General features: G+C 38.3%; 2 protein-coding genes across 3 annotated transcripts; both read left to right on the forward strand.

Moving 5' to 3' along the window:
- Positions 1 to 9,693: 9,693 nt before the first annotated feature.
- On the forward strand, positions 9,694 to 15,217 carry C8H2orf66 (chromosome 8 C2orf66 homolog). Of its 2 annotated transcripts, none has more exons than XM_043910634.1 (4): positions 9,694 to 11,028; positions 11,188 to 11,319; positions 12,159 to 12,357; positions 14,059 to 15,217. In XM_043910634.1, the coding sequence occupies exons 2-3, from the start codon at positions 11,200 to 11,202 to the stop codon at positions 12,336 to 12,338; spliced, it is 300 nt and encodes a 99-aa protein (XP_043766569.1). In that variant the 5' UTR covers positions 9,694 to 11,028; positions 11,188 to 11,199; the 3' UTR covers positions 12,339 to 12,357; positions 14,059 to 15,217. The 2 variants fall into 2 exon arrangements, with proteins under 2 accessions (XP_043766569.1, XP_043766568.1); XM_043910633.1 differs by having other exon boundaries at positions 9,694 to 10,620; positions 11,139 to 11,319.
- A 3,772-nt stretch (positions 15,218 to 18,989) lies between these two features.
- On the forward strand, positions 18,990 to 47,567 carry GTF3C3 (general transcription factor IIIC subunit 3). The gene is made up of 18 exons (XM_043910507.1): positions 18,990 to 19,260; positions 20,221 to 20,332; positions 23,394 to 23,587; positions 24,101 to 24,224; positions 25,674 to 25,865; positions 26,378 to 26,543; positions 27,500 to 27,647; positions 28,192 to 28,264; positions 29,088 to 29,191; positions 30,141 to 30,312; positions 35,596 to 35,798; positions 36,133 to 36,234; positions 37,089 to 37,224; positions 39,428 to 39,665; positions 40,220 to 40,410; positions 42,686 to 42,810; positions 44,631 to 44,783; positions 46,159 to 47,567. Exons 1-18 carry the CDS (start codon positions 19,159 to 19,161, stop codon positions 46,279 to 46,281), a joined length of 2,658 nt encoding a protein of 885 aa, XP_043766442.1. The 5' UTR covers positions 18,990 to 19,158; the 3' UTR covers positions 46,282 to 47,567.
- The last annotated feature ends 15,670 nt before the right edge of the window (positions 47,568 to 63,237 follow it).

Here is a 63,237-nt window from a genome sequence, read left to right on the forward strand (position 1 = left end):
TGTAGTCCATGGCGTCCCAAAGAGTCAGACATAACTGAGTGACTAAGTACATGTTCTGTAGGAAACAGTCCAAGCTCCTTGACAGTTTGATCCATTGCCAGTCTTCTTTCCTGGTATTTACCAAAGACACCCATCTCCCCACACAGCCTGTTTCATTTAGGATTACTTTGCAAGAATTACAAATTAATTAGTTGTCCTGGGCTTCCCTGGTGACTCAGAGGTTAAAGAGTCTGCAATGTGGGAGACCTGGGTTCGATCCCTGGGTTGGGAAGATCCCCTGGAGAAGGAAATGGCAACCCACTTCAGTACTCTTGCCTGGAGAATCCCATGGATGGAGGAGCCTGGTGGGCTACAGTCCACAGGGTAGCAAAGAGTCGGACACGACTGAGCGACTTCATTTTCACTTTTACTTTGCAAGAAACGGAAAGCCTGAGAAATAGTTGCTTAAACAATCAAATTTTCAGGTTAGAAAGTCCAGGATAGGACTCCATTAAGTCATCAAGAACCAGAGTTCCCTCTATCTCATTTGTTGTCCATCCTTCATGTGTGGCTTTCATAACAAGACCATGGCTACATGATACTTCCATTCCAGGAAGAAGGAGGGGAAAGGAGCAAAAGGAATTCTACCTTTTATTTGGAAGGGTGCCTTCTTTCCTCTCCCTTTCCCACTCTGAGAGACTTCCATTTACAGTACGTAGGCCAGAATAATATCACATCTGCAAGGAAGATGGCAGAGCAAGATTTTAAGCTGGGTATGTGGGCTTCCCTGCTGGCTCAGATGGTAAAGAATCTTCCTGCAATGCCAGAGACCTGGGTTCAATTCCAGGGTCGAGAAGATCCTCTGGAGAAGGGAAAGGCAACCCTCTCTAGTATTCTTGCATGGAGACTTCCCTGTACACGGGAATTCCTGGCAGGCTACAGTCCCTGGGGTCACAAAGAGTCGGACACAACTGAAAGACTAACACTTTCACTTCATGTGCTACCCCAAACAGTGTCTAAGAAGAAGGGTGTATTTCTTGGGTTGCCGTAATAGAATTCCACAGACTCCATGGCTTAAACAACAGTTCTAGAGGCTTGGAAGTCCAAGATCAGTGTGCCTAATTGGAAGTTAGGACTTCAGCCTATGAAATGTGGGGGCAAGGGGAACACTGTCAGCCCAAACAAGAGGACATGTGGAAGCAGTGAGCCACAGAAGCAAGCCTGGCTGCTGCATCCCCTTTGACCTGTGTTCTCCCTTTTGCTCCTTCTCTGCCGTTGCTCAGAAACTTCTTTCTCCCACATCTTGGCTATCAGAATTTTCTCCATAAAATTCTACCGATTGCCAGTCAGGACTGATCTGCTTGTCCCTAATTCTAGCTCTTGAACTAAAACTATGAAACTGTGAAACTATGAAACTGTCATAGTTTCATGCCCTCTGGGAGCCATCATGTTAGGTTGCGTTATGTGCAGTTCTTAATAATAATATTTATTTAGCATCTACATGTTTGGGACCCTTTATGTGCATCATTTCTAAATCTCGCAACACTGAAAAGCAGGATTCCTTCACAGATGAGGAAGCTGAGGTGCAGAGAGATTAAACACTGTTTGCCCAGGAGAATGGCAGAGTCCAATGTTGAACGTCGTTAACTATAGTTCCGAAACCACCGCAGCACGCTGTTTCTCTAAAGAGAGCGTCTGCTCCAGCACCTCCATGCACCTCTTTGCAGTCTCAAACTTAGCGATGCATATTTTACACAATTGGAAATTTGGTTTCAAGATTTTGAATCATAACTATCATTTTGAATTCTTTTTCAGGTAGACTCCCTATCTCCTCCTTTTGTTTGGTTTGGAGGGTTTTTTATCATGTTCCTTCACCTGCTGGATATTTCTCTGCCTTTCGTTTTGTTTAGTTTGCAGTGTTTGGGGTCTCCTTTCTGCAGGCTGGAGGTCATAGTTCCTCTTAACTGTGGAGTCTGCTCCTGTGGGTGGGGTTGGACCAGCGGTTTGTGAAAGTTTCCTGGTTCGGGGAACTTGTGTCTGTGTCCTGGTGGATGGAGCTGGATCTCTTCTCTCTGGAGTGCAGTTCAGCGTCCAGTAGTGAGTTTTGGGGTGTCTGTCGGTTTGGCATGACTTTGGGCAGCCTGTCTGTTAATGTTCAGGGTTGTGTTCCTGTTTTGCTGGAGGATTAGCACAGGGTGACTTGCACTGGAGCTTGTTGGCTCTTGGATGGAGCTTGGTCTCCCGGTAGGTATGGAGACTTTTGGGTGGGCTCTCATCTATTAATGTTCCCTGGGGTCAGGAGTTCTGTGATGGTCCAAAGTTCTGAAGTTGAGCCTCCTGCCTCTGGATTTTGGTCCCCCTCTTACAGTAGCTTCAAGACTTCTCTGTCCACACAGCCCCGAAGACAAAAGCCCTCGGTTAACGGTGAAACAACCCTCCACAGTCAGGAACACCCAAAAAGTTTCACAGAGTTTTACAGAGAAGAGAAGAGAGAGGAGGGAGGGAGAAGTGACCAGGAGGAGAAAAGGGAGACTCAAAGGGGAAGAGAGCAATCAAGCCAGTAATCAAATCCTTACGAGAAAATGGATACTAAAAGTTAGACTCTTAAAGGTATAAAATTGATTACAAATATCAAAAAGCAAAAATTAAAAACCTGGAATAGAGATTAGACTCTCAAAAGTACAATATAAAAAAAATTGAACACACACACAAGATTTTTAATGTGGAATTTATTTTAAAAATGAGGTTTTCTTTTTAGAAAGGTAATAGTATGCTATAAAAAATAAAAGTTAAAGAGTAATAAAGAACCATATTAAGACAGTAGTATAAGGGAAAAAAGAAAAAGGATGGAGAAGAAAGGGAAAAAAAGAATAAAAATACAAAATTAAATTAAAAAATAATAAGCCCTAAGATAAAGACAGACATAATATTCATTAACTGGAAGTTTCACTGTTTTTAGGATGTCATTTTTCTCCAAAACAATATGTATATTAAATGCAATCTCAGTGAAAATTCCAGCAGTCTATTTTAACTCTACAAGCTGATTCTAAAATTATAGAAAAGCAAACAATTTCAAATAGTTTCCAAGAAATCTCAGTAGTAGAGATGATGTCATCTTAATTCTCCAACAGTAATGTGCTTCCAAGTGGCAGTGAGTATGTTTTAGATTTCTGCTAAAAATACTACCTCCTGAATTTTCTGTCTTTAAAACACCCACTTCTAAAAACTGGGTTATTTGTGTTGAGGTTTTATGAGCTGTGTAAGTATTTTATATATCCTGAAATCAAATCTTTTATCAGAAATATGTTTCTCTGTCAGTGGTTTGCCTGCATATTTTCTTAATGATGACTTTTGATGAGCAGAAGTCTTTTTAATAACGATGAACTATAATATCAATTTTTAAACTGTCGTTTTCTTTGTCTTAACTATGCATCTTTGCCTACCATCATATCTCAAAGCTTTCTCCTGTATTTTCTTCTAGAAGCTTTATAGTTGAGCTTTTACATTTAGATTTATGAGTCACCTCAAGTTAGTTTTGTATATAATCTGAGGAAGGGTTCCAAGCTTGTTTTTTCTCCCAGTATGAGTATCCAGATATTGACCTGGGTTCGATCCCTGGGTTGGGAAGATCCCCTGGAGAAAGAAATGGAACACTACTGAGATTTCTTGGAAACTTCCCCAGGGCTAGGCTCACAGAATGTATTCTTGAAGGGTAAAGGTATGTTATTCATTTTATTTTGTTTAAAATAATTGTATAATACTTTATGCACCTAAAGAACTAAAGAGCTCCCAGAATACTAAGAACTAACCATCAATTTGTGGGGGGAGAGTTGTAGGGAGAGGGGTTGTTGGTTTTTTTAAAATAACAACTCACTCTATTTCAGAACTCACAATTGATGAACAGCACTAAGAAAGGGAATCATTTGCCCATTATGCACAAAAATATTCAAAGAAATAGCCATCTGAATTACCCACAAATTTTCCCCTTATCTGAAACTACTCCCTTTATCTACAAAATATGTTCCTGGAAATTTAGGTAGTATTTTAATAATGGTGGTTTTTTCCACGTGTTTAAATAATTTTATCAATGGGTTAAAATATGAGGTCCATTACAAATTATATGACTCAGGGGTGAGGGTCTTATTTAATAGTCTAAGATGGAAACTTTCCTCATCCCTTTTGTATAAAAAGACATGTTATAGCACGGTTTCACTAATGTAGAACCTCAGGTTCATAATAGACATTTCAGCTCAAACCAAATCCATGTTGTATTATGAATTGGATAACAGTAGAAACTTTACTTTTTTCGAAAGAGAATAAAGAATTTATATCCAGTTTCTAGGGCTTTTGCTGGTGCAGTGTATTCAGCAGAGGCTAACACAGGTGTGAGTTATGGATCTTCTCTGTCAGTGGCGTGGCGTCTTGACATGCCTTGTACTAGGTTCCTATGGCTACTGTAACGAATTGACAAAAGGTGGGTGGTTTGAAACAACAAAAAGTTATCCTCTGACAGTGCTGGAGGCCAGAAGTCTAGATCAGTATCACTAAGCCAAAATCACGGTGTGGTCAGGACCACTTTCCCTCTGAAGACTCTAGGGAAGAATCTGTTTGTGACCTCAGCTCCAGAATGACTTAAATGGAAAAGTATGTGTGGTCACAAAAGTGCCACACTCCAATCTCCATTGGTTTGTGTGCAGTAACTAGACTGAATGTTAACTTACACTTTACTAGTCCCCTGAATAGTCAAGTCAAATAAAAAAAATATTTTTTGCCTACCTACACTTATATCTCCCCCCTTATTAAAAATTGGCATCATGTAAATCTTTAGATGAACATAACAAGATAGACATGTAACAAGGCTCAAATTTCAAAAGAAAATTATAAGAATCTAAACTCAAGTATTACCTAAACAATGATTAATTCTATAAGCATTTGTGATATGCTGGCCTATTCTATGCCAGGCATTAATGTAAGCTCTGAAGAATCAATGATAAAAAAGACATGATGCTGACTTTAAGGAGCTCACCTTGGAACAATGAGATGTGTGGAAGCGAATATCATTATCCAAATTCAAGGTAAAAGCTGTTGAAGTAATGAAGTTGTTCATTTTTCTCAGGAGACGTGATATCTGCAGTGAGCCTTGAAGGGCAGGGAGGAGTTCTGAGAACACGCAAGGGTTAGAGAAGGCATTCCAGGCAGAAGCAACAGTGTGTTCAAAGGCGCTGAGGTGGATGTGTGGGTGTTATTCATTAGACAGGTCAGATGGCTGGGCTGGTAGGACAGGGTCATATTGAGGGTCTTTACATCAGGGTTGAGAGCTTAGACTTTATCTTACGGGCATCCCGAAGCCACTATAGCTGGACATGATGCTAGTAAGCTTTTTCTGAGCCGTGTGACCTTGTTTTTCTGTTGTGTCTCCTTCAGGGTCAATTGCAAAGCCAAGTTTGTTACCAGCTACCTCAGGCTCTCTGCTGCAAAAGCAGACTGACTGCTGGAAAGCTTTTTGTAAAGTCGTAAGAAAGGATTTAGCCTTTATATTTTAAGAAAAATCCTTCACTCACTTGTTATGGCTTTGGAGGTACCAATGTGGCCTGAGGTGGCAGGGGTATAGAGACCTGCTTCTCCAACCCAGCTGAAAGAGCTTGATGTATATCCCAGTCACCTGGTGAATCTAGATGTCTATTTTATTGCTCCATGTCTCTGAGCTGGTTTCAGATCATGCAGGATTGTCATAATTTTTACCTTTTGTTGCCTCTACTCCTTAATCTTAGTTGCAGGAGAAATAGCTTGATCTTATGGCAGCATCAAAAGATATATGCTGGCTGTCCCTCTTTGCCCAGCCTGTGGGTTTTGTGTTTCAGGAAGGCTGGTGGCAGGGAGGAAGGCCGAGTGGGGAGGGACCTTGGGGGAAGGGGTTTACTGCTGAAGGCCCAGCAGATGATAACAGAGATCTGATTAAAGCAAAGGCTTGGAAGCAAATGCTCTCAGTCGGCCTTGGCTTCTGGGGTTTGCACACACCCTGGTCCTACACAGCTGTAACGTGGTTTTGGAGGAAGATCTCTTTTTCTCCTCAAAAAAAAAAAAAAAAAGCAATCAGCCATATCATGGAGGTGTTCAAGAATGTCACTGGTTTAATAAAACCAACTTTTCTGAGTCGAAGCCCCTTTATGACTGGAGTTGGGGAGTAGATATACAATTTCAGTGGTTTCTGGACCTTCCCTCACTTCCCCAGGGTCTCACAGGATCTGGAAACTTTATGTAGCCCCAGGATATGAGGGGTGAGCCTCTCCCATCCATCGAGGTCATGGTGGGTTCTCTTTTCTTCTGTTCTGTTCTTGACAAGAGGCTTATGCCTCTTCTCCCCTCTTCTCTTTAGTCTATTTTCAAACCGAAATCTGTTCACTACCACAAAAAGCGTTTACAATCGCTGTGAGCAGAAAGCTGCCTGGTGTACTTTTAGTCATGTGAGCAAGCTTTCCATTACCTCTGAAGTTCTCATCATCACTGAGGAAGCAGTCTATAAACAGTCATTTTTCCTTTCCCCTACTCAGACCAGGGGGAAGAAAAGATAAAATTCTTGTCCCTGTTCATGATACAGCTAAATAACTATACCAGCTCTGTTTTGTTTTGTTTTTTCCCTAATAAAGACAGTAAGGGTTTGAATAGGTGATATAGTACAGCAATACAATAGTTTTAAAATTTCTCCATGCCTCCCACAATATCCTCTTCATTCCTCTCTTCATTTTTGTTGTTGTTCAGTCTCTAAACCATGTCTGACTCTTTGCCACCCCATGGACTGCAGCACGCCAGGCTTCCCTGTCCATCACCAACTCCCAGTTTGCTCACACTCCTGTCCATTGAGTCAGTGATGCCATCCAACCATCTCATCCTCTGTCGGACCCTTCTCCTCCAGCCTTCAGTCTTTCCCAGCATCAGGATCTTTTCCAGTGAGTCGGCTCTTCATATCAGGTGGCCAAAATATTGGAGTTTCAACTTCAGCATCAGTCCTTTCAATGAATATTCAGGGTTGATTTCCTTTAGGATTGAATGGTTTGATCTCCTTGCTGTCCAAGGGACTCTCAAGACCTCATTTTACCATTATGTTTGAATTTCTAATCTAATTAAGTTTGTGATTCAGTCAACATTTATTAGATTTCTTTTATGCAGTAGCCCTATGTTGAGTACTCTGTTTTCCTCCTAATATCTGGTTGAGAAATGTCAGCAAAGACCTTCATTTAGATGGATCTAGGTATGGAAGGCTGAATATCCCAACCGCTACTTTTACAAATACTCTATTTAATGAAGAGGCAATTTAGATGAGAAATTAATGGTTTGGGAACCTGAACTATCTTGGGTTTTTTCTTTTCTCTCTCTTTTGATTGAATTTCTCAACTGAATAATTGAAAAACATCTACATAGTGCTGTGTTGATACACTGAAAAAAAATCATCAGCTTTATCAATGATACCTTCTGCTTTTCAAGGCAGAGACTTGAAATTAAGAAAATATATATATTTTTAAATATATAATTTCTTTTAACAATCAGGAAAACTCCAGTCTTAATGAATAGATGATAATATTTATATGTTATTTTTAGTCCATTGCTCTTTTGAGAAACTATATTTCTTAAATGCGGAGCTCTTAAAAGGGAGAACAAATGAGCTGTGTTTTGATATAAATGGAACTAAAATTAGAAATTATTCAGAGATAAATGGATTTGCAAATCTACTCTAATTTATTCACTCTTTCCCATTTCAAAAGTTCATTGTCTATGGATTGGGCTCAGTGCTGGTACTGGGAGAAAGTAAGGGTGAGCACTGTTTAAGGAGTTTGCAGTATTAATAATCTCATTAATATTCCAATTTTATTAGGCTCTTTAACTTTAAAGTCCTAGAGTTTTAAGAAGAGTTAGTGTACTAAAATTCCAGGGTGTTCATTTACTCACTTGACCACAGACACTTAAACAGACTGAAGTCTTACGATCAGGTCAGTGATAACAGCACCTCCTCTTGATTCTATTTGCTCTTGTAGCCACTGCCTCTCTCTTTCCGCTCTTTCTTCCCTTCCGTCCCCTCACCCCGACCCCCACTGCCACAGCACATACGGGTAAACTTCTCAAGACTTTGATTATTGATTTTATCTTTCCTTCCCTCTCCGTCCATCACTCACTTTTTTTTTTTGACTGCGCCATGCAGCATGTAGGATCTTAATTCCCTGAGCAGGGATCGAACCTGTGGCCCCTGCAGTGGAACCTCGGAGTTTTAACCCATGGACTGCCAGGGAAGTCCCCGCATCCGCCTGCTTCTAAGCTGACTTTCATCTCCATCTACCTAACCTCTCCAACACTCCATCTTCAGTCCTCACTTTACTCCACGTGTCACTTCTTGTAACATTTTATTCTCTTCCTCCATCCTCCCCTGGTTCCCCCGGTCTCCAGGGTCTCCTTTCTGTGTGTGTTTGTGCTTAGTCACTCAGTTGTGTCCAACTCTTTGCGACCCACCGGACTCCTTGGTATAGATTCCAACATAAGGCTCGTTCATGTTAAAATTTCTCAAAGCTCAAGTTGTAGGTCACCTTTTCTTCTCATTTTCTAATCTTCACTGAGGTAATCTCATCCTTTGTATACCAACAACTCTCATATTTGCATCTCCTTCCTAGATCTCTCCTCCGAACTTCAGACTTGTGTATCCAACTGTATACTCTCCATCCCCACTTGGAGATTTCCGAGGCTCTTTAAACTCAACATGTCCCACCTGGAACTTACGATCCTCATCTCTTTATGCTGGTGTTTGATATGTCAGCTAATGGCACTATAGTTCTCTCAGCTGCATTATCCTGAAGCCTAGGGATCGGTCTCGAAACTCTCTTCCCCTTAGCTCTGCCTTCCATAGTATCCAGTACATTACCAGTACCTTCTAATCATCTCTCAGATCCATCCATTATTCTGCATCTGTGCTACCTCCCTAATCCAAGCTTACATCTTCTCCTGCCTGGCTTATTGCAGTAGTCAGCAACTGGTCTCTCTCTTTTCTAGCTCAATCTGTCCTCCACACTGCAACCTGAATAGCCTCTTTAAGTTGCAAGTCTGATCAAGTCACTTGGATACTTAAAACTTTTCAATCACTTAGCACTGCTTGCAGCAGAAAGATTATGATCTGACCACTTCTACAGGCCCATCCTGCATCAGCTCCCCACATTGCTCCCTCTGCTCCTCAGATATTAACTTAATCTCAGTTGCTTGAATGCCATGTTTCTTCTGATCACAAGGGCCAGCAGAGTTGTTCACCTTCTGAACAACTCTTCTCTCTCTGTCCCCCCTAGGCTGCCTATGTAACTCCCACTCATCTACCAGATGTAAGGTCAGTTCTTCACAGAAACCTTACCTGATCCGACATACTGCATCAAATCCACCTGTTCTGCACTCACAGCACCACAATCTCAGTAGAAGTTGTCATCCTTGATATTTATACATTTTGTCGTATAAAGGTTTGATTAATGTCTGTCTTGCCCACTAATCTGTTAATTCACTGAGGGCAAGTGCCTTTATTGAATTAACAGATTAAATAAATAGATTTATAATTCTTATCATTTTATCCTCAAAAACCCTGTGCAGTCCCCGGCACATAGTATGCATTCAATATAAATTTGTTGAATAAATGAACAAAGGCGTGAATAAATGAAGGTCATAATGACCCTCCCAAGGTCAAGATGGCAAGACTAAGATTGTAGCCAGGTACTCTAAATTCCAGTACAGTTACTGTGAAAGTGGAAGTTTAGTCACTCAGTCGTGTCTGACTCTTTGCAACCCTATGGTGGGCAATCCTTAGCCCTCCAGGCTCCTCTGTCCATGGAATTCTCCAGGCAAGAATACTGGCGAGAGTTGCCATTCCCTTCTCCAGGGGATACAGATTACTAACCTTCTCAACAAAGAGCTTGTCCTGGATTGTTCTGAATTATCAGAACCAAAGCAACTTCAATTCATCAAGTCCGATTACTCAACCCTACACTTTTCTGCAGATGCCATTTATTTAGCAAGAGGATGCTGTAGATAAGGCAATATTTTTTTTTTCTACACAAAATGTATGTTATCTTTTTGCTCTATTTGAAGGGGTATTATGATAAACCATGCTACTATTTAAAACTTGTAAAGTTTCTTGAGATTCCCAGAAGAAATACAAGTTATGGGTTACAAAAGAGCAATTTATCTCTTGCAATAGAATTTTCTGTTTAATTTGAAAGGCTAATAACTTCAAAAGAACATTCTCTTAGGTGGGACAGTCATCATCATATTCCCAGCTGCTGTGTATATACCTTCTCTTAGAAGTGAAAAAGGAGAAAGCCATTCTGCTGTGTGGAAGTGCTTTGTGTATTTTATAACATCCAAATAAAATGCTCAGTGGTTGGAGGAGAATCTTCTGTATTTAGGACAAATAGGTTCTCTGTTAGCCCAGAAGAAGCCTGAAGATGTGATTTTCAAGGGTCTTTGTGCTGTGGAAGAAAATGGAATCATTATTTTTGAACTCTTCCTGCTCACGTCAGTGACTCCCACCTGCAACTGATCCACTGGTTATAAGTAGCCATGAATCGCCTTGCAGATTGCAGGCAGTGTAACCAACCAGGGCCAGGCAAAACCGAACTCCTGGTAAGCTTTATTAGCTCTTTCTGTTGAGTTTTGTTTCCATTTTACACCTTGGGGTGGGAGACAATCTCTACTAACACTGGTGTGGTGTGTCTTTCTCCGACCTGTGTGGAAGGTGTACATTTTTTTTTTTCTTCTCTTCGAGTCTGCTGTCTTAACACTTAAAGTAAATTAAGATGGGTTGTTGTTTGCTTTGGGTTCTGCTGTTGTTGTTATTAAGAAATACACTTTCTCTGGGACAAGGGCTTTTTTTCAGTTGAAAAGGCATACTCACTTTCTAGGCTGTATTCATAATTGCTTTGTTTGTCACTGGATAACCTCATTCTCATAGACTCCTTTAAGCTAATCAGCTGGCTCTGGGGGGACCTCATTAGCAAATGAAGAGGAAAAAAAGAAGACTGCAAAATTCAGGTGAATCGACATACTACTTCTTCTTCCTTCTTTCCCTCTAAAAATGTTTCCTCTTTCTCTTCTCTACTTCTGCCCTCCCTCCTCCTCCCTTCTCTTTTTCTTTTCTTCAGTCACTCCCTCTCTGGTCGTCGACATTCCTTGACCCTTCCTTTCACTCAGCTTCCCTCCACCATGCCCAAAGCATTCCTGCTGCTGGCTGGTGCCCTGGTGCTACCTGGGCTTGTGCAAGGAGCCATGCTGAGAAATGAGGAAAAATGGAAGCCCCTCAACATTCCTAGAAACCGAGATCTGGTAAGAATAGCCACCGGGACATTCCGGGCTGTGGGGTGAAATCAGCATCTCCCTGGAGTTATGCTCACTGCACTCTGCTAGACAACAGTGGAGACAGGCTGCCGAGGTTGAGAAGATGCCCCAGCAGGGCTAGAGGTGAATTTTGCTGGCCTATAGCCAGTGTTCTAGTGTTTCTCTAGCCGATTTACATTTGTTTCTGTGTGAAGAAACAAATTTATATTTAGAAATGATTTTATACACACATAGCACATTACATTTGTAAATGATCTTATACACATATTGACTTTATAGCCTTGATTTCTAATAAATATACAAAATTAAGAGCGTAACAGGGAATTGCATTTTGCACAGCTTAGGTTGAACTGATAATAAAACAGACTGTCATATAACCAATACTTGCAAAGCCCAGTTGCAAAATCTGAGGGTTAACCTGTATTCTTGTCAATTTGCTAGGTGTTATTTTCAGCATAAAGTTATCTTGGAAATAGAATTCAAAATATCAGTAAAAATTCTCATTTAAAAATATGCCAAATATAGCAAACATGCTGACTTTATGATTTCACAATACTATTTTTCTAAAGAAAATTATGTAAAATATAACAATATAGTATCAAAATAATCTAATAGCACTTGCATAGCTTCTGTGTATTTGCAGAACACACAGCTGAAAACCCCACATCCAAAACGACTGGCTCTGTTTCACCATCAGTCAGAGAGGAGGCATCTGAGCTCTGAGCACTGTGGGGTTCAAGGGGCAAAATGAGGGAAAAAATACTCACCTTTGAGTGCTTGGGGTATTTAAGTTATAAATGACATTGAACATTTCTTTCTCTCTTCAGTTTTTTAGGACTCTTCAGGCATATTTTAAAGGAAGAGGTCTTGATCTTGGGAGGTTTTCAGATACTTTCTCCGTGAATGAGAATCCCAGGCCTCTCTCCTTGCAGTCAGAACTTATTGCTTCTGCATTTGCAGATTATGAAGAACAGAAAAACTCCCTCTCCAATTACCTCAAAGGCTGACTGTTTCCTCTGAGTGCAGGTAAAATTTATCCCTTTATCCCTGCTGCTGCTGCTGCTAAGTCGCATCAATCGTGTCCGATTCTGTGCGACCCCATAGACAGCAGCCCACCAGGCTCCCCCGTCCCTGGGATTCTCCAGGCAAGAACACTGGAGTGGGTTGCTATTTCCTTTTCCAATGCAGGAAAGTGAAAAGTGAAAGTGAAGTCGCTCAGTCGTGTCTGACTTTTAGCAACCCCATGGACTGCAGCCTACCAGGCTCCTCCATCCATGTTATTTTCCAGGCAAGAGTACTGGAGTGGGGTGCCATTGCCTTCTCCCCCTTTATCCCTAGATCTCTCTAAACATATAAGTGAGTCATAAAGAGGTTTGGAAAATATTTATTTGAATAAATGATTTTATTTCCTTACATAAATAAGTGCTCAATTCTGATCATACTCGTCACTGTTAATACTCAGATTTGGTTCATATATTTTACAGTCTGGTTTTAAAAAGAAAGGACAGTTAGTAATTTTCAAAGCATAGCTTTCTGGGGAGAAGAGATATATTAAAATGGTAGAATTATCACTCAATAGAATTATGAAATACAATGAAAAATCACCTATTCTTATATCTTTTTTCAGACCAGGTCATATAGCTAAATTATGTGGAAAATCGTATGTAAAGAAATATATTGAATTGTCCAGTTGGATTAAATAGAAATTAAAAAGTTAAAAGAATGGTTTCTTTGGGAAGAAATTATTAAGCATATATTTGAGCTTGAACTTCCTCACCTAGTGGGGAGGAAAAGGTAGAATATTAGTAAAGATGGCACTTTATCATGGGGAAAAATTTAGAAATTTATGTCTAAGATTTAATTTTTTATTCATATTACTTTAGCATTCCTATCAAATAAATACCTACTATTTAAAAAGGAACACGTATGGTACAAAGAAAATACATTATGATTCTAGTCTATTAACTTTTTGTTTTTCTGAATAGTAAAGGGAGCCAAATCATAATTAAAATCTACTCCCATTCTTTCATGGGCATATGGATGGAATTATGAGGAAGCAAACCATTGTTGCACTTGATTATGATTGTGAAAGGATTTTGATGATTAGCTACTTTAAATGTGATAACTTAAAAAAAAATGATTGTTATTCTAACAAGAGGATGCAATTTACTGTGTGGCATATACACTTGAAAACTGTCCTATAATGAGAAAATAAGATACAAGAAAAACAAGTATATTAATGAAGGCTTCCCTTGACTACTTTTCACACTCAGCCCCAAGGGTAATAACATACACTAAAAAGAGAATAATTATTAATACCACATATCTGTTTCAGTATGGGACAGTATTGCATACAAGCTGTTTTTTAAGCCTTAGTTTATTCATCTATAAATTGCATATATGGATCTCTAACTCAAAGAAAGTTTTAGGGAAAACATCAAGTACATATACTCATGTAAGCACAAAACGAGATAATGTTTAAGGGCAGAAAAAAAAAGAGCACCATTAGTGGTACTGTAATATAATAAGAATTATTCAACTTTGTGAAAGAAGCAAAATTTCTGATTTGGAGAATATTTCATAATTACAAGCTTTCCAGTTCTAACAACTCTGATTAGGAAATGAAGACAAGAAGAGTTTTCACTGAAATATGTTGATCTTTGGGTCTTTGGGTTAATTGCATAATCTTCATTTCTATTTCACTATAATGTTTTCTTTTTCTTTCAGAAGTCTGGTGGTTTTAAAACTACAGATGAAGCTTCTCACTAGAAAAATTCAGTCTTGATCATAGCTAAGTTTTTGTGTGTGTTTTTCCCCCTCCACTTTTATCAGTCTGTAATCATTTTATTCTGTATTTCCAGATTTACATGTAAATAGTTTGAGCTTTGGGACATATGTGACTTATGTGCATGGTTTTTTTCCTACTCAATAATCATAGATATCAATATAGCACTGCATATATTTGCAAGGATTACAAAAACACCATAAAGTCAAAGGAAATTATGATCTTATAAATTAGTTTCATTTCAGCTGTGTTCTATGTTTCTTTTTTATCGTTGGTGTTTTTATTTGAAAGGGACATTGATCATTTTTACTTTAGTTCATTATCTGTAACAGGAATTTGGGTTTAAAATGTATCGTTTTCCTAAACAGAATATACATTCCCATTGTCAGCATATGCTATTAAAAGACCCCATAGTCTTAGTTTCATATCAAGAGAGAGTAAGTAATGAATATCCACAATTAAGTTGAAATGGAAGACAAAGAAACGTGGGATTTTAGGAGTTGCTTGGGCCTCCGGGAGATGTTCTCTGCCCTGATGTTCAGAGGTGGACATTGTGTTACAGCAGACATCTTGGTTTAGTCGCTAAGTCGTGTCCGACTTGCAACCCCATGGGCTGTAGCCTGCCAGGCTTCTTTGTCCATGTGATTCTCCAAGCAAGAATACTGGAGTGGGTTGCCATTTCTTTCTCCAGGGGATCTTCCTGACCCAGGAATTGAACCCAGATCTCCTGCATTGCAGGTAGATTCTTTATCAACTGAGCTACAAGGGAAACCCCACAGCAGATATCTTAGGAAACTACAGCCTCAGGAAGGGAGGGTAGAAACAGGCAGATTTCCCTTCTTTCATAACCAGTCCTCTTCCTCCACCCACCCCTCCCCAACTCAGGCTGAATTAGTCTGATTCTCATATTCTTATTTGTAACAACTACTTTTGTTTATGAAGAGCTGTATCATTTTTTCTGATTTCTGCAAAAATAAATAAATAAATAAAAACACGTTGTGCTGGAAGCACACACTGTAATCCTAATGACATTAGTCTGTACGTTCCAAAGTAGTTTTATGTGGCTTTTTTGGTGGATGATTGAATATGAATAATAAAATATGCAGGAACAGGTTATATGTCTGGTTCAGTATGTTCTATGTAAGTAGTCATATAAGTGTCTGTTTTCCCTGGAGAGTTGTGAGATATTTGTGAGCCAAGATCATATCTAAGCCATTTTTTATTTCTCCAGCACCTACTACAATGCCTTGCATATAGTAAGCACTCAAAAAATACTTGTTGAATTGAACTAAATGTGTGCTATTTTGCTATCAATAGCAAATGTAATGGAAGCTGCTTCTAGTTAATGCCAAGATTTTTTGTTTAACCATTTAAAGCATGTAACTAATTATTGATATTATTCCTCATAAAAATATAGCCTATGCAGACAAATGATAGAGTGGTGGGGATCCTTCACCACTGTCCAGTTCCACTCAAATACCTAAGGGACAGGCTTTCCCTTTTCCTTTCACCACTCCTGCTCTGGTTGTCAAGACCTCCAAAAAGGAATGCTTTAGCAGTTTCAAGGTCTTTGAAAATGAAGAGCATCCACAAGGGACTTTTAGCTGTGAGCTTGCAAAGTCTCAGAGGAGCATGCATCCTTTCTGCTGAAAAATTCCCCACAACTGGCAGGTAGCTGTCGATGGGAGGCCTACACTCCACTAGACTAGAGTTTCTCAATGGTGATGGGATTGTCAGTTGGGGAAGGACAAGTCTTCATAGTGACCATTTAGCACACCTGGTCCCCAGACAATATATAGTGGCATATTAGTGATCCCCCCCAATTATTTTGACAACCAAAACCTCCCTAGTAGTGTTTCTACAAGGTCACTGGGGAAGTGATTTTGTTCAGGCTAAGAACTGTCGTCAACGGAAGAGTAGTGTTTCCTGCAATGAAAATACTAAGTGTTCTGCAGGTGATCTAGACTCCCAAGGGGTCTGTGATCCTTCTTTCTTAGGTCCTTGACAGCCTCTCAACTGCCTCGGGTCCTCTTTGATGAGCATCCCATTCCCTGTCCCCAGGACATGGCCTGTTGGCCCCTATCCCAGGTCTAGTGTGGTCAAGAACTATTAAGGGTGCAAGATTTTGTCCAATTTGCAAGCTACACACTAGCTGCTACAATTTCACAAATCTTGGTGGACCCTGAGATCCCTGGGTCTGAGGCAACAGATTTTATTATTCATGGCTCAGGAGGCAGCTTGAGTTTTACATTCGCATTCGTTCTCCTTGTCCCCCAGGTATCACGGGGGCCATGTGGGGGTGGGTCCCGGTGTTTACTGGGCATGAGTTGATTTGTGCCACAGCCAAGGAACCCCAAACTTAGGAAATCCTCACTCATACAAGGGGGCTACATGCCCAAATATGCCCAACCTTTGTCCCAGAGGGAAACATCTTTATTATATTGGTCAGGAAACAAATCTGTCCTCTGCCCCAGAGGGAGACAGTATTTCTGTGTTTCAAGGCTGTTTGTTCTCCAGACATCCTTGAAAAGATAGCCCAGAGGGAAAGCAGTGACAAGCTTTTGCAGAGAAGACAACCATGGAAAAACTGCCTCCCCAAAAGCGTCATACCCCATCTTGACTCCTCCACTTGAGAAAGGGGAGTCGTGACCTCCCTGTGTACGCTTCATGCTCTGATCATCGTATAAATTCAGTGTTCTGCTTTCTGCTTTCCTCAGACATTTCATTTTGATTCTCAGAAATGAGTCGGAAAGCCTGAAAAGTTTTTTCTTGCTATTTTCATTACTGCTGTAACAATTCCACTTCATCTCAAGGTAATGTGGATGCCTCTGACTCACCAGTGGACACATTACTTACAAAGAAGTAGAGAAAGGAAAAGCAGAAAGATTACAATTTCAAGACATGTTGCTATAATATATTCTGACCTATAAAACAATGGTCATCGAGGTGTTCCATAGCAGAAAAACTGTCACCCCCTTGCTCCCTCTCCAGTTCTCCACAACGTGAATCTGTATCTTCACAATTGTTATTCCCATATTCCAGGCATCCAATAACAAAATAAAATTCCATGGACAGAGGAGCCTGGCAGGCTACAATCCATGGGGTCACAAAGCGTTGGACACAACTGAGTGACTGAGCACACAGGCCATCTGGGTCTCAGGAGAACATTCTCGTTACCAGATGGCTGCTCTTCTCCCTTTGATTTCCTTCTTTTCCCCTAGGAGACTTAGGACTAGAGACTCTTGATTTCCTCTCAAGTGCAGTTCCCTGGATGCCTGGAGAAACTCAGGGGGGAATTGACCCATTAGGAATTTCTGTGAGTTACCTTGCTAGCCTCCCATATTTTATACCCAGATAGGGCCCTGGGGATCCTTTATCATGAGAAAAGAATGACTTCTAGCTGTGGGATATTTTTCTCTCACCTGGGAGTTCCCCTCTTGCTGGTCCTGGTCCTCATTCTGCCATCAAACAGTGGCTTTTCTGCATCTGGATTGTCATAAAGAGGCACTAGTGGCCGAGTCAGGTGTTAGGCTCCCTGTAACTTGTCCTTGACCTCAGCTTCATATTGAGCTGCATTCCATACTTCTACTCCCTTGCCTATTCCAAAGGCACTTTCAGTTCCATCCAGTTGAATTCATCAATGTGGTTTAAGCACAGATTACTAGCCTAGAGAGGAGAGTGCAATAAGATGTATCAGGTAGTGCTGTTCTCAAGATGTTGACAGCAAATGTCTTTAGAATAGGACAATAGAGAAAGTTATAATGCAGTGTAAAATATAAAGCACAGGAGGGTGTAGGTTGACGTAGAGTTCCACTGAGGAGAGGCAGTTGTTGTTTAGTCCCTAAGTTGTGTCCGACTCTTTGTGACCCCATGGATTGCAGCGCAGCAGGATCCTCTGTCCATGGGCTTTCCCAGCCAAGAATACTGGAGTGGGCTGGCATTTCCTTCTCCAGCGGATCTTCCCTACCCAGGGCTTAAATTGGCAGGCATATTCTTTACCACTGAGCCACCAGGGAAGCCTCAAGGAGAGACAGTATTAATTCCAATTATGGGATTTCGAGTCAGATAGACCAGGCTTCGAATCCTGGCTCTACTACTAATTAAAGGACGCTTGCTTCTTGGTAGAAAAGCTATGACAAATCTAGACAGCATATTAAAAAGCAAAGACATCACTTTGCTGACAAAGGTCCATATAGTCAAAGCTATGGTTTTTCCAGCAGTCATGTATGGATGTGAGAGTTGGACTAAAAAGAAAGCTGAGCGCTGAAGAATTGATGCTTTTGGACTGTAGTGTTTGAGAAGACAATGAGAGTCTGTTGGACTGCGAGGAGATCAAACGAGTGAATCGTAAAGGAAATCAGTCCTGAGTATTCATTGGAAGGACTGATGCTGAAGCTGATACTGTGGCCACCTGATGCGAAAAGCCGACTCATTAAAAAAGACCCTGATGCTGGGAAAGATTGAGGGCAGGAGGGAAAGGGGGCGACAAAGGATGAGATGGTTGGATGGTATCAGCGACTCTATGGACATGAGTTTGAGCAAACTCAGGCGATAGTGAAGACAAATAATAGAGTGGGGAAGCTTGGCGTGCTGCAGTCCATGGGGTCACAAAGAGTTGGACACGACTGAGCGACTGAACAACCAAAGATCAAATTAAAGAACAAATATTTTTAAGGGAAATACTGTAGATGACGAAACACTTTCTTCAAGCACGTTCCCCAACTCCTTAACAAGCTTAAACCAGAGGCTTGAGCCTAGCTGCAAACTCCGAGTCCTGGAAGCTGGGAGGGTCCAGATCAGGTCCCGCCTACTCGCGCGCTCCTATTGACGCCTCCAGGAAGAAGCCTGGATTAGAGGCGCAGCAGCAGCAGCAGCAGCAGCGGAACGTGAACGCGGCGGCTGCGGCGCAGGCCGAGCCAGTTTCCCGGAAGGACTTCGGGTCCTTGCTTTTAGCGGCTCGGCGCGGGGTTAGCGTCTGGGAGCCTCTGCTGTTCCGTTTCTCTGTCCTGGTTCTTGGAACTGCGTAGCAGAACCCCGCAAGCATGTCGGGGTTCAGCCCGGAGCTCATCGACTATCTGGAAGGGAAGATTTCCTTTGAGGAGTTCGAAAGGAGAAGAGAAGAGAGAAAAACCCGCGAGAAGAAAGTGAGGAGATGATAGGCCTGGATGCTCTGTCTTGTCGCCCTAGCACACTTAAGAGATGTGAAGGACCCACTAACCCCATTCACCCTTATGGGACGGGCCGCGTACCTCTAGCGGTTTCTTTCCCCTTTTACCGAAACTCCGGTTCTCACATTATCCCTGTGCTAAACTCTTTAAAACATTTCACTCACCAGAAAGCTTTTGTCTTGGTGGTAACTACTTCTCTCTTTACTGTTGTTAAATAGTACATTTTTTTTTTTTTTTTTACTTGAGGGTAGCTTAACGCTGGTAGATTAAATGGGGTGGAGGTGGGGTGTGGGAAGTTGAGCTTGGAGTCAGTTTGTATCTGGTTCAAGTCCTAGCTTTGCCGCTGTATTTTTGTGACTTTGAACGCGCAACTCACCTCTCTTCTTTAGGCCTCAGTGTCCATTTCCGGACGGAGTGGTTGCAGCTCCCATTTTTGAGGAGTCTGCCAATGGTGTGATGTAATCCTCCACAGAAAGAGTGAATTTTTTTGTCTGATAACAAAAAATTCTCTGGTAAATGAGGAAATACATGACTTTTTCATTTCTCTTCACTTGAAGTCGGAGGGAAAATAAAAGTAATTGCACCTTTTGAGGTTAGCTGTTGGATTCTTTCCTAAATCATGCAACCAATAGTGCCCATCTCTTTTCATTTAAAAAGCAAGGCTGAAAAAAAGAAAAAAAGGCTGCAATGTTTAGATTAATGAAAGTATCAAGGTTTTTAAAAGTATTTTTTACAAATGACTGATTCAGACTGAAGAATGAGACCCAAGCACAATGACATGCTTTGACAATATTCAAATTTAGATTCCACATACTATGTATGTGTTCAGAGCTCAGGTTTTATAGAAATAGAAAATGAGACAGATGTTCTATTCTCAGCTGGAAAGAGCTAAATGTGCATTTGTTTTTGGAGTCATTAATTAATTTTTAATCCTAGAGTCTTCAGGAAAAAGGAAAGTCATCAGTTGAAGAAAATCCAAATGACTCTGAAGTTCCATCATCATCAGGAATAAACTCTACCAAATCTCAGGGCAAAGATGCCAATGAAGGTATGTTAAGATCACTGCCTGCATTAAATGTTAAGGGTATCTAATAATTTAGTGAAAGTGGTTTTTTTTTTTTTTTTAATTGCTGTGGTATTCTGTTGTTGATACCTGGCTTTTTAGGAACATAGTACATGGTATATAATAGGTGCTAAATATGTATTTGTTGAATTATTGATTATAGCGCTGCTTAGTGGGTTGTGTTTGTGGAGAAGGGTTTCAAATCTGCATCAATGTTTGGGAGCCTTTTGGGGTCATTGTTTTTTAAATTGACCCTCTCACGTGGTTGCTAATTATTCCAGGCTATACTCCCCTAAATTGTAATGAATTATAATTCTATACAAAGGGCTTCCAAATCACTTCTTTAATTATGAGAGGTAAGATAGAAATGTCAGAGTGGATGGCCAGTTGGCTGTCCACATGGGACCTTACACACAGCATAGATATCTTGGTGTGTTACCTCATTCCAGGGTCCAGTCCTCAGCTCCGCACGACCAGATACTAAATTTGGTTACTGCACCCAGACCAATTAAACTTATGAGAGCCTAAGTGATGAATTAATAGGCAAATTATTAATTTCTGGTGATTGATCAGAATACTAATGATTGTGGTATCCAGTCATTCATATCAAGTAATCTGGGATGCTGAACTATCAATTAGAATTTAACTTTGGGCATAGGGTCTAATTGAGAACTAAAACTTTCTTGCCTTACTGGGTAGAAATGGAGGCTGTGCAGGAGAGCTAGGTTCTATCCCTGGGTCGGGAAGATGCCTGGAGAAGGGAATAGCTACCCACTCCTGTATTCTTGCCTGGAGAATTCCATGGACAGAGGCGCCTGGGGGCCACAGTCCATGGAGTCACAAAGAGCTGGACATGCCTGAGCAACTAACATTTTCATGTTATAAGGTCTAATTGAGAACTAAGCTAAACTTTCTGGCCCTAGTGGGTAGAAATGGAGGCTGATTCTTTTCATTTTAAACAAATAAGACTTTACACAGAGAAAACACTAGTTGGGTGAACAGAAAATGAACAGGTTTTGTCTGCCTCCTTGGACCAAGTGGGAAAGAAAGGGCAAAGAGGAGAGAGAATTAGGATTATAGATTCTTTGCTAGGCAAGTGGAGTGAAAAAGCAGGCTGAAGTTGTTCTAAAATCTGTGAGTCCTTCTTTGTCTGCTCAGAGGAAGAGCTGCTCTTCCATCGTACTGTTGTCTTTGAGGTGCAAGTATAGTAGCAGGGGTGCTTGCCAGTTTTCCGCCAGTGAAAGTGAAAGAGTCAATCGCTAAGACATGTCTGACTCTTTGCGACCCCGGGGGCTGTAGCCCATCAGGCTCCTCTGTCCATGGGATTCTCCAGGCCAGAATAAGAGGTGGTCAAAAAAGGTGGTTACTTGAATCAGTGCTTTCTGCTTACCGTGAGCAGTCAGGCATACTAGCCTCAGTTCAAGCTCCCAGTTTCCTAGGAACGTATTTTGTATACTGACTTTGTATTCAGGAACCTTGCTAAATTCATAAATTCTGACAGTTTTGGCGCATAGATTCTTTTGGATATTCTATGTATCATCATGTAATCTGTGAATGACAGTTTTATTTCTTTGTTAATCTTTATGCTTTTATTTCTCTTCCCTTATTACATTGATTGGGATCTCCAGTAAAATCTTGAAAGGAATGGTGATAGTAGGCTTGTCTCATTCCCAGTATCTTTGGATAATTAGCCATTAACTGTGTTTGTGGAACCTTTTTTGTAGGTACTTTTTATCAAGTTAAAGGTATTCTCTTACATTTCTGTTGACTAAAAATTTTTATTAGGAATAGGTGTTGGGTTTTATCAAATGCTTCTCTGGGGGAATTTGCTGGCAGTTAAGTGGTTAGAATTCAGTGCTTTCACTGTCAAGGTCTGAGTTTCATCCCTGGTTGGGAAACTAAGATCCTGCAAGCCATGCAGCATGGCCAAAAAAGCTTCTCTGTATCAAGATGATTGTATGACCTTTCTCTTTTTTTCTGTTACTGTAATAAATTTTATTGATTTGTTTTACAACTTTCTCTTTATTTTGGGTGTTTAGAATTCTTGAAGATGATCACTATGATGTCATAGTAATTATTACTATAATATTTGTTCCTCAAAACATGTGGGTTTTTTTTCATTCTCTTCTTCCTTAAATATATTGACTGTCTTATTTGTCTAGCATCTTTGGGGTTTGAGGTTATTTTACATAAGTGAGTAAGCTTAGCATTTTTTAATAAATATATTTATGTACATTTATTTTAACTGTTTTGTTGTAGTTTTTCTAAAATATGCCACATCTCTGCTTTAACAACAAATTGGCTTCTAAACTTTTCTTTATTATTCAAGATAATCATTATAAACTTAGAGAAATCATTTTACTGTAGTGATCTCCGCAGATACAGAGGAAATATGTCATGTTATTTTGTTCCTGAAGTAATAATGCTGTTTTAATAATAGCATTTATTAAGCTCTTAGTGTATGCTGGGCATTTTTCTCAGTGTATATATTTGAAGACTCAGAGTAACCCTGTAAGGCAGACGTTATTGACCCCTTTTACAAATGAGCAAACTGAGGTACAGAGAGCTTTGGTAACTTGCCCAAGGTAAAAGCTGGCAGTAGATGGTGGTAAAGTTTGAAAGCAGACAGTTGGCTCTGGAGGCCTCACCTGAAACCCCTGGTCTGTATGCCCTGATCACGTCCCGCTAGACGTGTTCTTAGGTCTTAGGTTGGTTAGGTCTTAGGTCTGTGTCCTGAAATTCCTTATTTTTTTTTTTTTCCTTTCTGCTTCTTACTATTACTCTGTGTGTTTCTGATTTCCCACTTAATTTTGCCTGTGTGTCTGGATAGGGCCTAAAGGATGAGTCAGCAGTTCCTACAGAGTAAAATACATGGCCTTGTGACAGCTTTCTTTGGATTGTTTTTGGGAATGTTCATTTGTCTTTTCCTTTCAAGTTTGGTAATGCTAGGGTAGAAATTTATGTTCCAGAAAATACCGCTTGCTTTTCTTTCAAGTGCTGAGTATGCTGGAGCTTCTGCTTCCTACCTCAGTGTCCTCTTCTTTAGGCGAAACCTCAGATGGAGTCAGCAAGTCAGTTCATAAGGTCTTTGCTTCCATGCTTGGAGAGAATGAAGATGAGGAGGAGGAAGAGGAGGAAGAGGAGGAGGAGGAGGAGGAAGAAACACCTGAGCAGCCCACTGCTGGCGATGTGTTTGTACTGGAGATGGTTCTCAATCGTGAAACCAAGAAAATGATGAAAGTAAAGTGTTTTTTATTTTGGTATTTATAAACAGAATGTAAAAATGTGACTTAGAAAATTGAAAAAAAAAATCTTTATACATTTATGCTGAAAGAATTCAACTGTAAGAAAGGAAATACTATGAGATTGCTACTGTTGCTGATTTCTTATGTTTCATTTTTAGAGATTTTTAAATGTTAAACCTTAATTATTACAAATGTCAAAATTTACTATAATTTTGCTGTTAAAAGGTTTATATTGTATCTTGATTTTTTTTAAACCAAATTTATTCTGAGTAGATAAATTTGAAAGGAGAATCTTCAGTACATTGCATCATAAACCTTCTGGCATATAAATCCATTTTGCAGCATCCAATTCTGCATTTGGTCTAATTAGTAATTTAGTAATGCCTGACCAGTTTGATTTTTGCTTTGTTTAAATACTTTATTGTACTTTGAACTTGCTACTGTAGGAAAGTTTTTTTGGGTTGGGTTTGTTTTCTATTTGAGTCTAAATGTCATTTCTGTTTTATAGGAGAAAAGACCTCGGAGTAAGCTTCCCAGAGCTCTGAGAGGTCTCATGGGTGAAGCCAACATTCGCTTTGCTCGAGGAGAACGTGAAGAGGCGATACTGATGTGCATGGAAATCATAAGACAAGGTGTTTAATGTGGGGATTATTGACAACAGCATTTTATTTTATTTATTTTTTTTGCTTTTTCACAGCATTTTATTTATTTATTTATTTATTTTCATTTATTTTTATTAGTTGGAGGCTAATTACTTTACAGTATTGAAGTGGGTTTTGTCATACATTGACATGAATCAGCCATGGAGTTACATGTATTCCCCATCCCGATCCCCCCTCCCACCTCCCTCTCCACCCGATTCCTCTGGGTCTTCCCAGTGCACCAGGCCGGAGCACTTGTCTCATGCATCCCACCTGGGCTGGTGATCTGTTTCACTGACAACAGCATTTTAAAAGTCTGACTTTTAAAACAAAGGGAGGAGTACCTCACTGTGCTATTTGGAAAATATATTCAGGAGCTTGGAGGTGATTGTAATAGTGATATAACTACCCATTGAATAGGAATCATTGCCAAGAAAATGATAATCACAGAGTATGATTCAATGAAATATCATTAATATATATTTAACTCTTAACAGGGTTTTAAAAAAATTTGTTTTTGAACATTTCATTTTAGGAGTTTTATATGTTTATAATATGTCTTTTTAAAATATGTTATTTTAAAGCCACTTTTGAGGAGTATTCTTTTTCTACCATTTTCCAAATCAGACACTGTTAGATTATTTTAATCTACTTTTTGATAAAAGACAATATATGCTTGTCATCTTTCTGTTAAACTGCAAAGCCCAGGCATATTGAAAGATACCTTTAGAAATCACTTTTTGACTAATCACTTGCATTTATTATTTTGTTTTCCTGGTGTGTTGTCAAGTGATGGCCTGCATAGTGGCTTGCGCAGTTTACTACAGTAAACTTTCAATTTATCTTTTCCATATTTTGGCATTTCCTTTCATTTAGTCCAGGGTCCTTTTCAGTATTATCTGTTCTTTTATTAGTTTATAATTGTTTATTTTGACAGTTACCTTTGATTTTAATCCCTTGTGTTCTTAGAACCTTAATTCAGAAGCATTATTTCAGAAATGTGGATTAACCTTTCACTTTGATAATCTGGGTTTAGGTGCTAGTTAAAGATATCTTCTCTCCATTAATCCCACACTCCTCAGGGTGGAAGCTGGATCATGATGATGTAACCCCGCTGATGTGGCTGATGCTCATTGGGATGAACTTGCTGAATTAGGGAGCCATGTTTAGCCTTATCAAAGGGGACTTTTCATGAGGGGGACATGGTAGAGAGTAGGGTTTTTCATGAAATTACACTTTGCTTAGAGAAAAGAATAGTTTTTAAATCCTAAGAGTATATGAAAATACACTAAAGCAAATACACTGCATAATTCTGTTCAAGTTATTTAAAAAAGCATAAATATTAAAGAAAGGATCCATAGTTTGAAACATGAAATTGATATTAGCATAAGCGTCTTCCCTCAACCAATGGCATTTGTTTTTTTATTCTATTCATTATAGCTCCTTTGGCTTATGAGCCATTTTCTACTCTTGCTATGATATATGAGGACCAAGGTGACATGGAGAAATCATTGCAGTTTGAATTGATTGCTGCACATTTAAATCCCAGTGACACTGAAGAATGGGTTAGATTGGCAGAAATGTCCCTGGAACAAGACAATATTAAGCAGGCTATTTTTTGCTACACAAAAGGTAATAAAAATGTTTTTCTTGCTTTGTTTGATAAAATGTTGTATAATAGATTTTCTGATCAATGTACTTGCTATTCTGGGGTGCTCCTTAGTTGAAATATATTTATTCCTTGTATTCTGTTATACTAGAGGTAAGTATTTGGGCTCCCTGTATTTTCACATTTATCAGCAACTTTGTTTATATTTTGAGCTAATACAGTAAAACCATTGATTGAAGACCAGACCTTCATTTTCCCGCCAAGATCAGTGTTGGTTTCAAGCTGTTTCTTGAGAGTTAATATTAGACTTCAGTGACCAAATGAAGGTTAATAGGGAGATTTTAGGCTTCTATTTGGTCAAGCCTAGGCTAGCATTCCTGTGAAGGTAGATTTAGTCTGGAATAAACCACTTGGCTCCATTGGCAAATTAGCTTAGAGTGTTTAATAGATTTTCTGAAAAGATGGGTCATACCCAGGTACCATGAGCCCCCTTTTATAATAAATCTGTAATTTATATTCCTTATTTTCTTTTTAGCACTTAAATATGAACCTACTAACGTCCGTTACCTGTGGGAGCGATCAAGCCTTTATGAACAGATGGGAGATCACAAAATGGCAATGGATGGTTACAGGCGTATTTTAAACCTTTTGTCTCCATCTGATGGAGAACGATTTATGCAATTGACTAGAGATATGGCAAAGTAAGTTTCAAGTTGAAATATATATAAATGTTCTTATTAATCATCTTGTTTTAGAAATCAAAAGATATATTTGAAGTGAATATACTTTTTTATTGAGGTTCAGGAAAGTGTTTTGTTTCCTGTATTTTTATATTGTGCTTAAACATAGAGGTTTTTTCCCCCAGTACTTTTTTATTTCCAAGTCGACTGTGTGATTGTTTAGAAAAATTTGTATTATATACTTGATTATCTTAATGTGCCCAGAAGTTTAAAAATGGAACATGTTCTGAAGGATGACTAGATTCCCAGGTTTTCATAAATTATGTACGTATACAGTAATCCTAAGTTATTGCAAATGTGCTAGTGAAATATTTATGCTCTGAGATCTACAGTCATTTTATCCTGAGCCTGTACTAGAATGACTTTTTAAGATGAAGACTTTTCTTTCGGTTGGCACATGCTACCGACATAAGTCATTAATTTAGAGTTTAGTAGCATGGGCAGCTGGTGGGGAAGGCATGTTTGGCTTAATCAGAGTTGGAGTTTTATCAGATGATCTTGGTAAAGGGAGAGGAGTGCAGGAGAGTTGAGATGCGCAGGGGAGTAAGTGTGATATTGGATGACAGAGGAGGAGAAAAGTGAGGGCAGGAGTGGTGCAGCCGCAGTACAAAGTGGTAGGGTCAGTGCTCTGCAGATCCCACTGAGTAGAAAAGTTATTGGTATTGAGTCACAAAGGCAGTGAGCGAGAATGATATGAGGTAGCTTTGGGAAAGTGAGATGCTTGATGTTATGACATGGTTATACCGACAGTACATGTTTTTCTCTGGATCATCCCTGATCATGATTTTAAAAAAGAGTTTTCTCCTCCAAAATTTTAAGAAAATGGGATTCATAGTTAATAGAGGGCCTGTGTAGGAAAATGACTTTTATGATCTGAATTAATAAGCACTGATCAATTTTTGTCATTAATATTTTAGGAGTTACTATGAAGCCAATGATGTTACTTCAGCTATTAACATAATTGAAGAAGCTCTCTCAAAACACCAGGGCCTAGTCTCCATGGAAGATGTTAACATTGCAGCTGAACTATACATTTCTAATAAACAATATGACAGAGCTTTGGAGGTAGGAACTTTTATGTGTTTCTCTGTTAGGTTTTGAACATACACCTTTTTTTGTTTTAGAAATTCTTACAAATTGACAATTCCTCATTTAATTTGTATATATTATTTATTTTAAGCTATACATTTAAAATTTGTATGGACACACTTAAGTTCTGTAATAAACCTGTATGAAATACAAAATGTAGTTACCATATTGTAAAAGCTGTTGCTGTTATCACAGATGTTAGGTACGTCTGTACTTCAGCATAGCAGGACTCTGCAGCAGACTAATGGTTATGATTCGTTTCCTAATCTTTTGGGAAAATTAGATTGGTTTGATATAGAGAAATTATGTATTTTTAGTGAAGCATTAGTTAATATGATATAAAAATGTTAATGTATCACATTGGCTCCTTATTTTAAAGAGACATACTATTGCTTTTTATAGTTCATTATATCTTTTAAGGATTATTCGAATTAGCTGTACAAATCTTTGAATTGTGAAAAAGTTTTTCCTATATACCTATTGTATTATTTCCTGCTCCCCCCCTCCCCCATACTTTTAGGTAATTACAGATTTTTCTGGAATTGTGCTGGAAAAAAGAACTACAGAAGAAGGCACTTCGGAAGAGAATAAAGGTTGTAGTTTCCTCTGCATAGGAGAGAGTGCATAATCCTCTTGTTCATAACGTGGTATTTTGAAATTAGTAGTGTTTTCATAGCAAGTTTTCCCAAGAAGCGTTTTTTTCCTAACAAAGATTCCATATCTTTTTCTTGTGAGTATTCACTCACAGGTAATTTTTTTTGAACTTGGTTTTAGTCCTTTTTTTTCCCTCAGTACATCTGTTTGAACTTGGCATTTGTCATTGACACAGGGCCTTGATAGTGTTATGTGAAAAAGAATGAATTATGGAGCAGCCTATCAGAAACCTTTCAAACTAAAGCAATTTACTTTTTAAAAAGGACTTAAAATGCTCTCTACTAATTTATTTCAAACTTATTAAAGATTGAAAAAATTCTGTTTCAAACTTAAGCATTCACTTAAAGTTCTCCTTTAAACTTAAGCACAATATTACATCATCTCTTTCTCAGCCTCTTTTGTAGTGAAGACTAAAAAGGGGCTCTTGGATTCAAGAAGAAAAAGAGAAAGTTCACATATCCTTATTTGTCACTTTTGTTTTTTAGTTTTTTGTCATTTTGATAGAAGGTGTGGGGGTTCATGTAGATTTTTGGCAAGTGGATAAAGTATTAGGGAAAGAATAGGAAGGGTAATTGCTAATCAAAAGACAGACCAAAGGGAATTTAAGAGCCTAGAACCAGAGTTGGCCAAACTCAGAACTGACTGTAGAATCATTTCCTTTGAGTGAAGTAAATGAAGTCTTACGTAGAAGATACAGTTTGCTTCCTTTGCTCCACTTTCTAAGATTATTAGGAACTTTTTGTTTGTCTGTCTAATGCACAGCTGGTGACAACGTCATCTGTGCTATACCTGATGGTGTGCCAATAGATATCACAGTGAAGCTGATGGTCTGCCTTGTACATCTCAACATTCTTGAACCACTTAATGTAAGTAGCATTAAGATTTGCACTTGAGATACTTTAGATCAAATCTATAATGTTTTTCTTTAGATAGCAGGAAATTATAAGTTGACCCTAGATTTCACATTTTTTAATAACCAGGAAGTCACAGTAAGCATCATATTATTTTTGCGTGAATGTCTTTTAAAAGCTAAGTGTTTGGAACTGGGCTTATAATGATTTGTTTTTCTTGAGAATAATCTAGAGATCATAATGTGAGATTGGTCCTTTTAGACAGTTGGCAGTTTCTGACAGTTGTTCTCTTTTGCTGATTTCAGACTAAGTATTTTATTAAATAAAAAAATATTGGATATCTACTTTGTAGACCTTAGGATAAAGTGTTGAATAAAATACTGAAATCCCTGTCCTCATGGATCTTTTGATTTAATGGGATTAGATAATAAATATATAAAATATAGAATGCTAGTTGGTGATAAGTGCTCTGGAGAAAAACCAGAGAAGAATGGAAATACTGGGGATGGGAGGAGTTGCAGTTTTATTAAATTGGTGAAGAAAAGCCTCCCCTGAAAGTAACATTTGAATAATGATATGAAGGAAGTGAAGAAGTAAGCCAAGCAGGTAACAGAGGGAACGGCTTTCTGGGGAAACAGCAGACACAGAAGCCCTGAGACACGGGCTTGCTTGCCTTGCCTGAGGGAGGGCACAGCAGATCAGTGTCGTCTGAGCTCCTGCATGCCTGCCTTATAACACATCCTCAGAAGTGGTGTGCTGAATGAGTGAATGAAGGCAGTATGGATTCTTTGTAATAGAGACACAGGAATGATTTAAGAAATGATCATGTAAAGCTGTTTTTATTAAGCCTTGCTCCTTTTAGATTGACCTCAGATAACTGGTGTATATGTTAAAAAGAGAAATACAAGTAGACGTGTTTATTTGTAATGAATGCTTGACTTCAGACTGTTGCTTTCGGGTCTAGCCTCTGTTGACAACACTTGTGGAACAGAATCCTGAAGACATGGGAGACCTCTATCTTGATGTTGCTGAAGCGTTCCTGGATGTTGGTGAATATAATTCTGCACTTCCCCTCCTTAGTGCACTGGTCTGCTCTGAAAGATACAACCTCGCAGTGGTTTGGCTTCGGCATGCAGGTAATTCTTTTCTGTAGGAAGGGGAAGTTTTAATCACATAAGCAGGCAAGAACTTAACTTCCCCAAGATGGTGATAGTTATTATAAAATGTTAATGTCTTAGTGAAAATATTTCTGGTTTCAGGGCAATTTTTTGAAAGTCACTATTTTAAATTGTCTTGATTCACTACCTGATTTTCCCTCACAAATGCATTGGGGAATGATTCACTTAATGGAACCTGAGTGAAACAGAAGGACTAACAGGTACCGATTAAAAATACTGTAAATGCCTATCTTTTACCTGTTTTAACCTTAGGCTCTGGTTTTTAGTAATAGATTGTCAGACTTAGAGTGCAATCTAATTTTTGAAGAGCGTTTAAGGATTTATATTTAATGTTATTTTGAGGGAAAAGTTAATATATTTTCAGTGTTTTTTGAGCAAATCCAATCAAGATTGGATTTTATCTGTCAATTTATTTCGCTGCATCTAAATCCAGAGTAATCTGAAATAAATTGTTTAGAATGGGAAAAACAGCTTGAGAAAAACTACTAAATCTCTTCGAGAAATGTATGAAAGACAAAAATATTCTAATAGGATTTCCTATTGAATCAACATAAGAGATGCCTTGAAATTTGAATAGTCTCTGTTACAAATATTGTATAATGACAAAGTTTTAATATTTAAAATATTTTGAAGTACTATATAGTAGCAGAAAGTTCTCTAAATAGAGGAGCATTGATTGATATTTTGAGATATATCACAGATCAGTATCAGTTCAGTCGCTCAGTCGTGTCCAACTCTCTGCAACCCTATGAACTGCGGCACTCCATGTCTCCCTGTCCATCACCAACTCCCGGAGTTCACCCAAGCCCATGTCCATCGAGTCGGTGATGCCATCCAACCGTCTCATCCTCTCATCCCCTTCTCCTCCTGCTCCCAATCTTTCCCAGCATCAGGGTCTTTTCCAATGAGTCAGCTCTTCGCATCAGGTGGCCAAAGTATCAGAGTTTCAGCTTCAGCATCAGTCCTTCCAATGAACACCCAGGACTGATCTCCTTTAGGATGGACTGGTTGGATCTCCTTGCAGTCCAAGGGACTCTCAAGAGTCTTCTCTAACACCACAGTTGAAAACCATCAATTCTTCGGCGCTCAGCTTTCTTTATAGTCCAACTCTCACATCCATACATGACCACTGGAAAAACCATAGCCTTGACTAAACGGACCTTTGTTGACAAAGTAATGTGTCTGCTTTTTAATATACTGTCTAGGTTGGTCATAACTTTCCTTCCAAGGAGTAAGCGTCTTTTAATTTCATGGCTGCAGTCACCATCTGTAGTGATTTTGGAGCCCAAAATAAAATCAGCCACTGTTTCCCCATCTATTTGTCATAAAGTGATAGAACCAGTTGCTATGAGCTTGGCTTTCTGAATGTTGATCTTTCAGCCAACTTTTTCACTCTCCTCTTTCACTTTCATCAAGAGGCTCTTTAGTTCTTCTTCACTTTCTGCCATAAGGGTGGTGTCATCTGCATAGCTGAGGTTATTGATATTTCTCCTGGCAATCTTGATTCCAGCTTGTGCTTCTTGCAGGCCAGCATTTCTCATGATGTACTCTTCATATAAGTTAAATAAGCAGGGTGACAATATACAGCCTTGACGTACTCCTTTTCCTATTTGGTACCAGTCTGTTGTTCCATGTCCAGTTCTAACTGTTGCTTCCTGACCTGCATACAGGTTTCTCAAGAGGCAGGTCAGGCGGTCTGGTATTCCCATCTCTTGAAGAATTTTCCATAGTTTGTTGTGATCCACACAGTCAAAGGCTTTGGCGTAGTCAGTAAAGCAGAAGTAAATGTTTTTCTGGAACTCTCTTGCTTTTTCAGTGATCCAGCAGATGTTGGCAATTTGATCTCTGGTTCCTCTGCCTTTTCTAAATCCAGCTTGAACATCTGGAAGTTCACGGTTCACGTATTGCTGAAGCCTGGCTTGGAGAATTTTGAGCATTTCTTTACTAGCGTGTGAGATGAGTGTAATTGTGCTGTAGTTTGAGCATTCTTTGGCATTGCCTTTCTTTGGGATTGGAGTGAAAACTGACCTTATCCAGTCCTGTGGCCACTGCTGAGTTTTCCAAATTTACTGGCATATTGAGTGCAGCACTTTCACGGCATCATCTTTCAGGATTTGAAATAGCTCAACTGGAATTTCATCACCTCCACTAGCTTTGTTCTTAGTGATGCTTCCTAAGGCCCACTTGACTTCACATTCCTGGATGTCTGGCTCTAGGTGAGTGATCACACCATTATGATTATCTTTTTAGGTCGTGAAGATCTTTTTTGTATAGTTCTTCTGTGTATTTTTGCCACCTCTTCTTAATATCTTTTGCTTCTGTTAGTTTCATACCATTACTGTCCTTTTTTGAGCCCATCTTTGCATGAAATGTTCCCTTGGTGTCTCTAATTTTCTTGAAGAGATCTCTTAGTCTTTCCCATTCTATTGTTTCCCTCTATTTCTTTGCACTGATCACTGAGGAAGGCTTTCTTATCTCTCCTTGCTATTTGTTGGAACTCTGCATGCAGTTGGGTGTATCTTTCCTTTTCTCCTTTGCTTTTTGCTTCTCTTCTTTTCATAGCTATCTGTAAGGCCTCCTCAGACAGATATTTTGCTTTTTTGCATTTCTTTTTCTTGGGGATGGTCTTGATCAATGTCTCCTGTACAGTGTCACGAAGACTGTCTATCAGATCAAGTCCCTTAAATCTCTTTCTCACTTCAACTGTATAATCATAAGGGATTTGATTTAGGTCATACCTGAATGGTCTAGTCATTTTCCCTACTTTCTTCAGTTTAAGAAATTGAATTAAGAATTTGGCAATAAGGAGTTCATGATCTGAGCCATAGTCAGCTCCTGGTCTTGTTTTTGCTGACTATATAGAGATTCTCTATCTTTGGCTGCAAAGAATATAATCAATCTGATTTCAGTGTTGACCATCTGGTGATGTCCATGTGTAAAGTCTTCTCTTGTGTTGTTGGAAGAGGGTGTTTGCTATGACCAGTGCATTCTCTTGGCAAAACTCTATTAGCCTTTGCCCTGCTTCATTCCGTACTCCAAGGCCAAATTTGCCTGTTACTCCAGGTGTTTCTTGACTTCCTACTTTTGCATTCCAGTCCCCTATAATGAAAAGGACATCTTTTTTGGGTGTTAGTTCTAGAAGGTCTTGTAGATCTTCATAGAACCGTTCAACTTCACCTTCTTCAGCGTTACTGGTCGGGGCATCGACTTGGATTACTGTGATACTGAATGGTTTGCCTTGGAAACGAACAGAGATCATTCTGTTGTTTTTGGGATTGCATCCAAGTACTGCATTTCGGACTCTTGTTGACTATGATGGCTGCTCCATTTCTTCTAAGGGATTCTTGCCCACAGTAATAGATATGACGGTCATCTGAGTTAAATTCACCCATTCCAGTCCAGTTTAGTTCGCTGATCCTAAAATGTCAACGTTCACTCTTGCCATCTCCTGTTTGACCACTTCCAATTTGCCTTGATTCATGGACCTAACATTCCAGGTTCCTATGCAGTATTGCTCTTTACAGCATTGGACTTTACTTCCATCACCAATCATATCCACAACTGGGTGTTGTTTTTGCTTTGGCTCCGTCTCTTCATTCTTTCTAGAGTTATTTCTCCACTGATCTCCAGTAGCATATCGGGCACCTACTGACCTGGGGAGTTCCTCTTTCAGTGTCCTCTCTTTTTGCCTTTTCATACTGTTCATGGGGTTCTCAAGGCAAGAATACCGAAGTGGTTTGCCATTCCCTTCTCCAGTGGACCATATCACAGATATGAAATAACAGAGTACTTAATGGTTAAGATAACACTTTATTTGGATGACTGAATAGGAATACAGATGTATAAGTTTACATACATTAGTTTACATAAAAAGTTACATTATTTGTGAGTTTTGAATTTTAGAAGACATAAACAGGGAATTAAAATTTTTATTGCCTTCTGTATGGCTGTGGTTTTGAAACTGCTCTTGTTACTAGCAGTAGATGTTTTAAAGTCCTCTTTAATTATAATCATGATACTGATAAATGCTTTTTCTGTGTTGAACATATGTAGCTTTAGATGAATGGGAGGTAAAACCTCAGTATTGTCTAAAAATCATAAGGAAATTTGGAACAGTAGAAAAGAAACATCATTAGAGGAATTTAATGCTTATAGCATAATAATGAAGTATGTTTTAAAGTGACAAGTGAAAAATGATGAGAAATTCCATCCTGGTGATTCACCCATATTTAGTAGTCTTCCTTCCTTACCAGAGTTTAACCTGAAGATAGTGGTGAAGAGATATTTGAGAAATTTGAGATTTGAGAAAACACTAGGACGCAAAATACCTTCTTTAGGAGATCAGTGCAGTAAGAAGGAAAGAGGTGGAAGGGCCTGTGTTTTTAAGTGCTGTGACTGTTTGGGGGGGAAGAAGAAATGCCTACTGGGAATTCATCATCAAACTATAGGACTTCATGATTGATTGGCATGACGTATTGGGAATAGGGCCCAAGAACTTCACCTCTAAGGACTTACTCTGAGGAAGTAATTGAATGAGGTGAGGAGAGGTCTTTTATATTGGAGATCACAAAACTCAGGAGCCTGGCAAGTAACAGTGAGTGAAGTAGGTGAGTGAGAGGCCCAGGCAGGTTGGGAACTGGAGAGCCCCGTCTAAAGGGTGCCGCTGTTTCTCGGCATGGCTGATGAAGCATGTGGGAATGAAGGGACTCAGCTGTTGCCAAACCCAGATTTCCCGAAAGCATGCAGTGTCTTGGATTTCGTAAAAAATCCTAACTTTTAAAGATGTAGACAGTTTACTGTTTTTAACAGTACTGTGGCCCAACAAAGCATATCTGTGGGTTAAATTGGTCTCCCACTTTGTGAACTCCGGCTTATATACATGAAGATGTTTACTGTGGGGTTATTTATTAGAGTAAAATTTGAGGAATAACCTAAATGTCAAGCAGTATGGTTAAGTAAATAATAAATTTAATTGAATATTGTGACCAGTCAGAATGCCAGTGAAGGCATGGAGAAATGTTGAAAGCATAATATAAGTTAATAAAGCAGAACACCAAATTGTGTATTTATATATTGATCACATATTTATAGCATAGAGATTGGAAGGGATAGTTGTTTTAAAATACAGAAATATGCACTAATCTCTTTCTTGTTATAATTTTTATATTGCTGTAACATTTCTTTTAAAATGGAGAAATAATTTTGGCCCTCTTACATGTCTTTGTTTTAACATCGTTTTAGAATGCTTAAAGGCGTTAGGCTATATGGAGCGTGCTGCCGAAAGCTATAGCAAAGTGGTTGATCTGGCTCCCCTTCATTTGGATGCAAGAATTTCACTTTCCACCCTTCAGCAGCAGTTGGGTCGTCCCGAGAAAGCTCTGGAAGCCCTGGAACCAATGTATGATCCAGATACATTAGCACAAGATGCAAACGCAGCGCAGCAGGTAGGCCATGCAATGTGGAAGTTATTCTTGGTGGGCTATATTTTAGAACTTTTCTTATATTTTAGAGACTTTAAGGATGTTTCTCCAGCTTATATCCAAGTTTAAGTTTAGTGTATTACATTCAGTGTTTTTGAAAAATGATTTTGAATCTTAAGTTACAACATCGTAATTATTAATGTAATTTATAGTTATTAAAATGTTGGGTTTTAATTATTGTGGGAGATCACAAAGCAGATGTTCTTAAAGTTTAGTTTCTAAGAGATAGTTTTTCTATGCAAGCAAAACAACTTGAAACAAAGGAATCTCGTCACACTATCCTGTGCTATTTCCTTAGGAACTGAAGTTACTGCTTCAACGTTCTACTCTGTTGTTTTCACAAGGCAAAATGTATGGTTATGTGGATACCTTGCTTACCATGTTAGCCATGCTTTTAAAGGTAGGTAGTGATCGGTCTTTATATTAGCTCTGTTGCCTTTTTAAATGTTTAGAATTTTGTTTAAACATAGATCATAACTATTTTGTAACTCCCTTTTACTCTTAAACTTTTTAAAGTGAAAGTCAGATAAAAGGCAGACAACCTAGAGATTAATGTATGTAATTGAAAGTCTACATGAAAGCATAAACTTGACTACAGATTGTAAAATAAAATCTTTGCTGGTGCATATTTAGAAAAATGAGGACCATCATGGTGTCTGTTGTTGGCCCTGTGGACACCACTGTGTGCCAGTATTGTTTACTTTGCAGAGATGTTTTCTGGGTATGACATCCGTTCTGAGTCTGGCTTTTTACAGGGAGATAGTTAACTGTCTGTGTGTGTGTGAGATAAATATAATGTGAATGGCTTTCTTTTTCCTTACTAAGGTGGGTAGTGTGACTTGGACTCCTTTATTAAGGAGAAAATAAGTCTGTTCATTCTCTTTTAGGTGTTCATATACACGATAATCGGTGTTTTATTCCCCTTACTAAAGAAGCTTTCAGATACATCTGTGACACTTGTTTCCCATAGATTTTCTTTAAAAAAATTATGGACTAAAAAGGCTTCCCCAGTGGCTCAGCGGTAGAGAACCCACCTGCAGTGCAGGAACCACAGGAGACATGGGTTCAATCCCTGGATTGAAGATCCCCTGGAGGAGGGCATGGCAACCCACTCCAGTATTCTTGCCTGGAGAATCCCTATGGGCAGAGGAGCCTGGCGGGCTACAGTCCATTGGGTCGCAAAGAGTTGCACACAACTGAAGCAACTTACCATACAGGTGCATGACTGAAAATCTTCAATTATCTTTAATTCAGGTAGCAATGAATAGAGCACAAGTCTGCTTGATATCCAGTTCCAAATCTGGAGAGAGGCATCTCTACCTTATTAAAGTGTCAAGAGACAAAATATCAGACAACAATGACCAAGAGTCAGCAAATTGTGATGCAAAAGGTAATTACTTTCTTTTTTTTTTTTTTGGTAATTACTTTCATTTGCTTTATTGTGTAAAACTGGGCTGACTTGGGGGGAAAAAAAACTCATGAAGTAGCACGTGACAGTAATCTTATTGAAAATTATATTTTCTAGTCTAGATCCCTTAGGAAAAGTAAACTTATTTGGTGTTTTCAAAAAAGAAAGATTATATGTAAATACTTGAGTGTAAGAAAATTAAAAAGCAGGTGTCTACTTAGATCCTTCTGTGAAAAAGCTAAAACAATCTTTTGATTTTGACTTTTTAAGAATAAACCATACCCTATTTTAAGAATTTGTGATAATTAGATGATAATACAGATTGCTTTATTTGTCTGGTTACTTCAACTGCATATGTTAAGCTCTTCTTTGATAAGTGAATTTGACAAATGTAGCAACAGTCATAGAAATTCTGCAAATAAATTGCTTTGGCCCAATCTCAAATATGCGACTTTAAAACCATCTATTTTTAGCTGGAAAAGGATCAAAGATGTTGGGTGACATTATTACTCAAGAGAACTTTGGAAAAGACCTAGTCGATAAACTAGAGTTACCAGTCTGGGAGAAAGTTATTTCATTGTTAATCATGTCCACAGATATTAATTAAATCGTTGTTACTGACATGGCAGTGTGCAATGGACAAGGTTTTAGAATCCAGATGAGCTGAATCTGTTAAGAACAATATAAGGACATAAGCAAGATGTTGTGGGGGAAGAGAGTCAGAGGATAGGAATGTGGGCTCAGATGCTCATAATATAGCCTTAGAGCCTTGCCATCTCTTAAGTTCATTGATTCTGGGCTTAACCCAGTGGCTTCTGCCTCTGCCCACATTAGTTTGGACTATGTTCCCTCAAGTTATATTTTTCTCTATCTGATCCCGCCTGTTTCCTCTTTCACTGTTTCCTCATTTCAGGGTCATTGTTGGTTTTTCTTAAGCTCATAAGGTCTTTGTTTTGTTATTAATAGTTTCATCATGATGAGGATCACATTATACTAGTGCATCATGGTAGGATTATCTCGGGCACTTTATGTGACATGTATCTTTGTACTGGGGCTTCCAAGGTGGATCACTGGTAAAGAACCCGCCTGCCAGTGCAGGAGATGCAGGAGATGTGAGTTCGATCCCTGGGTCAGGAAGACCCCTTGGAGAAAGAAATGGCAACCCATTCCAGTATTCTTGTCTGGAAAATTTCATGAACAGGGAAGCCTAGTGGGCTACAGTCCATGGGGTTTGCACAAGAATCAGACATGACTGAGCACACACATACATCTCTGTACTAATTTTTCACTCAATATTTTCTCATGCTCTAGTCTCTTTGTAGCTGTTATATTTAAGGAATGTGTCATATTCCATTGGATAGTGGTTTTATAATTTATTTAGTCATTCCCTTCTTTTTAAAATTATTACATGGTTGCTCTTGATAACTTTCTTTTCTAAGTAATACCACTGTTGTTGTTCAGTCACTCAGTCGTGTCTGACTCTGCAGCCCCATAGCCTGCAGCACGTCAGGCCTCTCTGTCGTTCACTGTCTCCTGGAGTTTGCTCAAACTCTTGTCCGATGAGTCGACGATGCCATCCAACTAAGTAATACCATAGTAATCATCTTTATGCTTATAGATTTATCCGTATTTCTGAGTAGTTGTTTAGGATAGATTCTCAGAAAGAGAATTACTGAATTGAAGGTGGTAAAAAAAAAATTTATGGCATTTGGTATTTCTCATGGGATGTAAAAGGAAGACTTCTTATAGACAAATAAGGAAGAGAAGATTAAGTATGAATTTGAAATCCTTTTAGTAAACATTTGAATGCCTTGTATGTGCACACTCCCATATCTGACCTCAGTCATGGAAAGCACCCTTGCTCTGCCCTGAAGGTGCATATATCCAAGCTAGCACTGAAAAACACAAATGATGTAGCTGGACTTGACCAAGGATGAATCAGAAGAGGATTACCTTGGACTGCAGATTGTTTGTTAGGTAGAGCAGGGGGAGTCATGCTGAGGGAGTGAAAGGAAGCAGCTCCCTCCTCATCATTGTCAGAAGAATGCTGGCAAGAATTCGGTCCTATAGGGCCATGGTTATTCAACTTAGATTAACTTTAGATTAGATCATGTTAATTTTCTTTCTGATGCTGCTACTTCTGGAAATATAGTATCCTAACTGATCTTCATTGGTCTCATTTTAGCAATATTTGCTGTACTCACGAGTGTCTTGACAAAAGATGACTGGTGGAACCTCCTTTTGAAGGCCATATACTCCTTATGTGATCTATCCCGGTTCCAGGAGGCTGAGTTACTTGTAGATTCTTCATTGGAATACTGCTCATTTTATGAAGACAAGCCAAAACGCAAAGAGCTAGAATACTTTGGTCTCTCTGCTGCAATTCTGGACAAAAATTTCAGAAAGGCATACAACTATATCAGGTGATTTTCCAGTAACCTATTTTAATTAGATTCTTTGATGGAGCATATATATTTACTTTGACTTAATTTTACATGCCCAAGATTTAGTAAGCTGTTTAACTCTTGCTTACAGATTAATTTGGTTCATTGGTGGTTCTTGGAAGCAGTATAAAAGAGCATACACTCCCATAAGAGGTTTACTTAAACCTTTGTGCCTCAGTCTCCCCATTTTTTATGGTAAAACAGGCATCATCATATTACCACCTCATAGGTTATTGTGAGAGTTAAGTGAGTTGTCCAGTGTCTGATAATGCATTATTATTCAGTGTTCATTGTACTGCAGCTATGAGTGGGCTGGGAGAGAAAAGATAAAACTTAATCCTCTTGATTCTGTTTTTTTGGTTGAAAAGTTTGTTGAAAAGCAGAAACAAGATGAAGAAACACTACATACCCCTTATTGGGGGTGGTGAATTTCATTGTTGATGGGATAGCACTGAAGGGTTTCAGTCTTAAAAATCAAGAAGTTTTTTCTCTGTACGCTATTTTTTACCCTCATTCTCTTTTTGCAATTTTAGAATAATGGTAATGGAAAATGTGAATAAGCCCCAGCTCTGGAACATTTTCAATCAAGTTACCATGCATTCCCAGGAAGTACGACATCATCGCTTTTGTCTGCGTTTAATGCTGAAAAACCCAGATAATCATGCCCTGTGTGTCTTAAATGGACACAATGCCTTCGTGTCTGGTAGTTTTAAGCATGCACTTGGTGAGTGTCCTGGCGCATGGCTTTGTCTCTCTCTCTCTGCTTAGGTTTCTGTGTCTCTGAAATGGAGATAACCTTGTAGATTATTGTGAAAATTAAATGAGTTAATATAAAGTACTTAAAATAATGTCTAGTACATATAGTAAGTGGTTTTAAGTATTCACAGTAATTATAATAAATATTTATTTTTCTTGTGATGCTTTGGTTTCAAAAGGCTAAAGTAAGTCTTTAAAGTAGGTCTTTGAAGTAGGACTTTAAAGCGTGACTTAGGCTTGTTTGTTCTCAAAATAATTTTCATTAGTTATGGATGCTTTGCTAAATGATTTTAATTTGCTATAGTATAAAAAGAGACTTAAGATTTTTTGATAGTTTATTCCTTTAGGAGACAAGTCTTTTTTTTTTTTTTTGCCTTGATTTATTTTTTTACATATACATATATCTGTTCTTTTTCAAATTCTTTTCCCATTTAGGTTATTATAGAATACTGAGTAGATTTCCCTGTGCTATACAGTAGGTCCCTGTTGGTTATCTGTTTCAAGTAGAGTAGTGTGTATGCCAATCCCAAACTCAGGATTTATCCCCCACCACCACCACCTTTCTGCCTTGGTAACCATGTTTGCTTTTAGAGACTGAGAGTCTGTTTCGTAAATACGTTCATTTGTATCCATTTTTTTTTTTTGGGGGGGGGGGGAAGATTCTGCATGTAAGTGATATCATATGGCATTTGTCTTTGTCTGACTTACTTTGCTTAGTATGATAATCTCTAGGCCCACCCATGTTGCGGCAAATGGCATTATTTCACTCTTTTTAATGGCCGAGTAATCTTCCATTGTATATATGTACCAGATCTTTTTTATCCGTTCATCTGTCAGTGGACATTTAAGTTGCTACCATGTCTTGGCTATGTGAGTGTGTATGTACCTTTTCAAACCGTGTTTTTCTCTGGATATATGCCCAGGAGTGGGATTGCTGGATCATATGGTAGTTCTATTCTTAGTTTTTTTAAGGAAACTCCATACTGTTCTCCATAGTGGCTGAACAAATTTAATTCCTACCAACAGTGAAGGGGAGCTCCCTTTTTTCCACAGCATCTTCAGCATTTATTGTTTGTAGACTTTTTGATGATGGCCATTCTGACTAGTGTGAAACAAGTCTTTATAATTCTTATTAATAATTAAACAGAAGGAAAATTCATTAACCATTTATAGGAAATTTCTGTAATAAGGAACCAGGAGCAAGTAAGTAGAAAAATACTTAACCAGAAGTTTAAACTTAAAATGAGGCATGTATCTCCTGCTGCTGGCAATAAGATATATTGCCAGATTCACTCCTGAGTATACTGTGATTTTGGCTGTTTAATGCTTTAATGTTTCTTGTGTATGGTTGCTGTTTTTATAGTTGTTCAGCCAGTAATCTCAAACATCAGATGTTGAAGCTTTTTTTCACTGTGTATACTTTTTTGGAATTATTAGTTTAATATTAAGAAAACTATATATAAAAGAGATTAAAATAGAAAGTCTAAATGGCAGTCTACCATTTGTGCTGGTAAGGAGACTTTACAGTGCTGTTCCTTCTGGAATAGAAGTTTTCTTATCTATATAATAAATTATAGATCATTCCTTTACAAGAAAAATTTGCTAAAATTCCTCTATCTCATATAGTTAGACTTTTGACATGAGATAATTGTTTATATAGACTACATGGAATTCATAAAACCCTGAATTTTTATCTTGTTATTAGATACATTTAGCTCTTCTCAGGAAAAACAATTGCTACGTTTGAGACAATAATACTCATAAACCTAAAAAACAAAACTATTTTTCTTTTTCTCACCTCCATGATCCATCATATTAGCATCTATAAGACAGGTCTCAGTTAATTTTATGAAAGAATTCACCAACAGACACATTCCCCCATTAGTTTTTTAAAAGATTTGAGGTTGTAAAATAGATTTATGATCAGTTATTCAATTGTTTGTTTTCGAAGTACTACTCTACTTGGAAATGTCTAACTGTACCTTTAAAAAAGCTACTTTTATACTCAGTTTTAATCATCATGGTCAAAGTATGTTGATGGGTAAATCCTTTTCTTTTTGTTATATGTTATATATTTTAAAATTCCTATTAATATGCATCTGGTTGATATTTTGGAATATAACCTTTGTATCTGTTAAAGTGATAGCAATATTTATTTACCTTACACTATATTTGAGTAAGTGTTGAAGAAATAAGGAATTGTGTTTTTGTCCTGTCATCTAACATCACTGCTCATTTTTCAGGACAGTATGTGCAGGCCTTTCGCACCCATCCCCAGGAGCCACTCTATAACCTCTGTATAGGCCTAACCTTTATTCACATGGCATCCCAGAAGTATGTATTAAAGAGACATGCTCTTATTGTGCAGGTAATTCATTTGGATTTCTCATTACTTGATTTTATGTTCTTTAAAGATGAATATACTTAATGCTTTTATTACCCTGCTTCAAAAGTAGTACCTGCTTAGTGCACCTGTTGGGAGTATCCATTCCGGTGTTCAGCACTCATGGATCAACATATAGGAGTACTCCCGGCCAGAACTACACAGCTGTGTGGAAAGGGTGTGCAGCCAGGTCAGAAGAGAAGGCTCAGGCAGAATCTTAGGGAATCCTGTGCAGGCTTTCTGGTATCCTGGAACCTCAGAGGCTGCCAGTCTTCCAGGTCCTAAAGAATTTTTAAATTAGTTTTTAAAAATAATATAGACATACGATAATGTATAAATACGTGCCTGTGTGACTGTCTCCTTACGTCATCACCACAAATTGCTCTTTTAAAGTCTTAGTTTGTAAAGCAGTTTGCATTACCTTTTTGTTTTCTTGTTTACCTTCTTAACATAGCTCATCTCCTCTAGTGAAAATATAAACTCCAAGAGATCGGAGATCTGGTCTATCTCGTTCACCCCTGTATCCTCAACACTTCTGTTTTTATGTTTGATGCATGTATATACCTGTAATTAGGGAAAGAAAGTAAACAATCTTTCTTAGATTTTTGTCTTTGAATTTCTCATTTTTAAACACATAGATTTGATTCTTCTGAGATTAGTAGCTTGTCTGCTATTACTTAAGAGAACCACGTTTTTCAGTAGAAGTCATATTCATGTACTCAAATAGATTCATTTATCATGCAGAAAATATGACTTGTTAATTGAGCATACTTTTTATTCCTAGAATGCATTAATTCTAACAAATTCCTTAATTTTTATTATTTATTAGTTTATGAAGAAAAATTTGTGACCATTTATTACATACCAGATCACTCAGGAAATAATTGCATTTTATTTTTTATACATACAAATTTGTTGATTTAATTCTCAGGTAATATATTTGCTTAATTGCTTACATCAGTTACTTGCATCTTGCAGCTTGTAGCTTTCTGTGCATGGTAGAAGCTGAAGTTGTGTTGAAGGGGAAAGTGAATGCAGGAAGAAGTGAAGAGGCAGGTTGCTTTTCTGGGTGCAGTGACACCCAGGGAGCCTGCTTCATTATAGCTGTGCTCTGAGATATTCAGTTTCTCCATAGAGCTGCTGAGTCAGAAGCTTTCAGAGGGGAAAAAAGAAAATCAAGTTTTTTAACGTTAAGAAGTTATTAAGGTTCTGAGAGGTATATAAAAGGTACCATTTAACCAGCAAGGTCAGATATACTCAAGTGAGTTTGTTCCTGAGGATGCACGTTTCTAAATTATCATAAGAGCTTGGAGTTTATATTTTGGTCAAGCTTTTAGACATGTATCTCAAACCTAAAATTTTACTAGCCTCTAATGCCACAAAAACCAACTTGAAACCATAAAAATATATATTCTCTGTTTTAGATTATGAGTCTTTGATAGCTAGTTGTAACATTTGGCTTTGCTTTCTGTGAATTTTTTGTCTTTAGTTAAAAAAAATATATCTCCTTTACACCTTCAGAAGAAATCTGAACTATATTATGATATGACACTGTACCACAGACATATATCCTTTTAGGGTGAGACTGTCTTTAAAAAAAAAATTGGGGGACTTCCCTGGTGGTCCATTGATTAAGGCTCCACACTTCTAATGTAGTGGGTGTAGATTCAGTCCCTGATTGGGGAACTAAGATCCCACATGCTGCACAGGGTAGCCAAAAACAGAAGATTGTATTCCTGCCCCTGCACATGTTTGTCAGATGCCTGAACTACTGAATTATTATTATTATCTTTTCTCTTTGGTAGGGCTTTTCCTTTCTTAATCGATACCTCAGTTTACGTGGGCCTTGCCAGGAGACATTCTACAACTTGGGCCGTGCCCTTCACCAACTGGGGCTGCATCATCTTGCAATCCACTATTATCAGAAGGCCCTGGAGCTCCCTCCGCTTGTGGTAGAGGTACTGTATGATTTACTTTAAGAAACTGAGGAGACACTTCATCTGTCGATAAGTTCAGTTAGCTAAGTATTGTGGTCCAGACAGTGAAATTAATTAGCTTATATATTAAAATGTATTCTCCCCTTACTGAATGCACTTATTTAGTTATGTTCAGCAACAAGTAATTGTTTGACATCCTGGCCTACTGACCTAATCAGCCACCGTGTAGACACATATGACTCGAGGTTATGACCATTTTGGTTATCCTAAGATAGCCCTGTGGTTTACAGGTGTGAGCTGGTAGACAGGAATCCTGAGTATTGAGTTCTGTAGCCGTTATTCATTTTCAAGTTCAAAAGTGTAGCTAACACACTTCTTTATAGAGATTAAAGATCAGTATAAATGAAGTTTTGTTTAAGTTAATGTAATATAGGGTGAGTGTTGCCAATACTATGATAATCTGTGTTTAAAGCCTAATTTCTGAAGGAAAGTATGTTATCGTTGTTCAGTTTTAAAAGTTGCACTCATAGTCCCCCATTCCCTCACAACTCTTTTCTGTTACCCTTGTTCAACTTTAGTCATTAAGCAAATGAATACCTACTCTTATAGTTATGCTGATGGAATACATATACTTTTGTGTTCTTAACTTCATAAATAATTTATGTATTGCTCCTTAAGCTTTATAGGGCAACATTTTTCATTGATGCAGATGTTCTTAGTTGACTCCAAATTTTTGTTTGGGGAAGAATAGGAACATAGATCTAATCTACTCCATTGAGGTCATTGCTTGGGTTATTTAAGTAGAAAAAAAAAGTAATAACATCCATAAGGTATTCATTATAATAAATTTGGTGTATGCCCTCCTAGACCTGTGTTTTATATGCCTTTCTGTTATATAGTATAGATATTTTTTTTCTCATCTGTTCATTTGTGTTATGATTTTTTTCCTACATGCAGAAGTTTTATATTTTTTATGAAGTCATGTCAGTCTTTCTCTAGTTCTTACTTCTGCTATTTATTATACTTAAAAGGGCTTTTCCTACCAAGGTTATATTATTATTCAACTGTATTTTTTCTTTTATGGTTTCATTTTTTTTACTCTTAAATCCTCATTCATCTGGTGTTTATTCTGCTCTGTCTTGTGGATGAAACTTTTTTCCTTTAACTTATTGGTTAGACATTTTAAAATATTTGATGAAACAGTTACTATAACAATTAACTGAAATCAGCATTACCTGATAAAAATGTATATTCAAGGTATATGCCTAGTTTTATAATTTTTTTTAGCAATATGAATTTTAATAGTTTTTTGAACACTTATAAAAGCTCTTTATTTGCCATAAAATTGTCCTGGTTGTCAGTTTGAAATATACTCATTTTTGTATTTTCCCCCCAGGGTATAGAAATTGACCAGATAGACTTACGAAGAGATATTGCCTACAACTTGTCTCTCATATATCAGAACAGCGGGAATACGGGAATGGCTCAGAAACTTTTATTTACTTACTGTTCTATATAATGCCCCGCCGCTGGGAAGGAGCTTGGGCAGCAGCTGTGCACGGACCAGCATTTTCTGTCTCAGGGCTTATTATTAACCCCAAGATGGACATAACTTCACAATATCTGTGTTTCATTTTTAATATGTGATAATTATCTTTTGATAGATTTGCAAAATTATCACTCCTGCAAGAATTTTATACTGTTCTGTCATTTTCCTTTACCAGCTTTTGGTAAGTTGTCCCCCAAACTGAAGTGGACATTGTTAGCCATTGAACCAGCATGGAGTTGAATACACTACTGTTTTTCCACACAGTTTATTCATTTGTGTACGTAATACTACATATTAAACACCTGCCGTATACCAGGCACTGTAATAGGTGTGTCTGGAATACAGTAGTAAGAGAGATGTTACCTCTCAATACAGTTCTTTAAATACAGACCTTGAGCACATGTTTATTTGAAAGAAATATTTGCTACGTACGTATTTCTACATACATCATTGTTGTCAGTCATCCATTTCTTAGTGCCCTGTTCTTATCACCAATAGTCTTTGAGATATACAGAAAAGGAGGTTGCTTAGTAAAGTAAAGACAAATTGGGACTCTGATGTCAGCACAATTATGTAATTCACTTTGCTCCTTGGAAAATTATTTTAAATGGTTATGTGGTGGGAAGACAAGTAACTGAGCTAATCTTTTATTTTTCACCTGCATGTATCTTAGCTATAAAGACAGGCCTGGGAGGCTGGGCTTAATTCATAGAAACCTGTTGTGATGCAAATTAATTTAAAAAATGCATTTTCAGTGTTGGGCTTTCTGGCCAAAAGAAAAAAAGAGAACTAGATTCAGTAACGTGACCTGGTTTCCATTTTAAGATCACTAGGAATGTAGGAAGATTAGGGAATTTTATGTATGAAATAAAGTATTGCTGATGAAGTAGAAGGAGATTAAAAGCCTTTTACTTATCTCAGATATTGTGTATTATTGGATCTAAGATAATAGTATTTGTTAGACATACTGTTGGTTTAATAATAGCTTTTTAGAGTTTCTTTTGAGGGAGAAACAAATGCTATAGTAAATGTTCATGTGGATTTTTAAGTCCCAGTCCAATTGTGAGTGGAAAACAAGTATGAGACTTAGGGTAAAAGAAGTACAGGAGGCTTTAAGAATTCTTAACACTATTTACACTGTATACATAGTTTTGTAGTTGAGAAGCAGAATTTGTATGTAATAAGTAAATGTATGGGTACTTTCTGTGTGTATGTGTATATATAGAATTTAAATAAACTTTATTTTTGTAATTAAAGTTGTTTCATATGTTTATATATATTTGTTTTATTTCATGCCATTTGCAGGTAATGATAAAGCTGACTGTGATAGAGTGCTCAGATAGATTTGTGACTTGGAATCCTTGTGGAGTTGAGTACTCTGTGTTCAGAGTTTCTCTCTTGAATTAAACTCACTGTGCTGTAACTCCAGTATCTGCTAAATAGCCTTGGAAGACACAGTAAATCTCTCTAGTAGTCATATAAGGGGAAAAAAAGCTGATAATTGCATGAGTTTGTTTATCATTTAAGACCGTAACTACCATTTGCTGAGTGTTTTCACTCTGCTTCTGTGTTCTGAGTATGGTGCGGGATGTTTAGATACCTTAACTCTGATTCTCCCAGAGAGTCACCTGTAAGGTAGATGTTATTGTTGTAGTTATTATCATCCCAGCTTTATTTATGAGAGATTAAAGAGCATGCTGAAGATCACTAGCAAGCTACTTCTTGCTCAGAGATGTTCCTTTAGAGGAACGCATTTCCTGCAGTTTTGAGTAACAACTTAAAAAATGAGCATGTTTACTTTAGAAAGAAAAAGTAGACAGGCAGTTAATTTTTCTATCCTTCAGGCCTTCTATTTTTTTAATTAAAAAAAGTTTTTGTTTTCTTTTTTTAATTTAATATTAATTTATTTATAATGTGTTTGTGTCAGGTGTATAGAAAAGTGATTCAGTTATACATATATTCATTCTTCTGCAAATTCTTTTCCCAATAGGTTATTACAGAATATGTAGTAGTTTCCTGTATCATACAGTAGGTCCTTGTTGACTATCTGTCTTATATATTGTTCAGTTGCCAAGTGTGTCCAACTCTTTTTAGCCCCGTGATTGCAGCATGCCAGGCCGCACCGTTCCTCCCGGAGTGTGCCTGAGTTTGTGTCCATTGAGTCGGTGATGCTATCCTACCTCTCATCCTCTGCTGCCCTTTCTACTCCTTTTGCCTTCAGTCTTTCCCAGCATCAAGGTCTTTGCCAATGAGTAGGCTTTTTGCATCAGATGGCATCAGATGGCCAGAGTATTGGACCTTCAACTTGGGCATTAGTCCTTCCAGTGAGTATTCAGGATTGATTTCCTTTTAGGATTGACTGGTTGGATCTCCTTGCAGTCCAAGGGACTCTCGAGTATTCTCCCGCACCATTATTCAAAGCATCAACTCCGACGCTCAGCCTTCTTTATGGTTCAGCTCTCATATCCATACATGACTATTGGAAAAACCATCGCTTTGACTAGATGGACCTTTGTCAGCATACTGATGTCTTTGCTTTTTAATATGCTGGCTAGGTTTGTTATAGCTTTCCTTCCAAAAAGCAAGTGTCTTCTAATTTCATGACTGCAGTCACCATCTACAATGATTTTGGAGCCCAAGAAGAGAAAATCTGTCACTGCTTCCACTTTTTCCCCTTCTAATTGCCATAAAATGATGGGACCAGATGCTGTGATCTTAGTGTTTTAATATTGAGTTTCAAACCAGCTTTTGCACTCTTCTCTTTCACCCTCATCACGAAGCTCTTTAATTCCTCTTCACTTTGCCATTAGAGTGTTACCATCTGCATATCTGAGGTTGCTGATCTTTCTCCTGGCAATCTTGATTCCAGCTTATAATTCATCCAGCCTGGCATTTCACATGATGTACTCTGGATATAAATTAAATAAACGGGTGACAATATATAGCCTTGTACTCCTTTCCCAGTTTTGAACCAGTCAGTTGTTCCATGTCTGGTACTAACTTGTTTCTTGACCCACATAAAGGTTTCTCAGGAGACAGGTAAGATGGTCTTGGGTTCCCATCTCTCTAAGAATTTTCCACAGTTTGTTGTGATCCACACAGTCAAAGGCTTTTACATAGTCAATGAAGCAGAAGCAGATGTTTTTCTGGAATTCCCTTACTTTCTCTGTGATCCAGCCAATTTTGCCAATTTGATCTCTGGTTCCTCTGCCTTTTCTAAACCCAGCTTGTACATCTGGAAGTTCTCGATTCAAATATTGCTGAAGTCTAGCTTGAAGGATTTTGAACATAACCTTTCTAGCATGGGAATTGAGCGCAATTGTCCGGTAGTTTGAACGTCCTTTGGCATAGCCCGTCTTTGGGATTGGAATGAAAACTGTCCTTTTCCAGTCCTGTGGCCACTGCTGAGTTTTCCAAATTTGCTGGCATATTGAGTGCAGCACTTTCATAGCATCATCTTTTAAGATTTGAAATAGCTCAATTGGAATTCCATCACCTCCACTAGCTTTGTTTGTAGTGATGCCTCCTAAGGCCCACTTGACTTCACATTCCAGGATATCTGGCTTTAGATGAGTGATCACACCATCATGGTTATCTGGGTCATGAAGATCTTTCTTGTATAGTTCTGTGTATTTTTGCCATCTCTTCTTAATAGCTCCTGCTTCTGTTAGGTACATACTGATTCTGTCTTTTATTGTGCCCATCTTTGCATGAACTATTCCCTTGGTATCTCTAATTTTCTTGAAGAGATCTCTAGTCTTTCCCATTTTGTTGTTTTCCCCTATTTCTTTGCACTGATCACTGAGGAAGGCTTTCTTACCTCTCTTTGCTAGTCTTTGGAACTGCATTCAGATGCTTATATCTTTCTTTTCTCCTTTGCCTTTTGTATTTGTAAGGTCTCAGACAACCATTTGCCTTTTTTGCATTTCTTTTTCTTGGGATAGTTTTGATCACCCTCTCCTGTACAATTTTACGAACCTCTGTCCATAATTCTTCAGGCATAAGAATTAACAGGTGAGGTGGGGCTAAAAACTGGTGAAGCAGTTGTAAATCTGTTAAGAAGCTGTTAGATTTTCCTAGTTGCCATGTTCACCTAGAGTAGGTTCCACTTCACCCGTGCCCTGCAGAACACCAGTGGTTTATTTTCTGGAGCTGTTGAATGAGGATCACGGATTCGGGATTCCCAGGCATAGCCAAAGGCAGAATGTTACGCTGAAAACAGGGGATTAAATGAAAGTCTACACACCTAACAGTGAACTCTCCTCCTGTTAAACTCCCTGAAAACTGGCAACAAAGTTAACATCCTCCAAGCAGGGGATTAGAGAAAATCCTCTCAAAAATCCTAGAAAAAAAAGCCTGTATATTTTCTCAGCTGCGGCCTCCAGGAGTGGACACACCCCTCCCACTTTCACTCAGTCATCTTGGAGGTACCTTGCTATTCATCTGAACAGGCAGCTAATGATCATTAGACATTTAAGGAAAGCCTCTGAAATGAGAGGCATTCATATAAACAAATGGGTGGGGGACTGAGGGAACTCAGGGAATGGAACCAGTGCAGGAAGTAGAGAGAAACAGACAATGTAATAGTCACAGATGAAAGAATATTGTATATGTGAAGAGAAAATACTGTAAAAAGCAGTATTCACATAATAAAATATTTATCAAATTAAAAATGTAACCTCCAGAATTAGTGCCATGAAAGGGTTGGGGAAAAATAGAATTTTTAAAAGATAAAAGGGAAAATTGAAGAGAGAATTTCTGATGAGAAAATTAAAAGCTATAGAATAGTCTAAATTACAATTTCTTTGTGGCAGTTACCAGATCTTACAAATTCATTTATATTTCAAAGTGTATGAATGGTTGATTTATAATAATTTCAGTAGGAGGAACAATGGTTTTTTATATGCAGTAGATGGCAGTACATTCTATAAGTTCGGAATTGTATTTCATCTTTTCATTGTCTTAATACAAGTATGCCAGCTTTTAACATTTTTCCTCCAAAATAAGCTTAACGATTTTTATTAGAGGAGAAAAAATGTCAATACCCCTCTCCACATTTGGGCTCTCATATCGCAGAAGCTTTGTCAGAGGACAGCTGGGGCCCTGTGTTTCTTGCTGCCCTGAGCAAGAGAATGTCTAGGAACTGTCAAGGGTACACGCATCATACAGGATATATTATTTTCTGTTTTTTGGATTCAAGCAAACTAGGATCAGAGTGAGAATTAGCAACACCACGTGGCATTTTAGTAAAGACTCTCAAATGTGCTTCCATTTAGAAAATGGCCTTCAAGCAAGCGAAGAAAGAGAAAGCTGATTAAAGGTACCTCCACTCAGGGGCCCACAGCTTTGCCCAGTCAGTCCTGGAATAGCCAGTTCTAAGGATGTGAGTTGTTTCCTCTTTCTAGAGCTATGTAGTGGTGTAGATTAATTTCAGTTTCTAGTTTCAGAGGAGTTTGAATGCAGCCAAACAAGTGTTTCTTATTTAGGCCCACCTGCATACCTATAGGCAGTTGAAAGAGGTATTTTCCTAACAAACGCTTTGCATAATTAGTTCTGCCTTGTTTGGACAGAGATGCTTTGATAAGTTTGTGTGTGGTTGAGGCGCTCCCCCCATTTCAGGTGTTCCTCTTCAGTGATTAAAGGAAGAGAAAAGTAGTGATTCTGACCCCTAGAGGGAGCACGGTATTCACAGACCTTCCCAAAATCTGGAGCACTCTCTGGGCTGGAACCTGGTGAATGAGGGGGGCGGGCTTTGGGTAGGCCAGAGAATCCAGAGCCGCGGTGCGCCCCACAAACAGTGCCATTGATAGTTGCCGTGACGTGGAAAAGGTGTGAAGACACTGCTTTCGTGTCATTCTCAAGGCGCAGATTAAAACCAGCTTTGGGTAAGTGAAGAGTGGTTCACACTGACTCTTCATTGCCGGGAGATTATCAAAATGTAAAAACATCATGATAATTTCAGCAGTGTTAAATGACAGGACACAGCAAACTGTAGAAAATTTTTAAAGCGATGGGAATACCAGAGCACCTGACCTGCCTCCTGAGGATTCTGTATGCAGGTCAGGAAGCAACAGTCAGAACTGGACATGGAACAACAGACTGGTTCCAAATAGGAAAAGGAGCACCTCAAGGCTGTATATTGTCACCCTGCTTATTTAACTTATATGCAGCGTACATCATGAGAAACGCAGGGCTGGACGAAGGACAAGCTGGAATCAAGATTGCTGCAAGAAATATCAATAACCTCAGATATGCAGATGACACCACCCTTATGGCAGAAAGAAGAAGAACTAAAGAGCCTCTTGATGAAAGTGAAACAGGAGAGTGAAAAAGTTGGCTGAAAGATCAACATTCAGAAAGCTAAGCTCATAGCATCTGGTCCCATCCCTTTATGGCAAATAGATGAGGGAAACAATGGAAACAGTGACAGACTTTATTTTCTTGGACTCCAAAATCACTGCAGATGGTGATTGCAGCCATGAAATTCAAGATGCTTGCTCCTTGGAAGAAAAGCTATGACCAAGCTAGACAGCATATTAAAAAGCAGAGACATTACTTTGTCAACAAAGGTCCATCTAGTCAAAGCTATGGTTTTTCCAGTAGTCCTGTATGAATGTGAGAGTTGGACTATAAAGAAAGCTGGGCACCAAAGAACAAATGCTTTTGAACTGTGGTGTTGGAGAATACTCTCAAGAGTCCCTTGGACTGCAAGAAGATCCAACCAGTCCATCCTAAAGGAAATCAGTCCTAAATATTCATTGGAAGGATTGATGCTGAAGCTGAAACTCCAATACTTTGGCCACCTGATGCAAAGAACTGACTCATTTGAAAAGACCCTGATGCTTGGAAAGATTGAAGACAGAAGGAGAAGGGGACGACAGAGGATGAGATGGTTGGATGGCGTCACCGACTTGATGGACATGAGTTTGAGTAAGCTCCAGGAGTAGGTGATGGACAGGGAAGCCTGGCATGCTGCAGTCCATGGGGTCACAAAGAGTCGGACATGACTGAGTGACTGAACTGAACTGAATTCTAACCAGTGTAAGGTGATACCTCATTGTAATTTTGATTTGCATTCCCTAATAATTAGTGATGTTGAGCAGTTTTTCATGTCCTTTATGGCCATCTGTATGTCTTATATTTTGCTCCATTGAACTGTTTGTCTATTTCTGAACCTGTACCAAATTATTTTAATGTTTATAACTTTACAACACTTGTTTTCCTTCTTAAAAATGGCTATTTATTGGAAGTATATTTAGGGAAAAGGGCTCAGATCATCAGTGTAGGGACCAGTGAATTCTTTCAAAGTGAATACAACCATGAAATCACCACCCAAATCAAGAAACAGAACATGACCAGCTCCACTGTGGGCCACCCATACTCATTGCTGGTCCGAATGTCTGTGTGGTTTGAACTGTCAGTTTGATTAAGCTGGAGCTACATTTTCCAGAATCTCTTTCTTTGAGTGGTTCAATGTTAGAGGTGGCCTGGGGAGTTTGCTTGAGATTTGGAAGGTAAAAGCGAAGCAGCAGTCATTGCTCTGATGATCACTGTGGTTAGATGTGGTGGCAAACACAAAGGAGTTGGTGGATTCCATTTTATCCTTGCTCTTTTCTGCTCTGCATCCAGCTCCTCTTCCTAATTGCCAGCTCTGTCCAAAAGTAGAGCAAACCTCCAGCACACACCACAGGTTTCAGCAGATTTCATCAGCTTCCCTCCTGTGTTTTCACCCCGGCCGCTAAAAAGCACAACTTTTGAGGTTCCCATGCAGACCACCTCAGGGCTTCAGGAAGGCTGGGGAATGACGCTCTGCCTCCAGCTCCTTCTGGACCGTCACTTCCCTCCGTCCCCCTGCACTGTCTGAGGTCTTACTCCTTATTTAATACAACTCAGTGACTCTGACTTTCTTAACTAAACCTGTAATGAAGGACATTGATTTTTGTAGGTTTCTTTTATATCCTGCTAATTTATTAATCCTTTCACTGTTTGAGTTAGCATTATCATTTATTCCCTGGAGTTTTCCAGGTGTGCTGTCATATCATCTGCAAGAAGAGATAACTTTACTTTTTCTATACCCATTCTTACAGCTCTGATTTTTCTGATTCCACTGTTTAATACTTCTGTTAGAAGAGTGTTGAGTAGTAATGGAGATAGTGCACATCCCTGCCTTGGCTCCGTGAATAAGATTATGTGTGTATATAATTTATGTGTGCAGCTGACTGTTCCTCCAACTCTCATCCCACTGCATTAGAAAATCCATGTGTTTGATGTGTGGCAGAAACCAACAAATATTGTAAAGCAATTATGCTTCAATTTAAAATAATTTTAAAAAATAAATACAAAAAAGAAAATCTATGTGTTGCCATCTCTGCCTCAAAAACAAAGGACTTGATAGATGACAGGAAGGTAAAACCATTTGGATAGAATCAGGACTCAAATCCTAGATTTTTAAATTTCATTTACTGCAGTCTCTAATTGAACATAACTTTCCCCACATTTAAAGATTTATAAAATGAAAATACAGGTGCTTTATTAAAAAAAATTGCATATATATGGACCTGTACAGTTCAAACTTATGTTGTTCTAGGATCAACATATATATAATTTTATATTATACATTTTATAATATATATATTTTATGAATACATAGTGAAATGAAATCTATATTTTTATATATATTTGTTCTTGTTAAAAACTCTCAATTCCTATTTTCTTGAGTATTTTTATCTTCAGTGGATGTTGATTTTTATCATAGACTTTTTCAGCATCTATGGAAATCTTTATGACTTTTTCCATAGATTTTTTAGTATTTTTTCCCCTTAGGTTTTTAATGTTATATAATACAAACAGACATCCTAATATTGAACGTTACTTGCATTCCTGGAATACATCCCACTTGGTGGTGGTGGTGGTAATTGTTCAGTCGCTCAGTCATGTCTGACTCTTTGCGACCCCACGCCAGGCTCCCCTGTCCTTCACCATCTCCCAGAGCTTGCTCAAACTCATGTCCATTGAGTCAGTGATGCCATGCAATCATCTCATCCTCTGTCGTCCCCTTCTCCTTCTGCCTTCAGTCTTTCCCAGCATCAAGGTAGGTGTCTGTTTGCTGATATTTTAGTGTCTTGCCTGACTATTCATGAGTAATATTGTCCTGTAGGGTTTTTTTTAGGGGGGGTACCATCTTTATCGGGTCTAGATATCAGTGTTATACTTGCCTTAAAAAAGAAAGTACTTTCCCTTCCTTTTAATGCCCTGGAATAATGATGAAGCATTTGGGTACCAGTCTTTGAAGGTTTGGTAGAATTCTGTGTTCATGTTAGACAGTTTCTTCATAGCGTTCTCTATTTCTTCTACAGAAATTAGTCTGTTTAAGCTTTCTATAACTAGGCGGATCAGCTTTGGTCATCTATATTTCCTTGGAAAACTACCCCTTTTATCTAAGTTTTCACATTTGCAGAAATATGTGCCAAGTAGTCTCTTATGACTTTTGTTTCAGGGGCTTCACTGAAGAAACAGGAGCTTTCCTCTGTCTCAGTGGTTGTTTCCACCTTGTCATTTTTTGCCATTTACGCCTCCTCCCTTTTTAATGATTAAATTAACTAGTGGCTTGTCTATTTTGTTATTTTTTTCTTAATTTATTTTAATTAAAGACTGATTACAATATTGCATTGGTTTCTGCCACACATCAGCATGGATCAGCCATAGGTATAGTTAAGTCACCTCACTGCCCCCTCCCACCCCATCCCACCCTCCAGGTTGTCACGGAGCCCTGATTTGAGGTCCTTGAGCCATAGCAAATTCCCACTGGCTATCTGTTGTACATATGTTAGCGTGCATATTTCTATACTGCTCTCTCCATTCATCCTATCCTCTTCTTACTGCCCCACCTACTAACCTCCACATCCATAAGTCTGTTTATCTGCATCTCCATCGCTGCTCTACAAATAGGTTCATCGGTACCATCCTTCTAGATTCCATAAATGCGTGTTAATATGTGATATTTGTGTTCCTTTTTATGGCTAATATTCCACTGTATGTGTATCACACTTCTTTATCCATTCATCTGTTGATGGACATCTAGGTTGCTTCCTTGTCTTAGCGATTGTAAATAGTGCTATAATGAACATTGGTGTCATGTGTCTTTTCAAATTATGATTTTTCTCAGGGTACATGTCCAGTAGTGGGATTGTTGGGTCAGATGGTGGGTTTTTTTTTTTTTTTTTCAGATGGTGGTTTTATTCCTAGTTTTTTAAGTAACCTCTATACTGTTCTTCATAGTGGTTATACTGATTTACATTCCCACCAACAGTGCAAGAGGGTTCCCATTTCGCCACACCCTCTCCAGCATTCTTTGTAGACTTTTTGATGTTGGCCGTTCTGACTGGTATGAGGTGATATCTCATTGTAGTTTTGATTTGCATTTCTCTAATAATGAACGATGTTGAGCATCTTTTCATGTGTTCATTGGCCATCTGTCTGTCTGCTTTGGAGACATGTCCGTTTAGGTCTTTTTCCCACTTTTCCCCCTGTTTGTTTTTCTGGTATTGAGTTGTATGAGCTGCTTGTATATCTTGGAAATTAATCCTTTTCCAGTTGTTTCATTTGCTATTATTTTCTCCTATTTTGAGGGTTGTCTTTTCACCTTGCTTAGTGTCCTTGGCTGTGCAAAAGCTTTTAAGTTTAATCAGGTCCCACTTGTTTACTTTTGTTTTTATTTCCATTACTCTGGGAGGTGGGTCATAGAGGATCTTGCTTTGATTTATGTCATTGAGTGTTCTGCCTATATTTTCCTCTGAGAGTTTTATAGTTTCTGGTCTTACATTTAGGTTTTAATCCATTTTGAGTTTATCTTTGTGCATGGTGTTAGGAAGTGTTTTAATTTCATTTTTTCACACATCACTGTCCAGTTTTCCCGGTACTCTTATTGAAGAGGCTGTCTTTGCCCCATTGTATATTTCTTGCCTCATTTATCAAAGATAAGGTGCCCATAAGTACCTGGATTTATCTCTGGGTTTTCTATCTTGTTGCATTGATCTATATTTCTGTTTTTGTGCCAGTACCATACTGTCTTGATGACTGTAACTTTATAATCTGAAGTCGGGAAGGTTGATTCCTCCAGCGCCATTCTTCCTGTTAATTTTTTTAAACAATATTTTAATTTATTTAACTCTGTTTTTAAATTTTTCTGTCACATTTTCTGCTTTTATCTTTATTATTCCCTTTGTATTTCCTTTTGATTTACTTTACTCTTTTAGTAGTTATTTTTGGGAACATGATTCATTGGTTTTCAGATTTTCATTTTTATTGGTAAAAATGTTTAGTACTATGAATTTTCTTCTGATCACTGCTTTGTTACTATTTTGTAAAGAATTTTCACATCTCTATTCATCAGAGATTTTGACTTGTAGTTTTCTTGTGGAATCCTTGTTTTGTTATCAGGGTAATGCTGCCCTCATAAAATGAGTTTTGGAAGTGTGCCTTCCTCTTTTATTTTTTGGGAGAGTTGACAAGGATTAGTATTAATTCTTTTATTTATTTTTGGCTGTGCTGGGTCTTTGCTGCTGTGGAACTTTTCCCCGGGTGTGGCGCGCGGGGTTACTTCCCAGCGGTGGTGCGCGAGCTCCTCGTTGCAGCGTCTTCTCCTGTTGCAGAGCAAGGGCCCTGGAACGTTCAGCAGTTGCAGTTCCCAGGCTCTCAGAGCACAGGCCCAATAGTTGTGGAGCATGGGTGTAGTTGCTCCGAGGCATGTGGGGTCTTCCCGGATCAAGGATCGAACCTGTGTCTCCTGCATTGGTGGGTGCATTCTTTACCACTGAGCTACCAGGGAAGCTCAGTTCTTCTTTAATGTGTGATAGAATTCACCAGTGAAGCCATCTGGTCCTGGACTTTATTTTGTTGGGAGGTCTTCAATTACTGATTCAATCAGTAATTCAATCAATCCCCTCATTACTATTTAGTATATTCAGATTTTCTATTTTTTCATAATTCAGTCTCAAAGACTGTATATTTCTAGGAATTTGTGAATTTCTTATAAGCTGTCAAATTTGTTGGTGTATAATTCTTCATAGTAGTCTCTTGCGATCTTTTGTATTTCTGTGGTATCAGTAGTAACATTTCTTCTGTCATTTCTGATTTTACTGGGTTGGCCAAAAAGTTTGTTTCAGCTTTTCAAAAGCTGGCATGAGCTTTTTGGCCAACTCAATATTCATCTGCATCCTTCTTTTTTCTTGGTGGGTCTAACTTAAGTTTTGTCAGTTTATTTTTTCGAGAACAACCTCTTAGTTTCATTAATCTTTCATATTGTCTTTTTAGTCTATTTAATTCATTTCTGTTCTGTTCTTTATTTCTTTACTTCTACTAACTTATTTCTTTTCCTAATTCCTCGAGGTATAGTTTTAGGTTGTTTGTGATTTTTCTCATGTCTTGAGGTAGGCATTTATTGCTAAAAATTCCTTCTTAAAACCACTATTGCTATATTCCATAGATTTTGGTGGGCTTCCCCAGTGGCTCTGACGTTAAAAAATCTGACTGCATTGCAGGAGTTCCAGGTTTGATTCCTGGGTTGGGAAGATGCCCTGGAGAAGGGAATGGCTACCCACTCCAGTTTTCTTGCCTGGAGAATTCCATGGACAGAGGAGCCTGGTTGGTTACAGTCCATGGGGTTGCAAAGAATCAGACACGACTGAGCAACTAATACTTTCACTTTTTCATAGATTTTGGTATGTTTTATTTCCATTTTCACTTGTCTCAGGTATTATTTCTCTTATGACTTCTTTGACCCATTGGTTGTTCAGTGGTGTGTTGTTATCGCCACACATATGTGAGTTTTCCAGTTTTCTTCTCATAATTAATTTCCAGTTTTATACCACTGTTGGGAAAGATGCTTGATAGGATTTCAGTCTTCTTAAATTTATTAAGACTTGTTTTGTGGCCTAACATATCTATCCTAGAGAGTTTCAAGTGCACTTGAGAAGAATGTGTATTCTGCTGCTTTGGGATGGAATGTTCTATATGTATCTGTTAAGTTTATTTGATCTAGTATGTCATTTAAGGGCTATGTTTTCTTACTGATTTTCTGTCTGGATGACCTATCCACTGATGTAAGTGGAATATGGTAGTCCCCTGATATTATTACATAGCTATTTCTCCTTTTCTGGTCTTAATATTTGCTATTATTTGCTATATATGTGCTATATATACACATGTATATATATATATATGGTTGGCTGCTATATAAACCCTGTGAACTGCAACCCACCAGGGTCCTCTGTCCATGGAATTCTCCAGGCAAGGATACTGGAGTGGGTAGCCATTCCCTTCTCCAGGGGATCTTTCCAACCCAAGGATTGAATCTGGGTCTTCCACATTGCAGGCAGATTCTTAGAAGACTGCTTGTTGGGAACATAAATATCTACATAACTAGTGTATCCTCCTTTATCATTAAGTTATGCCCTTCTTTTATTTTATTACAGTCTTTGTTTTAAAGACTATAGTATTTTGTCTGATATATATAAGCATAGCTAACCCCACTTTCTTTGGGTTTCTATTGCATGGTATATCTCTTTTTTCAGGCTTTCACATTCAGTCTGTGTTTTTAACAGGTGGAGTGTCTTGTAGGCAGTCTAAATAGGTCTTGTGTTGTTTTTTAAATCAATTTAACCACTCTTTGTCTCTTGGAGAATTTAGTTCATCTACATATAAAGTAATTGTTGATAGAGATGTAGTTATTGCCATTTTGGTTATTATTTGCTAGCTGTTTTGTACTTTTTTCTGTTCTTTCTTCTCTTTATCTCTGTGGTTTGATGACTTCCTTTAGTGGTATGCTTAGATTCTTTTCTTACTGTCTTTTGTATATCTCCCATAGGATTCTAACCTGCAGTTACCATGAGACTTAATATAACAACTTATGACAGTCAATAAGTTGATAATACTTTAAACATACTTTGAAGTTCTACATTTTGGATCCCCAAAGTTTTATATTTTTGATGTCACATATTAAATCTTATTCTTAATTAATTAATTATTAATAGTTATATTATAGTCATTAATTGTTATAAGTAATTCTAATTGATATAATTCTATAGCTATTTATTATTATAGTTATTATAACTACTATTATACTTATTTTACCATTAATCATTAAGTATTATGTTATTAATTATAATTATTAATTAAAATTATTGATAGCTAATATCATTTTAATTTTATAATCAATAACTATTAACTATTATAGTTACAATTATTAATTATATATTAATAGTTATTAATTATTGTAGTTATTTTGACTGTTGTTTATGATAATTGTTATATTATTATTCACTGTAATGGATTCCTTTAGCTTTCACTAGTTTGGAAAACTCCATCTCTCCTTCAATTCTGAATAATAACTTTTTCCAGGTAGAATATTCTTGGTTAGAACTTTTTTTTTTTTAGCACTTTGAATATATTGTGTCACTATCTTCTAGTCTGTGAGGTTTCTGTGGGAAAATATGCTCATAATCTTATGGGAGGTTTCCCTTATATGTAATAAATTATTTTTCTCTTGCTTTTAAGATTCTCTCATCGTCTTTAAATTGTGAAATTTTAATTATGAGACTCTGTATCGCTCTCTTTGGGCTCATCTCTTTTGGAACTCAGACTTCCTGCTGCTTCCTGATGTCTATTTATTTCCCAGCTTAGGGAAATTTTCAGCCATTATTATTAAAATAAGTTTTCTGTCTTTTTTTTTCTCTCTTCTCTTTCTGGGACCCCTTTAATGTAAATATTAATCTGCTTCATGTCCCATAAGTCCCTTACATGTTTTTTTTTTCATTCTTTTTCTCTTTGCCACTCTAATTGAGTGAGCTCCACTGCCTAACCTTTGAGTTGTCTGATCCTTTCTTCTGCTTCATCTGTTCTGATATTGAACCCCTCTAGTGTATTATTCATAAGGGATTTGATTTAGGTCATACCTGAATGGTCTAGTGGTTATCCCTACTTTCTTCAGTTAAAGTCTGAATTTGGCAATAAGGAGTTCATGATCTGAGCCACAGTCAGCTCCAGGTCTTGTTTTTGCTGACTGTATAGAGCCTCTCCATCTTTGGCTGCAAAGAATATAATCAATCTGATTTCAGTGTTGACCATCTGGTGATGTCCATGTGTAGAGTCTTCTCTTGTGTTGTTGGGAGAGGGTGTTTGCTATGACCAGTGCATTCTCTTGGCAAAACTCTATTAGCCTTTGCCCTGCTTCATTCTGTACTCCAAGGCCAAGTTTGCCTGTTACTCCAGGTGTTTCTTGACTTCCTACTTTTGCATTCCAGTCCCCTATAATGAAAAGGACATCTTTTTGGGGTGTTAGTTCTAAAAGGTCTTGTAGGTCTTCATAGAACTGTTCAACTTCACCTTCTTCAGCGTTACTGGTTGGGGCACAGGCTTGGATTACTGTGATATTGAATGGTTTGCCTTGGAAATGAACAGAGATCATTCTGTCATTTTTGAGATTGCATCCAAGTATTGCATTTCGGACTCTTTTGTTGACTATGATGGCTACTCCATTTCTTCTAAGGGATTCTTGCCCACAGGCGTCAGCAATACGTGAATCGAGAACTTCCAGATGTTCAAGCTGGTTTTAGAAAAGGCAGAGGAACCAGAGATCAAATTGCCAACATCTGCTGGACATCAAAAAAGCAAGAGATTTCCAGAAAAACATCTATTTCTGCTTTATTGACTACGCCAAAGCCTTTGACTGTGTGGATCACAATAAACTGGAAAATTCTGAAGGAGGTGGGAATACCAGACCACCTGACCCACCTCTTGAGAAACCTGTATGCAGGTCAGGAAGCAACAGTTAAAATTGGACATGGAACAACAGACTGGTACCAAATAGGAAAAGGAGTACATCAAGGCTGTCTATTGTCACCCTGCTTATTTAACTTATATGCAGAGTACATCATGAGAAACGCTGGGCTGGAAGAAGCACAAGCTGAATCAAGATTGCGGGGAGAAATATCAATAACCTCAGCTATGCAGATGACACCACCCTTATGGCAGAAAGTGAAGAGGAACTAAAAAGCCTCTTGATGAAAGTGGAAGAGGAGAGTGAAAAAGTTGGCTTAAAGCTTAACATTCAGAAAATTAAGACCATGGCATCCGGCCCCATCACCTCATGGGAAATAGATGGGGAGACAGTGGAAACAGTGTCAGACTTTATTTTTTTGGGCTCCAAAATCACTGCAGATGGTGATTGCAGCCATGAAATTAAAAGATGCTTACTCCTTGGAAGGAAAGTTATGACCAACCTAGACAGCATATTAAAAAGCAGAGACATTACTTTGCCAACAAAGGTCCGTCTGGTCAAGGCTATGGTTTTTCCAGTGGTCATGTATGGATGTGAGAGTTGGACTGTGAAGAAAGCTGAGTGCTGAAAAATTGATGCTTTTGAACTGTGGTGTTCGAGAATACTCTCGAGAGTCCCTTGGACTGCAAGGAGATCCAACCAGTCCGTCCTAAAGGAAACCAGTCCTGGGTGTTCATTGGAAGGACGGATGCTGAAGCTGAAACTCTAATACTTTGGTCACCTCATGTGAAGAGTTGACTCATTGGAAAAGACCCTGATGCTGGGAGGGATTGGGGGCAGGAGGAGAAGGGGACGACAGAGGATGAGATGGCTGGATGGCATCACCAACTCGATGGGCATGAGTTTGAGTAAACTCTGGGAGTTTTTGATGGACAGGGAGGCCTGGTGTGCTGTGATTCATGGGGTCGCAAAGAGTCTGACATGACTGAGCGACTGAACTGAACTGAACTGAGCATATTATTCAGTTCAGTAACTTTGTTCTTCAGTTCCATGATTTCTATTCAGTGGTTTCTTATATTTTTCATTTATTCTTCTGTTTTCTTAAAATTATTTTATTGGAATATAGTTGCTATACAATGTTGTGTTAATTT

Source organism: Cervus elaphus, chromosome 8 (assembly GCF_910594005.1).
Source record: "Cervus elaphus chromosome 8, mCerEla1.1, whole genome shotgun sequence".
Taxonomy (NCBI): domain Eukaryota; kingdom Metazoa; phylum Chordata; class Mammalia; order Artiodactyla; family Cervidae; genus Cervus; species Cervus elaphus.

Coding starts and splice junctions, on each gene's coding strand:
- GTF3C3 (XM_043910507.1), top strand. CDS start 19,159: ATGTCGGGGTTCAGCCCGGAGCTCATCGACTATCTGGAAGGGAAGATT. Junction 25,866..26,377: donor TATTTTTTGCTACACAAAAG/GTAATAAAAATG, acceptor TTTTCTTTTTAG/CACTTAAATATGAACCTACT. Junction 39,666..40,219: donor AAGGCATACAACTATATCAG/GTGATTTTCCAG, acceptor TTGCAATTTTAG/AATAATGGTAATGGAAAATG.
- C8H2orf66 (XM_043910634.1), top strand. CDS start 11,200: ATGCCCAAAGCATTCCTGCTGCTGGCTGGTGCCCTGGTGCTACCTGGG. Junction 11,320..12,158: donor TTCCTAGAAACCGAGATCTG/GTAAGAATAGCC, acceptor TTCTCTCTTCAG/TTTTTTAGGACTCTTCAGGC.